The sequence below is a fragment of the Tiliqua scincoides genome, chromosome 1, assembly GCF_035046505.1.
Source record: "Tiliqua scincoides isolate rTilSci1 chromosome 1, rTilSci1.hap2, whole genome shotgun sequence".
In the NCBI taxonomy this organism is placed as follows: Eukaryota; Metazoa; Chordata; class Lepidosauria; order Squamata; family Scincidae; genus Tiliqua; species Tiliqua scincoides.
The window spans coordinates 180,682,998-180,743,945 of NC_089821.1; the positions used below are offsets into that span (position 1 = coordinate 180,682,998).

The 60,948-nt window shown below is 42.4% G+C and overlaps 1 protein-coding gene across 1 annotated transcript; it reads right to left on the reverse strand.

Moving 5' to 3' along the window:
* Positions 1-12,147: 12,147 nt before the first annotated feature.
* Positions 12,148-57,541, reverse strand: ELOVL4 (ELOVL fatty acid elongase 4). Its single transcript, XM_066611171.1, has 6 exons — positions 57,445-57,541; positions 30,732-30,919; positions 27,989-28,069; positions 17,930-18,101; positions 13,584-13,711; positions 12,148-12,402 (listed from the first exon to the last, which is right to left on the reverse strand). The coding sequence occupies exons 1-6, from the start codon at positions 57,539-57,541 to the stop codon at positions 12,148-12,150; spliced, it is 921 nt and encodes a 306-aa protein (XP_066467268.1).
* Positions 57,542-60,948: the final 3,407 nt, after the last annotated feature.

A 60,948-nucleotide genomic window follows, 5' to 3' on the forward strand; every position in this document is an offset into this window, starting at 1 on the left:
GACTGTTGGCTCATGAAGCCCTGACACTCTGTATTGGCACTTAAAGGGTTGGCAGAAGAGTCTTGAGTCAGGATTAATGGAAAGAAACAATGCTGGTTTCCTGCAGGTTTATTTATAATATCAGGGACGGGGGGGGAAGCAATACAATCAACTGGCAGCAATAGAAACCCACCCCATTTTGCCATTGACCAAGTGAAGAACTAGCTGAGCATTGGAATTGACCATAGCCACACTATTACTAGAGAAGGGAAAGAGTAGGGCAAGGTAGCCTGGGTGTCCCTTTCATGACCTCAGGAGGCAGCAGCATAGGAACAAGGGAGCAATTGGTGTGGTCTGCTCTGGATACCAGTCACAAGCAGGTGCAAAGGGAGTGCCAGCGTTGCTCCTGCCCTGGCTGCTCCAGCCTAGCAGGAGAGTCAGCTGTGCTCACTGTGGTTGGAGCCCACACGATCCTCCCTCCAGCAGTGCATCCGGCAGCTTCTTCCCTTGGCAGCAATGACTGTAGAAGGAGGTTGTGGCCCCTCCCTTTGGCACCCCCTGGCCCCAAGGCCCATTTTGTCCACTTGCAAAGAGGTGGGTGTGGAGATGCCCATCTCAGTCCACAAGCATGAAGAAGCCTCTGCTCCCCTGCTTCTGTCCCTCAGTCCCTCATGCTCAAGCTGTTTTTCCTGATGCCAGGCCAAAACTGTGGTGCCCCAGGCTGAGGGTCCAGCTTGCTAGGCTGAGAACTGAAGCTAGCTCCCCTGCAGTGACCACAAGTCTTGTGTGAGTCCAGGCAAGGGATGTGGGCTCACTCAGGGTGTGTTTACATCAGCAGCTATAGAGGCAAAAGCCAACTCCAGACTGTAACACTTTTGCAGGCAAGTCTGAAAACAACCTTTATGAAACTGGGGCTGCTGGTCCCTCCCTCCAGCAGTGTGTCCTCTCCCCTTTGGGCAGAATGGCAATCTGGGTGTGATGTGATGGTGTCATCATGTCATGAGCTCTGCACTGGATAATGCGACCACCAAGCCACAGCACGGTAAGCAGGGGTAGGAAGGGGGCGGGGAGGAGGCATTCCAGGGAAGGGGGAGGCAGGCGGAGGGTGGAGTGAGTGCAGGAAGGAGGCGTGACAGAGAGGGGGGAGGTGGGGAGAGGGCGGGGAGGAGGCATGCCAAGGGGAGGGAGGTGGGTCCGGTGGAGCAGAGCTCCACCAGATCCTGCATGTTCCTGTGGGGCTCAGCGCCCTACACAAACACCTTTACCCTACCACCGAACTTTTGGTTGGTGGTAACTTGAGTAGCCCCATTGTGGGGCTACTTCCTTCATCCGGGGAAAGGGGATGACACAATCCTCGCTCTAGCTGCGCGTCTGGCAGCTCCTTCCCTTGGCAGCAATGACTGTAGAAGGGAATGAAGCATGTGGTTGTAGCCCCTCCCTTTGGCACCCCCTGGCCCAAAGGCCCATTTTGTCCACCTGCAAAGAGGACGAAAGTTTTTGGTGCCACTGAAGCTGCGCGCTCCAGGCAGCTCAGGATTGGGCTGCCAGTCTCTGTTCACAGCCAAACTGTGGAGGGTCAGAACGGAAGCATGAGTCAATATTTTAAAATAAAATAGAAAGGGGAAAAAAAAACAAGAGATAAAGACTTTGTGCATTTATTTTTTTTAATTTTATTTTAGCCAAAACTTTTATATACAGTAGTCAGAGAAGTTCCAAATATTTCAAAAGGGGTTTCCCTGGCAAAGCAAAAATTTCCCATTCCCTAAAAGCAAAACTTAGACTGGGACAGAAAATGGCACAGATTTTTATTTATGAGTTGCTATTCCCCACCCTTGAGAACTGCATCAACTGCAGTTAATGTTATGCGCAACAAAATTAGTGAAAAATTTTTAATAGCCATTTTGTCTCATCGGATTCAAGCTGCATTCATATAATACATGGTACACCATATTATTGTAATTATACAAAGAACAAGCAAAGTCATTGTTTCAATACTTTTCTTCCAGCGCTCCCATGTACGTAGTTAATAGCAGTTGTATCTAAACTTATGTGACCATCTTGGATAGTCTTACATCCTTATTTATATAAAAAGCAGAACTTCTCCATACAAGTGTCCAATTGTTTTAAAGGGAGTATTCATAAAGGCAGTTATCTATGGCTGGAAGTTCTCATTCAGTCAATTTTCATGCACAAATTTTATTGGTTCTTGAGGGATGTATGCATCCATTATTGGATGCCAGATAATCTCTTACCTAAGGTGATATAATAGAGTCTAAACTCCCACTCCACCCCCAAATATAGTCCCAGACAATACTTTAACAGCAAATGATTCCTAAAAGTCTAGTCAATAATAACAAATAGGAAAAGGTTACAGTAAGAATTCTTGCATTTGAAATTAGGGTTTTTGTGCAATCTTCTTAATATGTCTAGTAGCTTTTTAAAGCAGAATTGCAGCTACAGGTCCAATCCATCCTCCAGGAAGCAGTCACAGGAAGTAGGATCAGTCCATGACATTTTTAAGGGCACATGTTGTGTACAAGTGCTCAAGAGTACAAGTGCTCTTGAGAGTCATGTTGTACATTGCTAATAATGATCATAGAAAGGTACCCTGCATAAGGCAATACTTCAGTCTAAAAATATCAAGACATAAAGGCTTACATAAGTGAAAATGAAAGTGCCGTGATATCTGTTCCATTCATCCGAGTGTCACATTAAAAGACAGTAATAGTTTTCAGCACATGCAATTCCTTCACCACCAGTTTCCTGAGTCTGATCCAAATAGGCTTTGGGTCAGGTGCTCTGTAAGCAGATTTACAGTGCTTTAAGATGAAGCAGCACTCGCTATAAAATGCATAGACTCTTATAGGAAGGGTCATTCTCTGATCTAGACGATGCATTTGGAATCTGCTAAAAGTCAACATTTACAAATGGGATACCACTGTCAATCAGTGCATGCACATGTATAGAGGAGAGAATGAAATCTGTAGTCCTGCACAGACCAGAATCTTCCTTAGTGACTCAAGGGCTTCTCATTAATGCGACACTGTCTCCCTGAGCATTTACTTTGCAAGTGGAATTCAGAGAGAGAGAGAGAGAGAGAGAGAGAGAGAGAGAGAGAGAGAGAGAGATGGGGCCTAGTTGTTCATCTCTATTTTCACTGGACAATTGCAATTAAATTGCAATTTAATTAAATACTCATTCCACACTGCATTTTTAAATATTCATGTAAACAGGCAGCTATCCAAAAATCCAGTGAATGACTATGTGGGTTTGATCACTCACGCTGCGTTTCTTAACAAAAAGAATGTACAAGGCAAACATTCTTTCAGCCTTGGTTCAACCAACATTAGTCACACTTCAGGATCAAACTACACATAACACAACCGTTTTTCAATAGCAGCTGTGTGGCAGATCATCCAAATCAGGACTATAGCACAGGGACAGGAGTTTTTAAAAATCAGTTTCCTTCATGCTACGGTCCTGACAAAAATCACCTCTCTGCCCCCATGCCATGGTCCCAATATGGATCATATCCCCTAAAGCTATTTTGGGAGGGTTTGTGCAGGCTCAAGAACAGCAGCAACAGAAGCACAATGTCTCTATTAGCATCAAATTTCACTCAGCTCCCATTTCAGCTAAATCAAGGGAGCTTATGGACAACGGACTACATGTTATCTTGTGCTTGCCAGGACAGAAGGCACTTTCAGGTGAGAATCAGTGGATGGGGACTCAATCCCCTGGCAACTACCAATACTCCCCTGCAAATCCCTCCCCATGGCTTTTCCTAGCCCTGACCTTAGTTCTGGTTTCAAAGCTAGGCCTAGGAAAATAAGGTTGGCATTGAAGTGAGAGCTCTGCAGGGGGGAATTGATGGGCAGGGAACAGTCAAGCACCCTGGTTTGCCCACCAAGTTTTCTGCACCTGCCCTTGGCCCTCTCATTTGCCTGGGAACCACATATTTTCCTCACAATGTTTGTGCTCCTTGAAACATGATTAAACTCTAGTTGGAGCTTTGTCATCAGCTTCTTGTCCACATTTTCATGGAAATAAATCAGATAGTCAAGCCCAAGTTTTGCAATATTCAAAATAGAGCAATGGGTCATATTCAAAATTGTTGCTACATAAATGGATTTTTTTGCCAATTCTCCTTCCTCCTGCATCTTCAAAATCTGCATCTGAGGTTTTTGGAACTCTCTAGAATAGGAGGCCATATGGCATAGGACTGGAGGGGGCTGCAGCAGGAAGGTGGGTCTGGCAAAGATTCTCCCCCCATTAAGAATGGAACATTTTCCATTTGTGAAATGGCATTTAAGATACAAACAACTGGATTTTAAGTGGGATACAGATCTTCCTGTTATAATTCTTGCATTCATACTTTCAGTGGTTGCCTAAAATGAAAGTAACAAATTTGAAAGTTTTTTTTCATTTTTTTGCTTTATTAATATTTTTTTGCTTAATTAATTTATTAATTGACAGATCACACAATGGAATAGGTTACTATAAACTCTAACAAATATCTCTAGTTAGCACTCAGTTCCACAGCCCTATTTACTCATGTGTTAACATTTTGGTATACTGATATCACAGAGTAGAAAATTGTGGTCTCATGCAGCACAGTCATTTTCTTTTAGCAAATAGGCAAACTTACAAAATGTAAACTGCATCTTTGTAAATGACCTGTAAGAAACTTGTCTGCCTTGTTCTTAAAAGCTTCCATCTTTTGTGAACTAGTTTGCATATTTAGATTAAATCCCTTGCATGTGTCTAAGTATTTTCATTTCGCCTACTAGAACTCATTGACTGCAACCCATCATTCATGCCCAACCACATACCCCTGCTGATTATGCCCAAGGAGAAATTTTCACTCTCAGAAAGCATTTTAGAATTTCAGAGAGTCAAGAAAACACAAAGCACTGTTCCTTAGGTATCTCATCATGGCCATTCAGGAGTTACACTCTTTTCTAATTTCAGCCATTTCTGCCCAACAGGGCATATACACAACAGGGATCAAAAGTATACACTTTTAAGCAGTTGTGGAAAGATAGCAGAGCCCACAGTTAGCTTGTGACCTAGTACTAAGTTACAGTCTTCATATGGTAAAAGAGTAAGTACATCAACAATATACTCTAATAATATATACATCAATAAATAAGTAGCAAAAATAATTGTCTGTATTGTTCTCAGACCCTCAAGGTATTGATGAATGAGAGCAAAAATTAAGGAAAAGAGTTAATAACTGATGTTGTGACCTGTTCTTATGTTTCTTCTACTATTTTGTTTTGCAAAAGCAAGCAAATGCAATTCAATTGTGGAACAGAGACAGAGATTGAAAATGGAAGACACTATTTAGCAGATAAAGAGAAAATCATGACTAACGCCAAACATTGACTTGACTAATGACTGAACACGGAATAGAAATTTTTATCATACTGCTTTTAAAATGAAATTGCTAATTTCCTTATTAAGACTAAATAAGTTCCAGCGGTTCTTTCTTATCAATCACAGATAGTTGAAACTGCCTATTGATTCAATATGCAGTCTATGGATAAACACATTCAGCAGTTTAACAATATGCTTATATTAGCAAATGTTTCACAGTCATGTGATACTAGTCACACAAATATTCAGACATGTAGCCAACAGGCCACTTTATAAAAGTGAACAGCAACAGTACTCCAAGGCACTAGTCCATATGAAGGAATAAAGCTTTACTGAATAATCTTAAAACCTTTAGATAAGCAATGGAGCCCCAAGATATCAGTCACACAATATATATATTCAAGATACTATCCTTGATTTTAATTCAGTTCATGTGCGCGTATTGATCATTTAAAGACTGGTGCATATACTATACCTATATATTTGTATTATATAGGAAGAATACTGTGAGTCCTTCATCACTTTTTGTATTTTCACGTGATGTTTTGCATTTCCATATCCTAAAAGGTCACTATGAAACCTGCATTGCTTAGTTAGTCCCTTTGTGTCAAACATGTTCTTCCTGTGTTAAATGCTGTGGCTTATAGTTCAGCAAACCAAACAACTATCTTCCAATAGATCCAACTGCTCAGGTATGAGAAACTTGTTTTCTGTATTTTGTTCTATGCAACCAACCAAGAGTGTTCTGCTTAATTCTGACTTTTCCAAAGATTCAATTACATTTAGTGCATGCTTCTCAAACTGTGGGTCACAACCCACCTGGTGGGTCACAAACCGATGCAGTGGTGGATTGCAAGTTGGGCCTACTCGCCCTCCTTGTGTCCGTTTGTCTCCATATTGGAGCCAAATGGATGCAACCGGAGGATGCTTCTGATTGCAACCCACCTCCGGCAGCTGCTCCGACATTGCGCCAGTCTGGGACAAAACTTCCAGAGGCCTCCGTGGGCTTTGGAAATGGCTCCGGTAGTGACTTCTGAATCACTTCCAGTTTCACAAACAGAACCGGAAGTCACTGCTGGAGCCATTTCTGAGATCTGTGGAGGCCTATGGAAGCCATCCCACATGACATCAGGGAAGCTGCTGGAGGTGGGTTGTGACGGCACCTCCTGAGGACGAGGTGGGTCATGGCCCCGGTAAGTTTGAGAACCACTGGTTTAGTGAATACATATGAAGGTACAACAGGAGAGCTGGATCCTGGTGTCAGTCACCACAGTATAATGGTTTGCAAAAGCTTTCTATAAACATAAATCTTCTCCAGCTCATTAAAATAAAATTAGGATTTCAGCACGTTTCCATACACTAAAATGTATATAGTATGTTGGTTTCCTTTTACTAATTTAAATACTTCAATCTGTCCTGTCATGGACCGAAGGCACAATTATATAGCTGCTATAAAATGCTGGATGAACTTCAGAAGCTAACCTTGGCCAAGATACAAAAAGTCCCCTTTACTGGCCTCCACTGACACTCAGGATGATGAGGGATAGAATTCCATCCTAAAAAAAATCCTGCAAACTACAAGCCCAAATTGTGCATTTTGAAGATATGTGAACCAGATGGATTTTTATCAGTGTACTTGCATGCTTTAGTTAGCATGTTTATGTTTTTGAATTAGCAGCTTTACGTTCAATTTTTAAAGAAATGAGTGACTAAAGACATTTAGGCAATGCCAATTCACAATTTTTTTTGGTTAGTAATCATGAGGGCTTTAGCCTGCAGAAGTAAATGGAATACCATTTAGTTATTTGATTTTTCTCTGTAAACCGCTTTGTGAACTTTTAGTTGAAAAGCGGTATATAAATACTGTTAATAATAATAATAATAATACATTTGAAAAAACTTGACTAGAATCCAAAGTGAGAGGATTCAGCCACCATGCATGATAAACTGTGGTTGGAAAAGGAAATTGCAGAAGTTTAGTGGGGAACACCTGGAAATGACTCATATATAGAGGGTGCTCCTTGGATCCTAGTTCTTATCCTGTGGTCCATGGTACAGTCACTCATGAAGACCCCCAGGCTCCCAGCTATTATTTGCTCCAAACAGGAGATGTTTCCCTGTGGTGCTCTCTCCAGATGGCATGGTATGCATGTGAATACAACCATGTAAGGAGGCCTAATTGTGCAGAAGGCTGCATATGAAGAGGATTATTCAAAAGTGTGTCCAAGGTGCTAGTACAAAGTTTGATCCCAAACTCCTAGGAGCTTCCAAAACTCTCCCAAACCTTGCAAATGGAGGAATGTAGCTGAATAACTCAATTCTAGTTGTGACTAAATACAGCAACGAACACTGTCCACTTTAGCTGGTTACTGACACACAGAACAATCACACACAAACCCAACTCAGCTACATTTCTTTGTTTTAGGGGGAAGAAAACAAGTCTGATATTCTATTAGACAAGAAAAGCTCCATTAACATACAAGAAGATTCAGAGGTCTGAAAATCCTGAGAAATTATGATTCTGGCGAATCACATTTCTGTATTACAAAGATGAGTTATCTAATACCTAGTGAAATTCTGAAAAAGGCTTTTCTAGTGTTTGTATCTACAATATATTCAATATATTGTGTCATGCAAGCAGACAATCTCTGTTTCACTCAAATTATACACAACCCCATCCTGCAGAGAAAGAAAGCACTGGTGCCCAACATTGCATGCCCAGCTTACATCACTTGGCCAACTGAAGAGGATGCTTGATATGAAAAAAACAGAAAACTTGGGAAACTACTGTGGCATTTCTCTGCTTCATCTCTTACCCACACCCTCTCCACTGGAATGGAAAAAAAAAAAGTTAAATAAGATTAATCAGCAGTTACATCTATGGTCATAGAGCTCGAGTTCTAAAAAAGAATACCAACTTTAAATGAAGACAAAATTTTGCAATGGTTATAGAGATTTCTGTGGATCTCATGACTACGTGGATTAACTAGTGAACAACTTTCAAGTACTATAGTATGTTGTATAAAACAGTGTATTGTTCGTAGCTTTGAAAGTTTTCTGGATAAATATACTATAAAAATTATCCCTAGAATGGACGGTTTAAGATCTGACGGTTTAATCAGGAAATATGCTGAGAAAAAAATGCTACTTTTTGATTATAAATAATTAAAAAAACATTAATTTAGTCATATTTAGGAAAACATTTTATCATCATTAAATATTATAGAAATATAATATATAAACTGCTTCCAGTTTAATGTTCTTCAGTTTACCGATTATAGGTTCATCCATACTCAACATTGCTCTTTTCTAATGAAGTGTATACGTGTTCAGATTGGACTATATTTTTAAATAATATAAATGAAGATTAGTATGCAATATGAAGTATGAAAAGTTGGACTTTAAATGATCCTGAATAAAATTTGCAACAGAACTTCATCGAAATGGGAAAAACCATGAATCCACGTCCCAGGTTAAAAATAAAAAATTAGCTCGTTTTTTTAAAAAAACTTTCAGTACCCATGCTGTTTTCCTATGCAGAAGTGAAATCCATGTAAAAAATTAATTTTGTTTCTGAAGGCCATGACTAGGGTGAATCAGGGGAGAGAATTCAACTGCTGTACACAGTTTAATATATGAATATAGGAAGCTGCTCAATACCAAATCAAACAATTGGTCCATTCAGAGACAGGAGACAATACAGTCAGAAATGAAATCGAAGCATTCAGCTTATACCCATGCTAAGTTCTCACATTGCCAAAAAATAAATGCAAAAGTGATTTACAGTATATTCACTAACCACATACAGACTCATGGTGTTCCCCAATCTGTGAACATGTGGCCCCCTGCAAAAGACACTGTGCCATTAAGCACATGTTATAATGCAATTCATCTCCATGCAGAAATGTAGAGGGTGATACATGGAGGGTTAAACAATCCTAAACCTCTGCCACTTGTTGAACAGTATCCTTCAGAAAGCCAAGAACGCAAAGAAAGCTCTAGATCCAGATCTGACTGTGGGTAACATATACACTGAAAAGTATCTGTCATTCAGTTTTGGCTAAATGGGCCATGCTGCCAGTAAGTGCCACTTTTTAAAACAAATGGCTGAGGATTCCAGAAGATATATCTTTGAGAATGGTACAAGTGGGCTAGTTTGCATTCTCATACATATGTACACAACAGATGGGATTTAGACATGTAAAATTTGCATTTGAAGAAATTGTGACATAGGTGTGGCAAAAATCAAAAGCTCCGTAACACCATTTCTCAATAGTACCTTTAGCACAAGAACGCCTTGATCATGTATCTTTTGATCTAAATCATTTACTTGATCTGGATTATGAAAGAGTATCACACAATGCTGAAATACTAGTACAATTCTCAAACAGGGAACGCAAGATATGCAAACAAGTTTAAGAAATACTTGTTTCCACATACTAAGGAACCCAGCCAAGGTTAAGTACTGTACATGCGAATCCCATTGGGTTGTAGCCTAAGCTTGTAATCCTATACACACGCTCTGGGAGTAAGCCCCATTGAATCCATTGGAACTTACTTATGAGTAGACATGCATAGGATTGCACTGTAAGTCTAATTATTTAGGACTAATTTCCATTGGCTTCATGCTAAATCCCATTGGCACATGCTTAATTATTCCCCATTGAATCCAGTGGGACTTCAAAGTGTGTTAATTTTGACGGGATTTTATGGTAAGATTTTTACCAATATTTATTTTAAGATTTTTATTTAATCATTAAATTAACAAGCCTGTTTTGTGCTTTTTTAAAAAAAACAAACAACAAAAAACAAAACTAAGCAGAGAAGTTAAAGACAAGTTTAAATTCAATAGATTTGCTGAGCAAATCAAGTCAGTATTCTGAGATCCAGTATGGGTTAATTTTGGAGATCAGTTTGCTCAAGTTAACCTGTTAGCTATGCCAAATGACAAGATACCTGTAACTTTTCCAGTTATGTTTTGGGGAAATTAGACTCTTGGGTAAAACCATCACGTCAGGGACATAGTACAAATCAGAAAATGTGTGGCTTGTCTTCTTTTGTGTATTGCAGGTGATTAAAGATTGATAAAAGTAAAACAAAATATTCTCTGCACTTCTGTCTCAACTGAATAGCTTTATTTTAATGATATAAAATACACTGCTCATGAGATGGCTGTTTTTCATAAATATATGAGGACTGGCTCTTGTATTCAGACCAGAAAAATCTCCTCAGTGCTAAGTCCAGCTTTGGCTCAAACTGGAGCAAATCAGGACTTCTCTCTCCATCAATTTCCAAGGCTGTGCAAATGATGAATCCTTATTGTACTTTCTTCACAGTAGTGCAGTAGTTCATGGTGGAGAATAGCCTGAGTTACTCTGACAGCAGCATTAGAGAGAAGCTATAATAGTGCAGCAGAAGGAATGATGAGTGGAACAGCCAAGGAAATTAGACTTTGAGAAACTGATCCAACAAAATGAATAGAATCACTTAGCCAATATTGCTGTTTCAGGAACAATCAGTTAACGTATATATTTACAGTACCTGCTTGAACAGATCATGAGTCTGTAAGTATTACAGTACTAACAAGCAAAACCATCTTGTGGGTAAACAGTTCACAAAAATACATCTACATTTGCTCATGCTGTTTAAGTACTTAGTCCCCGGTCCAGATAAAACTTAATCACGACACACAGTGCAATTCTAGGTATGTCTACTCAGAAGTAAACCCCACTGAGTTCAGTGCGACCTGCTGTCTGGCAAGGGTGTGAAGGATTGCAGTCTAAGTGCTACTGAACCAAACAGAACAAGTTAGCCTTGACTAACTTGAGAGTCCAGTTACTGCAATACACTCTATTCTGATGAATTGCTCCTCCTTTTATTTAACATGACTGGTACTAAATTAGTAGGCCATTAGCAAAATAAGAACCGAGTTCTTTATTTCATTCCTCCTCAATATAATATCCAACTGTTTTTGTAGGTATTAGCACCATGGTTTCATGCAACAGGAGATAACAAACAACTGTATCATGCCATCTTTTGAACTAGGGATTGTCTTAGATCATGATTTGTCTATGTTTCAAATAAATATATTTCAAATTTGTTTTGTTCTTAAAGCAAGAACTATATTGTGATTCATTCTAAGGAATGAACTATATTGTAAATGAGAAGCAAATGCTTTCTTTAAATTAGCATAAAATAAAATTTATATTGGCAGACTCCATAGTTCAGAAATTAGTATTATTTAATAATGAATATTATTTTCAGCAGATGAAGAGGTAGGTGTATTTCCACACAATAAGAGAAGTGGTAACAGACATCAAGAAAAAAAAAATCAGGGCAACCTAATATGTCAGCATGATCAGGTTTAAGACAATTCAAACAGAACTATGATAAAACTGGGCAAGAAAAATGTCATGGTCTAATTAGGAAATGATTTGGTCTTAACATTGGTTTGTTCACAGAAATGTCTGCTCCAGCAAGTCAGTTGTATCCTTGGTTAACGGTAAGATTAACTACTGGATTGACAAAATATGCTCTTTCAGGAATTCTTTCTTACATTACCAACACCAGCAGCCTAAAAAGTTTACACAGAGATCATGAGAGTCTTAATAATTACATAATTCCAATAGAAATTTTAAGTTGAAGGGTTGTTGTTAAAACAAATCTTCATAAATAATGTGTTCTATCTCTTCAATAACCTAAAGGTCAATTGGTACAGATAGGATAAGTTTCTTTTACAACCAGATTGGAGACTCCTCACTGTCAACAATGGTTAAGGCCTGGTTCAAGTTACTCTCCTTTTGCTTTATTCTGTTTTTTTCCATTTTCTGCAGGTAGACCGTTTTCTGGTTTGCTTACACCATTGGAGATTTTGCCGTTCTTTACTGGCTGCTTGGGCACTCTGTATGTCCGATAGTAGAAGTTACCAAACAGGAAAATGAAAGAGAAAGCATAAATGATGACACCCCAGTGCATCCATTTAGGAAACGGACAATCAACGTAAATAGACAAGGCCGTGTGGCCAAGAGCCAAGTGGAATTGAATCTGAAAGGCAGAAAACAGAATGTCAAATATCTTGAGAAATATATTTTGGTTACATTCTATTTTACAATTAAACTGAAAACATATCCAATACTAATAAATATTTTTATAAAAAGATAAGGCAATTGTGAAACTGAAACCATACATTATTTTAAAAAAACAATGAACTAATCTACCTCAATAAAATATTCAGGACCTTTATGCTACAAAAGACTTCATTTTGCCTTTCATATAAATGGACCAATAACTATCCATATGTCTCTGCTATCTGGCTTTTGGAATAGGACATCTACATGACAATAAAACATGACAATATCCTTCACCTTAAACCAAATGGAATAATTTCTGTAACTTTTGCTTGCAACTACTGGAATCTATCTATTATGAAAGAGTTGAACTAAGTGTAAATCCAAGTTTCTTTTATATTTTATCAGGTTTTCTTGTTTTGAGAGCTCACAATTTTAAAATGTTATGCGGAAAGAAAAAAGGACTTTGTTAGAAATAAAAGAGCCCTACTCAAAATCTGGGATCTGTGTAAAGTACAGTGCATGCATGTGTGTCAAAGAGATCACCTTTTTTCATCTCTGTTTATTAATATAAACTTATGCATAACCTTTCTCTAGATATCAGCTGTGATCCAGATATGTGCAACAATGTGCTGGAAAAGCATGTATAGCAGCAGTGATATTAAACTTGGATATGTATTCAAGAAAATAATATTTTCATCCATCCTCTACTGGAATTCTAATATCATACTGCATATATAGACCTGTGCACATATGGACCAGTGAATTACCTCCCATTACTGCTAAGACTTTTGGGTTTGTCTGTACATTACACTACTCAGCAACAGCCCACATGTAAAGAAGGTGGTTACTGGATCTGGTCTTTTTTAGCCTGCCTAGGAGAACTCCTAGTGAATTTGCACACACTATTCCATACAAGCAAGCACTACATGGTGCAATCACAGCTACTAAACAGGTTTTTCCTGCCAGATAATTATTTTAATATCTGCACATATGCAAGAGAAAAAAAAAAAAGAACACAATGGCTTCTGGCTCTAAATGTACCTAATTCTTAATTGGTGCATACGTGGAGCTCTCCTATTTTGACAATTCTAATATTCTAGGTTTTAAACATGCAATGTATATAATTGTTTTCGAAAGAACTGGAGCATGACTTACCAGCTGCATTATGGTCAAATATCGTTTCCACCAAAGATACTTCTGAACTTTAGGGCCACAAGCAGCTAGTCCATAATACATGTACATAACAACGTGAATGAAAGCATTTATTTGGGCTCCGAAAAAGGCTGTTGGAATAACAAACAAAAATAAATATAATTATCATAATCACCACCAACACTTTGCTTCTATTCCACATTTAAATATGTTTAAATAATTGGATACTTATAGTAACTTACAGCCCAATCCTATGCATGGCTACTTAGAAGTAAGTTCCATCATAGTCAATGGGGGTTACTCCTAGGTAAGTGTGCATTGGATTGCAGCCTTAGTAACAATTGTCACATAATATTCACGGTGGAAAAATCTTTGTAATTCTAAATGTAATAAACAGGAAATATTAATAAGCACAACAATTCAGTTAAAGTTAAAATCCATATCTTAGACCAGGGGTCTCTAAACTTTTTGGCCGAAGGACCACATCAAATATCTGACCCGGTGTTGAGGTCCAGAAGAAAAAAATCAAATATAAAATCTAAATAAATTCATGAGAGATGGAACTTAGATGAATGAATAAATGAATGAATGGGCTCAAATGTCCAGGATTTCTCCAAGCACCAACATAGCCCAAGAAATACACACTTAAATGGACCCCCAATTCCCACCCCACAAGCATAACTCTGGTTGTGTTTGGTCAACTGGGCCAGAGGCTCTCAGGAGATCAGAGGCTGGCTGCGGGCCGGACAGAGGCTCACCACGGGCCACATCTGGCCCCTGGGCCAGGGTTTGGATACCCCTGTATTAGACTTTTCTGACAGGCTTGTTTGCACAGAGTATTTGCCTCCAAAACAATGGGTCTGCTAACAGAAGTTTACACTTGAAGGATACAATTCTCTATTTACAGACATTTCTGACTACATTATTAAGGTGTAGGCATGATCCATCCTAGCAGGAGTGCAATGCCCATGCACAGACTGACTGACACAGAGCCCCATTTCCCCCCTTACCCATGCTACGAGTGCACCAGTGTGACTGCACAGCCCACTGGATCACCAGTGGAGTCAAATTCTGATGGGAACATTTGGGTTGAAATCTTGGGGAACTGGGTAAGGTGAAAAGCCTGGCTAAAACTGAACCCTCTGATTTACTGGCAGTGTCTGGTCTCATTACAGTGATTGTGGGGGTTGTGTACATCTCCTATATGCCCTGCCTTGTGCAAGAAAGGGAACAGTGGATAAGGATATGAAAGTCATGCACAGAATTCTTGGTCTCCATGAGGGCCCATCATGCATATGTGATCATGTGCCACAGGCCTCTACTTTTGCTAATACTATTATTATAATCATGCCATGAATGTAAAGAGTGCTTTAGAGAGTCAGATAAGGAAAGAGTGAGAGATGAGTTCCTGTCCCGAGAATCTTATATTTTAAATTGCCCCTTGCAGCAGTACAGCTGCTAGCTTCCAGTCCCCATGCATGACTTTCTGTTGTTCTTTTGGGTCTTTAGAATATCACAGACTTACACGCGTGTGCATGAGTGACAGCCCAATCCTATGGGATCTAGCAGGCAGTAGAACACATGTTCCACTGTCAGCCACTGCTGAAAAAACTCTGGAAAGCACTTTCCAGCAGTGGGCTCAGTACTGTGCTGCTCAGGTGCTGGCAGGAAGGCCAGAGCCTTCCCGCCTGTGTTGGCAGAGTTCCAGTTGCCCTCAGGAGCAGGTAAGTCACTATGGGAAGTAGGAATGGAGGGTGAAGTGGGGGTGGGAGGGTGAGATCCAGTGGCAATGGTATGCACCAGAACCTACCCTCCATTTTTGCTCCCTCCTTATCCCCTTTTTCTCTTTGGACTTGTACTAGCAAAATAGCTAGTGCAGGTCCAAAGAGACCCATTGCAGAACAGGAGGTTTATGCCGGGAAAAGAGGATATAAATCTCCTTTTCCCTGCTGAAGCCTCCCAATCTGCCCTCCCACTGAATACAGCACACCTGTTTTCGGTGCAGTTGTACCAGTGTGTATGTGTACTGGTGCAGGGGGGAAAGGACAGGATTGGGCTCTGTGAGAGAAAGAGGTTGACAGAAAACTTGTAAAGAGTTTTCTAATTTCTAATTATTCTAATTAGAAAATTCTAATTTCTCAGTGTAGCTTTCAGCTACAGACCTGGTAGCAGTAAACTGCTAGCTGGAGTTGTACTGTCACAGCTCCCAACTGTAAGTTCCTAGTTGTGCTTTCATATCTGTTTTTCCATACCATTTTTTTAAATAAACTATGTGAGAGCACTAGCTCACTCAGAGCCCAATCCAGTGCCTGGCATGCTGGCTTACTGTTGGCATGCACTGTTGCAAACATGCCATAAGGCATGTTTGCGAGCCTCACCATGGGCCCAGTGCTGGAGCTAGCCCAGTGCAAGCCCGTGCCAGGTCAGCTCCAGTGCCGAGACCATATTCTGCTTGCCCAGTGCCCACTCGGACTGCGAGGCGGCTGTGAAGTGAGTGGGGGCATGGATCTGGAGCTACACTGGGCACACGTGGCCCGACACGGGACTCCTAGATTCTGTACTGCCACAGAATAGAGTAGCCCCACTGCAGGGATACTTCCCATACCCAGGGGAAGGGGACAAATGTCCCCTTCCCTCAAGGAACTGCCGTGGGCTGCCTGGCATGTGCTGGATGCCACAGTAGCCATTTTGGCACAGAAGTAGCCTTGCACACTGGGTAACTCAGGATTGGGCTGTTATGCATTAATTAATAGACCAGAAGAAAATGTGTACAGTGGTCACAATCATTTTAAATTTTAGGAGTTCACACAAGGAACTGCTAATTTTTGGTAAGTCACTGTCCTTGCCACTGCTGTGTTACCAAAGTCCACTCTACTTTGCATCATATGACTTTATACAACATTACCCATACTACAAATACGGAAATAATGATTACTAATTCAGTCATAAATTCTGAAATGAAAGGTTATAAAAATTCTGTAGCTCTATAAAGATTCTGTAGCTTGAAATTACAAAAAAGAAAACTATTTTGTAATGGGGCAATGCCTTTATATGGATAGGAAAGGAAAAATCCTATCCTGAAAGCATGGGTCCATGGGTATGAATAATCTCAACTCCTATCTTCTGAGGACTTAACATTTGAGACAGGAAATGCTGGAAAAGGAAGGACTTGCACACAGAATGAACTGATGCAAGCAGGAAAAGAGCAAAATGAAAATAATGTAATTATAAAGTTGTGTATTCTGCCTTTATTATTGTTAGAAATATTTAATGTATATACTATATAGAACTGTATACACAATGACCGTCTAAAATGTGATATGATACATTCTGAAAGAACCACCTTTCAGAGCGCGATACCATAGTCTTTCGAGACTGAAGGTTGCCAACACACAGATACATTCTTATTGCTAGTCTTCAAACTGGTGCCTGGAAAAGTTCTAAGCAGAAATTCTAAACAGATCTATCTAGAAAAAAGTTCCATTGAAATAAACAGCTCTTAATTCTGAGTAAATAGGGACTGGACTGGCCAGTAAATCCCTTTCTCAACACAGAAATGTGCAGGAGTAAGTAACAGACACTACCACACAACCAGAAATCATATCTTTATGAGACTGCAGATGGATTTATACGTTGCTTCATATAGCAGGAAGGTTTAAGACACACATACAAAGAATTTGCATGCAAAATCTGAATCATGGATTTCCCATGTGGAAAGTGTTTCATCATCATTAGGACTCTAGTCATACATTTTTCCTCCCCCTCATTTCCCAAAGATGGAGGATATACCTTTTAACTTTTGTGTTACAGAACTGAACACATATATATCCTATTATTATAGTATGAAACAGTATTTTCACATTATAGTGGTCCCCCCACCCTCCAGTCTTGGTATCTGTGGATTCCACCATCCGCAGATCTGTGGATCCTGAGACTGGACCACAGGGCAGTTTCTAGCACTCCTGGAAGTGACTTCTGGGTCACAGAGAGGCCTGCAACCCCCTTCCCTTGGCCCTGATGCAACTAAAGGAGGCATTTGGAAACATTTCAGCGATGCATTCTGGGGTGCGCTAGGGCCAAGATCATGGCCCAAAAGTGATCCAGAAGTGGCTTCAGGGAGCACCAGAGACTGCCTTGTGGTTCGCTTTCTCAGGATGCATGGTTTGTACTGCTAGGGTAAGGAATGCAATTTGTAAAACTTTTTTTTTACTTTTAAACATTGTTAAAACAGACTTGACTATCTGTGAATTTTTGCATCCACGGTTTGTGTTTGTGTGTGTGTGTGTGTGTCCGGGAATGGAATTATAACTTTTTGCTCCTTACATGGAAAGATAAACTAGATTACTCACCTTGTCCTCCTGCAACCCACTTTATGCCAATCCACCACAAGGTAAACATAGTGAAATGATGATAAACATGAAGGAAACTGATTTGGTTAAATTTCTTTCTTAGGATGAAAAATACCGTATCCAGGTACTCAATTCCTTTTGATATGTAGTACCACCATAAAGCCCCAGCTATCTGTAATACAGAAAGGAAAATGTAAGCACATATGTACCAGGTCAGACCAATGACCATGCAGCCAATATCTTGTCATTGTGATCAATACGCTATGCAGGATTCACATAAGATATAGGGCAATGAGAGTAACCTTCCTTGGTGTTATATCTCTATATGTCATTTAAAGCACTTTAACCAGGGTTAAGTTAGCCCCAGGGCTATATCCACTAACAATTAATTTACAGTACATACTCAAAGTAGTATCTTGGATTAAGTAATTATCAACAGAATTAGAATATAATTAATGACAGGATAGTAAATACTGGTAATTACTGGTGAGAGTCTTACTGAATCTTTTCTGTCTATTTTTCAGCACTGATACATATTATCCTATTTTACTTAAATGATCTCTAGTTCTTTGGTTACAAGGAAAATTTATCAATAGTTCCTTATTTGCTGTCTTTCATACCTAAATTAGATTGGTCAGATCTTTCCTTGAAAAACAGCCCTGTACAGATATGTGTTGGGGGCCCATGACGTCCATTGGGTCCTGTTCCCCCACACCCTTATTAGTTGCTGCAGAAGTCATGGCAGTCTCAAAAATCACCAGGAAAACTGTGATTGTGCAGTGACTCTAGATTTGCTTAATTCTAAGTGAATTTAGAAGTTGCTGCAAAACTCTCACAGAAACCAATAGGATTCACGGTGAAGCAGATCCTGACACAGCAGAATCCGAGCTAGATGGTACAGCCTAGATGGTACTTGACTGGAGTCTGTTAAATTTTTCTAAAGCAGAACTGTTTGGTCCCGCTCTTCTATACATTTAAAACAGCAGTTCACAAAGAATAGCGTACAGCAGTGGTTCCCAAACTTTTTTGACTGGTAGCTTCCTTGCCCTACTGGGCCATTGGCCACAGCTCCCCATTAAGGTTACAATCCTATACTTTGTATGGGGCAGTGGGTTTCTCATAACGATTCATAAGGATTTCAGAAGGATCCCCTGCTCCCCTGACTGGTTTCCACAGCTATACAGGGAGCCACAGCTCACAGTTTGGGAACCATTGGTATACAGTACATTACAGTTTTCTGACTGAGATTTTTTAAAAAAACATTCATTTATGTTTACTCTTGACAGTTCTTTAGGGATTACTAATGGATATTGAAGAAACAAGGAGACCAATCATTTCCTATATGACCTAGGGAAGAAGAGCATTCCAAGGAAGCACTGATGCATTTGAGAAATTCTGCATTGAGGATTTGACAAATCTGAAAATACTTTTTCTTGTTGCTTGATTGCACTCCTGAAATTCTAAATGCCTGCCTCTTTCCTCAGAGGTTTGACATGCTTGACATCAGTGGTTCTCAAAATTGTTATCAATGGGTTGCCACCAAAGGAATTCTCTTCCAAGTTTTATCCTACGGAACATAAGCAGAATGAAGCTCACACAAGTGAACTTCTCCACTACCTCTTGAGTACAATACCCTGCACTCTCCCCAAATTCAGTCTCCAGGTTTGGGGGACCCTCTAGAACAGGGGTGTCAAACATAAGGCCCGGGGGTCAGATGCGGCCCTCGGAATCTTTGTATCTGGCCCTCAGGCTCTCATCTGCTGAGCAGTGCTGAGGTGTTACTTCTGAAAGGGCAGCCCACATGAAAATTGGGCCATATCTTGAAATATGATCAAGATTTGCATATTTTTTGTCATTTGCAGCTAATGAGATGCTAAGTGAGAAAAAGTGCTTATTTTTGGTTATGACCTGTTTAATGACATCATTTCCTGCCTAACGACATCACTTCCGGCCCTCAGCAGACATCATAAATGCTATTCGGCCCTTGGTTTGAAATGAGTTTGACACCCCTGCTGTAGAACATGATTGTATGTGAAGTGCATGGCTACAGGCATAAAGGGATTCCCCTTACATGAATGGATGTGCCGTTCACATATAGGATACAACCCACTGTTTATAACCTGTTGACTTTCTAGCCCTGGCCATCATAAGCTTTCATACTGTTTGTAACAAATACTGACTGTTGCTAGCCGTGCGACCTACCACTAGCAGATGACTCCCAGCCCATCATCTGAGATTGGTCTTGAGTCTTACAACTAACCTGAATGCTCCAGAAGGAAGGCAAACTATTTTTCTAAAGCAGAACTGTTTGGTCCCGCTCTTCTATACATTTAAAACAGCAGTTCACAAAGAATAGCGTACAGCAGTGGTTCCCAAACTTTTTTGACTGGTAGCTTCCTTGCCCTACTGGGCCATTGGCCACAGCTCCCCATTAAGGTTACAATCCTATACTTTGTATGGGGCAGTGGGTTTCTCATAACGATTCATAAGGATTTCAGAAGGATCCCCTGCTTCTGAATATCCCCTGCTTCTGAATATCCCCACCAACATTGTGAATACAGTACAATTTCTGGCATAATGGGAGAGGAGAAGGAATATGAAGGGGAAAAGACTAAAGGAGACTCCTACAGAGTTATTAGTTCACAAATATAAAGGTTACTCTGAAGTAGTAAAATACATATTGCTCCATGTAAACCACAGTTTGCCTCTGGGCCAGATAGTCATAAATTTTACTCCCACATCAAGGCCTGGGCTCACATCCACTAATAGAAATACTCAGAGAGGAACTGCACTGATGAAGACTACACCTTTTGAAAGAAAATAAGAAGCAGAACGTTGTGTTCATTCCCATCAACTGATCAAGAGAAAAATTAATAAGTCTGAGACTTTTATATAACATGCTGCTTCTCTTACAGAAATGTTGTAAATAAATGCATGTATTAAATAAATACAAAGGAAGATTGTCTGAAACAGAAATAATCAAGTGAGTTTCAGGGAGCAGAATTGAAAAATATTTTCCTTCAACACAGATGGAAAAACGGTCAATAATTGTAGATTACTTGTGGACTTGCAGAGTCTCTTATCATTAGCTTGACTGGAAATTTCTTTCATCTTTGTTCTACAGCAGTGGTTCCCAAACCAGTGGTTCCCAAGTATCCGCAGGGATACTTGCCAGGACCTTTAGGGGCACTTGAAAAAGAATTGAATAATGGAGGAAAAAGACAGGTCTGTATTAGTATGCTATGTGAGGTTAGCAAGGCAGGAAGGAAGGCAGCTAGCTGACTGCAAAAGCCCCAGCAACTGCTAGTTTCTGGTCATCAATTTGTGTATCATCAGATATGGACCAGTAGTTGAAAGCATATAAATGTGAAATAACAGCAATTAATTACAAACATTTTGCTAATATGAGGGGCACAATTCATGGAAATGGGCTGCCAAGGGGTATGCAAGAGAAAAATATGTTGGGGAACCACTGTTCTAGAGTCAACATTTTTAAAGGAAATTGCAAGGGGACAGGTATTAGCTGAATAGGCCGATAATGTTCAAAATTTAGAAAACAATTTCCCTTTGTTTGAATTTACTACTTCTGGATTTGGTGTATAAACAGGTACTATGGTAGACAAAGACCAAGAATATGTTCAGCTAAGTAGACATGACTGCATGTTACATTTCTTACAAACAGAAACCAACTGCAAAATATTGGTGCATCTCTAGCCCCAGCAGGAGTGCACCTGTAAGCAGTGGGACTCGAGGACATGCTTAACTGCCTAAGTTGTAAAGAGCTGAATCATATCCATCTTTCTCTGGATATATCATTAAGAGACCTATCCTATCCTTCCCCCTCCCACTGGTGCAGCTACGCCAAAAAGGAGCACGTTGTACTGGGGAAGGGGGATTCGGGAGGCTTTGGAGGGGAACAGGGAATTATTATTATTATTATTTATATACCACTTTTCAGCAAAAAGTTCACAAAGCAGTTTACAGACAAAGTCAAATAACTAAATGGATTCCGGTCCCAAAAGGACTCACAATCTAAAAGGATGCAAAAGAACACCAGCAGACAACCACTAGAAAAGACACTGCTGGGGTGAGGAGGGCCAGTTATTTACCCTTATCGTTCTGTAAGCCACCTGCTCTGCAGTGGGTCTCCTTGGACTTATACCAGCTCTGTAGCTGGTGCAAGTCCAAAGAAAAGAAAGGGGTGGGGAGGCTGAAAAAAAAACAAGAGGATAGACTATGGTGCATGCCATTGCCACCAGATCCACCCCCTCCTGCAGCCTTTCTACTCCCATACCTCTCCTCCATCCCCGCTTCTCCCCTATGTTCTCCAGTGGGTACAGGGAGGTCCAGCAACAACTCAAAATAACTGCGCACAAAAGCCCAATCCCAGATAGGGGATAAGGCTCTTCTGCTGTCATAACACCCTGCTTCCACCAGCCTAATATAGAACAGGAATTGGGCTGTAACTATTGTATGGCTGCACCCCTAACCAATTTTCCAACACTGCCATAAGGGCAATGCAACTCCGAAGTAAGGGAACAAACATTGCCTTACTTTGAGGAAGACTCCATGAGTGCCCCCCAATTGCAGGATGCAGCATGTGCCCCAATGGCACAGCTATGCCAGTGCTGGAGAGTTGGTTAGGATTGCACCCTACAGCATTATCAGAATGAAAAGTCAGACTAAAACTAAAGAATAAAGAGAGCAGTTAGGTGTATGATACCCTACTTGTATCTGTTGCATTGCATGAGGTTTCTATATTAGGTGACAAACATAGAAAATGTTTGGGGTGGTGGTGGACAGGTCAATAAAAATGTCGACCCAATGTGCGGCAGCAGTAAAGAAGGCCAATTCTATGCTGGGGATCATCAGAAAAAGTATTGAGAACAAAACGGCTAATATTATAATGCCGTTGTACAAATCGATGGTAAGGCCACACCTGGAGTATTGTGTCTAGTTCTGGTTGCCACATCTCAAAAAGGACATAGTGGAAATGGAAAAGGTGCAAAAGAGAGCGACTAAGATGATTACTGGGTTGGGGCACCTTCCTTATGAGGAAAGGCTACGGCATTTGGGCCTCTTCAGCCTAGAAAAGAGACACCTGAGGGGGGACATGATTGAGACATACAAACTTATGCATGGGAAGGATAAAGCAGATAGAGAGATGCTCTTTACACTCTCACATAACACCAGAACCAGGGGACATCCACTAAAATTGAGTGTTGGGAGGGTTAGGACAGACAAAAGAAAATATTTCTTTACTCAGCGTGTGGTTGGTCTGTGGAACTCTGTGCCGCAGGCTGTGGTGACGGCATCTGGCCTGGATGCCTTTAAAAGGGGATTGGACAAGTTTCTAGAGGAAAAATCCATTATGGGTTACAAGCCATGATGTGCATGTGCAACGTCCTGATTTTAGAAATGGGCTATGTCAGATGCAAGGGAGGGCACCAGGATGCAGGTCTCTTGTTAACAGGTGTGCTCCCTGGGGCATTTGGTGGGCCGCTGTGAGATGCAGGAAGCTGGATTAGATGGGCCTATGGCCTGATCCAGTGGGGCTGTTCTTATGTTCTTAAAAAATAAATGAGTTGAATCCAAAGGTGTCTTTTTAGCAATGTAAAGAATCTTTTTGCTAGATTCTGAAGGGAACCTTTGGATTCAGCTCAGTGGGACTCTGCTGACCAAAATGTTCTTAATGACACTGGCCTTTCCCAAAATCTGCAAACATATAGGAACTGCATAAAGAGCCAATTCTTTCTCTTGATATTCCATAAGCATTGTAACTTACACAAGTACAACTGAAGTCTTAAGGCTGACAATTCCACTATTTATATTTACATCTACAGATCTTGACCTGAAGTGGTAATATAAATGGCTACTTCATTCCTTTTATTATTCAACTATCAAAAATTTTAATAGTTTTTTAATTTTAAGGATGGTTGTGCCTAAATTTTCCAGGTTGTGAAAATATCCAAGAACATTTGTTTCTAAAGGTGTTAAATCAATACAAACTGGGCTTCAGAATTCTTCACTACCCAGTTTTAAGTCTTTGTTTTACTGTTACTTGTTGCTGTGAAAACGTCTACTAAGTTGAAAGTGAAGTACAGGCAGTAATTCAGGTAGCATTATACCTGAGAATACGTTGCTATTATTAACTTAGTTTTTATGAGAAAAGAATGATTAAAAAAACATCTTGAGCATTTTAATCAGCAACACAGGTGAGAACAGAAAGGCAAGTGTTATGTTATATATAGCAAAGGGGTGGCCAAGCTGCGACTCTTGAGCCAGAAGCAGCCCTTTGTCATATAATGTGTGGCTCTCAGAAAAATGTTGACTGAGTTCCTTTATGCATCACAATTTATAAAAAAGGCATTTAAGAAATGTTCAGGCTTTATAATTATTTATTGGGTATAAAAGGATAGTCCACTGGATTAAAACATAAGTTTAATGTTCATGGTGAGAAAATATATTTAAGAATTTAAATGCTTCTTTGCTATTGCGGCTCCCAAATACCTGAAGTTTATCATATGTTGCTGTCACGTTAAGCAAGTTTGGCCACCTCTGACATAACAGATTAAGAATAGACAAGTTGCTCGGTAGTAACAGAAAGAAAGCATAAATTTGAATTGTGTTATTGTGAACAGTTCTAAAAGCTAGTTTGACAGATAGTAACAATGTAATAATTGAAAATACTTATAAGTGTACTACATGCATCCTCACTCAACAATACAGATGTCTACTTCTTTTTAGTACTTTCATATATGTGAAATCTAAGTCTGTTAAGACACCAGATGGCACAGAAAGATTACATTAACAACTACGATTAAAGGGTCAATGAGAGGTCCAACTCTGATCTCTGTACCTTGTGTTTCAAAGCCAACTTGACATTAATGACATATTTTCATTGAAAGTTCTTATTAGTGAGAATTTTTTGTTTCCTTTGATCTAAACTTTAATACTACTGGCACTTGACTATTTTGCCTGAGTGGGGCATTACTTGTGTGCTGTGGATACTCCCTATGAGTAAAAGAAATACTAATGCTCAGAAAGTTGCAGGGAGGATACAAAGTCTATGAATACCTAGCATTAGAGTCACAATTGTAGAATATTGTGTCTGCTGTCCAGTGTTAAGGAAATACATGCACTTTGAGCTAGATGCTCCCACAGATCTTTTACAGTGGGTGCCCATTCATTCTGATGGAGGGACACAATCTGCACTGGTCATCTGTATTGTCTTCCCTCCACTTCAATGACTGCCTTCTCAGAATGGAAAGTTTGGTGCATGTTGAAAGTCCTGTACATGGAATACCCCAATGAATTACAGGGATTTAACAAAATATGTTAGCTTGAGATGTAAGATTGACTGCTGCAAACTTACAGGGTTTGAAAATTTTGGGGGTCAGACTGATACATTGAAAGGGAAAGAGAAATATTTGTAATGTTTCCTTCCTAGTTCTTTATTTCAAAGTTTGTAAAAAATCTAGATATCTGTAAGGAGTTTATTTATGGCTAACAGTCAATATTAAACACTGCTGTAATATTCAAGCTCAAGATATGGAACAGGAAAAATAATTTTAGATCCAAGTATTTACTTTCCTAGAACATTTCGTGCTATCAGCAAGTTAGTATAACAAACACTCAACTTGAATGATCTCACAAAAACAAAATTGTTGCTACTACCTTCAAATTTCTCACAGCCCAATTCTATGCATGTCTACTCAGAAGTAAATCCCATTAGAGTCAACGGGGCATACTCCCAGGAAAGTGTGGATAGATTGGACTGTGAGTCTACAACATCTAAAGAATTCTAGAAAGAAGAGATTTTGCAATTTGATGCGAGCATTAAAGATAGGCCTGTAAAGGAAGTAGCCCCACAATGGGGCTACTCAATTCACTGCTGACCAAAAGGTCAGCAGTGACGTAAAGACATGTGTGTAGGGTGGTGGACTGCCTCTCAGTTTTTACACAAAATGGAGCCACTCAGCGATCGGTTTTTACCTCATACCCACAGGACTCCCTAGGTATGCTGAAGTAGATCACTGTATAAATTGGAAAGGAAAAAGAAAGCTAACAATACAAAAAGTCTGATGTAGACAGAGCATGCTTGGTCACCCCCAAGAGCCTCAGAATTTTGAGGTGTCCGGAAAAAAAGACAACGGGAGAAGATGAATGGGGAGCACCGAAAGGAAACTGGCCTACTTGAGCCAACTGGGCAAGTGGGTTGGAAAGATGCAACATTCTGCTGTTGTCCCTATTCTGTGTCCCTCATGTTGCCCCTATTCTAGTTGGGGCATTTGACTACACAAGTATTTTGGTCCAAGATTAATACCAGAAGAGCATGAAGCCCAGAACTGGTTAAAAGGTAATTTTGCCTTCTTCTCTTTCTTCCTTCTTCCCATGAAAAGCCACATGGAGGGTGGGTTTTTCCAAAGATGGCTGCAGCTTAGCTGATGCCTCATTTGTTCCCCTCAAGCGTGGGAGGAACATTGGAGCACACTCGCATAGGACTGACCACAAAAGGACACTGACTCAAAAGGAATGTCTTCACTCAGTCTCAGTACTGTCACATACTTGCCCTTGTTTTAGTTAACCTCCTAGAGTTATTAACAGTCTATGCTCCAGATACAAGTCATTCCCTCACTCTACATCTCTTTTGTTCCCTTTTCTCAAAGAGTCGGTAAATAAGTAGTGTACAGTGGGTCCTCCTTATCTGTGGATTCAGAACCTGTGGATTTGACCCACTGCGGGTTCCAAACCTGTGGACTGAGGACCCACAGAGGACCTCTGGACGAGTCGTGAAAAGGCTGTGGGCAGCAAACTAGAAGTGCCTCTCAGAGGCCTCTGAAAGGCTTTCTGAGGAGCGAGGAGACCTTTTCGAAACAAAAGTGCCTCTCAGAGGCCTGAGGAACAGGGATGCTGTGCACAGCCTTCCTGCACGCCAGAACACCTTCAGACATGACCATAAGGCACTAATGGTTGCGTCTGGAGGTCCTCTGTGGACCCCCTCCCTCTGAGGATCTCAGAAGTCACAGGTTTAGTATCCACAGGGGATCCAGGAAAGGATCCCCCTTCAATACAGAAGTCCAACCTGTACATCTAAGCATGAGCATGGAAAGTTCTTGAAGCACGTAGAAAACGTCTATGCTTTGAAAGGGGTGTATATTGTCCTCATATTGCCCACATAACTTCCTTCATGCGAGTCAGAGTCTTGTATGTACATGATTCTCAGGGGAGCACTCTCAGCGATAGTCCACTATACACATCTACTTCAAAAGTCCAAGTAAGCCCTCTATTGCTACACACTCTTTTGAAACCTTCTAAAAGTTAATAAAGCCTGATTTACTCTCTCTCTCTCTCTCTCTCTCTCTCTCTCTCTCTCTCTCTCTCTCTCTCTCTCTCTCTGTGGCTAATAACTACATTAAAACTAGAATGACTCACCACATGGTTCAGCAGATTTTCATTAGAGAAACACAAACCCAAAGGGTAGTTGCGCTGATGTGATGAAGACTGCCTCAACCATCAGAACTGAGGCTTAGCTGTGAAATGCTATTTGTATCTGACTCTTATCTGACTGCAGCTAAAGGACAGCTTCCTATGGTAGTTTTGATGGTTTGGTGTGGGCTGTGTGGAGTGATTTGAGCATAGCAATCTGCAGATCAGAATCATGACATTGAAGTTCTATTGAAATCAGGACCGGTTTACATTAAAAAGGAGCCCATGTGTGGTTATCTTGGGAGCGGGATGACTAGCTAGCATTAACTGAATGCGTTTTAGACAAAAGTGTACAACTACAATTGGCTAAAACATCTTCATGTGGAGTAATCTCATGGTTCTTTTCTATAGCAGGTGGATTATGAACTATATACTTTTGCCTTTAGCTAAGCAGAATAAATACTATACCAAATATTTGGCATTTGGAAATTTCATGTTTCCATTCTCTTAACTGGTCTACCGGAAATAGTTTGGTAATCTCAAAAGCAATAGAACTGGAGTTAGAAACTGGAACAGTATAATAATCAATTTAAAGACATTTAACTGACATGTGATAGAGTTACTACTCACCCTGACTTCATATTCATTATCTGAATAATCCACCATCTGACAGATATAGCTGTATCCTCTAGCTCTTGACGCCATAAATAACTGCAAATGTTAAGTTCACAAATTAATCTTCCAAAAGTCCTTCAAAAGTTTCAAATTACTATACATGAAAGCAATCACAAATTTTTTAAAAAAATTACTTATAGTAATTTTTGCAAAAACATTGGCACTTGCAGGAAAAAGGCAGCAATGCTCCAGTTTAGCTTTCTTTTCTCTATTGTGTTCCTTCTGTTCCCACTCTTATGCCAAATGTGCCATTATACATGCCACTTATTTCAAACTAAGGCTCTCACACACCTCATCTAAAGAGTGTGTGGCAACCTGCCTCTTTCCTCATGCCCAGGTTATCCTCAGGAGAAGCAGGAGTGAAGATGCACACAGGGCCCAGGGCAAGAACAGGCTACATGGTGAGGTGCATCAATGCCTTGACATGAATGGCCTGTCAAGTTGGAACTTGCCTGGAATAACAGCACAAGCAGGGCATAGGGGTGACTAGCAGGTGTGTATGTAATTATACTATGGATTACTGCCTTTATCTGCAAATCAGATAGGCTAATTTAAAACAGAGCTATCACTCAGTGGCATTTCCCATACAAACATTATGGCACAATTAACTGCAATCAGCAGTGATCCCAAGTTAAAATCTGAAAAAGTCTATCATCCATCATTGACTATCCCACACCCATGGGTGTAGTTAGTATGCTCAAAACTGGCAAGCACAGTATGGGACAGAGAGTAAATATAGGGACTGATGCGCACGCTGAGACTAGTGGATTGGTTAAAGGGTGGCAAAAACTGATTCCAAATGCAGTTTAGGATGCTGGCTGGAACATCATTTGACCAATGACTGCAAAGTCAACCCTCAAGGCTTTGTGGATTGGAGCAGAAGATGCAAATTAGAGCTTTCCCAACCCTCTTCACAGGGTTAGACATGATAAATTTTAGATTATTAGCAGATGATACAGAGGCTGGAATCAAATGGGAATACCCAAAGGGCAGAATAGACAGTGGGTGTTTTCTCCTCCAAGATAGAGTCCTACACTAAAAGGTAGTGGAGCACTAGGACAGTCAGCTCCTGGTGCAGAGTATCAAAATAACTGAATGAAGTTATAACCCAATTATCACCTTGCATGTGTCTTATTCAGTCATGTGGGCATTTAGCCAGCCTAGTCAATTTGTAAACTGACATCTTTATGAACATGAAATTCATATACGTAGCATCTAATAGTCTAATGGTTCCTTATCTTGTGCAAATTCATTTGCTTCACCAGTGCATTCCACAATGCTTAACCCATTTTTGCCCAGCACACAGGGGCACACATTTGGTCCCTGTTGTGCATATGGCATACTGCGCAGAAATGGCTTAAACACTTATTGCATTGCCATTCATCCAAAGAAATGGAAAGATAGCCAGGGTGATGGAGCAGTTCAAGAGCTGGGCATACCTGGGGAAGCCTGATTCAAATCCCCTTTCAGCCACAAAGCTTCCTGGGTGACCTTGGGCCAGTCACTATCTCTCAGCCTCACTTACCTCCCAGGGTTGCTGTGAGGACCAAAAGAGGGGAACAACTATGTACACCACTCTGAGCTCTTTGGAGGAAGGGCAGTGTAAAATGTGAAATAGATAATAAATATTCCCACTAATTTTAGTGTCTGATAGTTGCATCAATTCACAGTTCATGACAAATAACTGTTTCTATACATAAACCACTTAGAAGAAAGTTTTTAAAAATCTTAATGACAGTATATGATTAAAAAGCAAAAACATCACTAGAAAAAGAAACAGTTTCAGCATTCCAAGGAGAATGTTTTGTTCTGTAACAGAGAATAATCACTTCGGAATTTCATTATCTAGTGCTCTGTCACGGGTCTGATGTTAAGCCTGCTTTGTTTTCATGGTTTTTGTTAATCGCCTGGGTAAGTTAACCCAGGCTTGCCTTTGCCTAGGAGCTCCACAGCTGATGCTGCTGAGACAGCCATACCCTTGTTCTTGATTGGTTGGCTCAGAAAGTTGTCTGATTCATTCCTAAGAATAAGCAAAATATCTTCTGGGCAACAAGAGACCATCTTCTTATCAGTCCATCCACAGTGAGATGCAAAACATCTACATTTTATACTGAGAATTACATTTTATAAATTATCAGCTGGGCTATTCAAACACAGATTACTAAACCAAATGGAATAGCTTGCCAGCCAGTGTTAGCAGAATTTAAGATATATGGAACTACTGTAATTCCTACTCCAATTTAGTTCAGTATTAAATCATAATAATTTCAATTGTGATCAATTTTCCTCAAAGCATATTACTATAAAAAGCCACCCTGAACTCCTGGAAAGGCAGGCACAAATTTCCTAAATAAAATAAAATAAAATAAAATAAATAAATAAATAGCCATTAATGAGGAATAAAATTAGAATTTATGAATAAAATTAGAACTTAAAGGTTAAGTACACAGCATGTAAAACATAAATGTCTTTATTACAGAAAAATGTTAATATCAGCCCAAAAGACAAACATCAGTAAATAAAATACAATAAACAGAGAGTTCACTGAAAACACAAATTCAAATGTACTCAAAAACTGTCTTCACTTCTCAAAACACAAAGCAAAATTGTCCAAGTAATGTAAGCTATTCATCTAAAATTCTGAATCACAACTAGCACAACGCTTAATATATACAGAATAAAAATAAAACATAGGTACCTCTTTGAAAATATAAAAGTTGACCAGAACCATTCCAAAGTTGTAAGTAATCAATAATGGACGGAACTGGAAGGCCTCCCTCGTCCTCATCCATTTGGGTCCAAGCCAGACAAACAGGAGGTAACACATGCTAATAATAAGTGTGGGAACCGGAGACTGCATTAAGGGCCAGTTTTCAACACGTTTATCTGTGGAAAAACAGACAGAAAACTGAAAAATAAATTTTCTCATTACATTTTAAACTATTTCGTTTAAATTAGATTCACTGGTGTAACTGTAGGCTCAAACTTTTATATCTTGTATAACATAACTGCTGTACAAGCACAAAGAAGAATACACAGTTATTTGTATCTTTACTGACTATTCTATTTCTCTCTTAATTACATTCCTGAAAGTACCAACATGAGAACATCAACCATGCTGAACAAACACATAACATTTTATATGGATTCTGTGCTTGGAAGACAGAGGTTTTATATTTTACAGTCTTTCGGAAACCTTCAAGCATTAACACTTCCGCTTGCTGAAAACTTGATAAATTAAATGATAGACTGGTATTAGGGAAGGTGCAATCCATTATGCAGTCATCATCAGCTATATTGGGCTCACCACCTCTGCACCACAAAAAAAACAAAACACAAAACCCCTTACTGTGGTCCTTGTGTTCTGTCATCAAACTCAGAAGCGCGACTTCTGGAGCACCTTCATTTATGCTCACCTTGTAAATAAAACTGGAAGTCTTGCTTCTTAGGGTTTGGGGATAGTGTGTGAGAAGCACAGTAAGGAGAGGAATTACATTTCTTATTCAAGTGAGTGGGAAGCATTACTGCAGCTTGCAATGGTGGCAGGCTGAAGGGATGCAGCAGCAGCAGATGGGGTGAAAGGCATCCCAAACCCACAACCCCCTTGGACCCCTCACAATCTGCCTCTGATGCATCAGTTGACCTCATAGATGAGCTGGCCCTGACTACCAACCTGACATAACTCAGGTTGTTCTGTGATGTTACAGCACTGAAAACAGCTCATAAAGCTGATGGGGGAATATCTGCCTGGTTTTTTTAAAAAATTTAGAATTGCATCTTGTTAGTATACTGTACCCCAGATCAAAGATACATATTTCTTATTTATATCCTGATTCTCTGTCACAATGGAACTCAAGGTGGTTCCCAAGCAATCTTCCAGCCAAGCTCTGACCAAACCCAGCCCTACTTAGCTTAAGTAAAGTAACTACATCATGAGTCTCCAGGCCATGCCCTGGAAACAGGTATCATCTGATCCACCCTACATAATTGAAGGCAGATTCTGGCCTATAGAGCATTTATTACTGGTGATACCTCAACTACGAATTGTTATGAACAGTTGGAAACCATAACTTTTTGTTTGTTTAGCCAAGAAACAAATAAAACTCCCACAGTGTCATCTTATGAAATCAACCCTAATACAGATGCTTGTAGTCTAATTAAATTTTATGCAGCACAAAGAACTTAGCTAAAGCTACTTCAAAGGGCACCACTTCTTTTCACCTACTTTTATGGGCCATGAGGTTTCTTGCTGTAAAGAAGGGCCTCTGGGCCCCAAAACAGCCTAGCAAATGGCATCGGACTGCTGAGAGATAACATCAGAAGGAAAAATAGCAGTCATTGTTTGATATTCTTTTCACCCCTAGTATGATGGACTCACAAGAAAGAAGCAGAATTTGTCAATAAGTATGGAACTATCAGTAAAATAAAGTTCTATTTTAATCTAAGATTCTAATAGTGCCCAGCAGCAAGAAGAGATCAGTTTTTCAGGGAATTAAATAATGAGGCACTATTAGGAGAGAAAATAATGCCAGGCAGCACAAAATGAGGTAAAACAAGTCAGAATGGTAAATAAGTGCAGATCACAGGAAGCATCGATGGGGTGCTTGCACCAGCACATTTGCCTCTCTTTGCCCAAGAATGTACTGTATATGCACAGACAGCATCAAAGAGAATGAATGATGTTGCATACCCTGGTTGGCTGCTTGACAGAAGGAAGGTGGAGGCAGCAAAGGAGCAGGTGAATGAGCTTGCCTGAGCATGAAGACAGGTTAGAGGAGGAAGCAGGAGCACACAAGCAGGTGGCACAGTCACATGTCTTTGTGCTGCCTCCGTTTCCACATACTGCTGGCTAGGAAGAAAAGTGCCCAGCAGCTGAGCAGGTCTGAGCAACTTCCTCCCACCTTGGGCAAGCTGTTGCAGGTTGGTTCACTCACCAACAAGAGTAGAGAAAAGGTGGTTGTGATGGAGAAACCAGCCACTTTCTGTGACGTTCGATTTCCTGCTATTCTGCAGCAACCCACACATTCAAGACAACTCAATTTGAGGAGGGCGGGATAGGCAGGACTGTGGCCCAACATGGAGTCTCTCAACTCTGTGCTGGCAAAAGAGCCAGCAAAGACTTCAGAAGCCCCACTGCTGGGCTTGGGGCTTTCCTGGGGAACGGGACAAAATTCTCCTGAGGAAACCTCTGGCAGCTGCTGCAGTACTGCAGGATGCAATGGTAGCAACTTTGGCACCACTGCACCGGGCGGCAGCACCAACTTTAGGATTGGGCTTTTAGTCAAGTTAAACACAGGTGTGGGTAAATTTTGAAATGTAAAAGCAACTGGTAACATTCAGCAAAGAGGTACAGATTCCAAGTTAATTATTCAAAAGGTCAAGTTGTAAATATGGCCGTTATCAGCAAAAGACCAAGAAATCCTGACAAAATAAAATATTCAATAATAATAAAATAAATAAATAAAATTAAATAATATTCAATAATAATATTCATAATAAATAATATTATGTAAAAGATTTCATTCTACATAAACAAATAAACATACATTTGTTCTAGTTTGGCAGAATAGCATTCCTAACAATGGTAGTATAGTTTAGATTCAAATTTCTGTTCAACGTATCAGTGACACCTATTTTAAACAGCAGTTGAATGGAATACATTATTGTATATCGGACATGGAAATAATTTGAAACTAAACCAATATAAAACAGCAGAATCAGGGGATTTTGGGATTCTGAATATAACACTGTGCCTATTATTTAAAAGGTAGAGTTGCAGATGTTCCTGATGTTGAAATGTTGTTACTATGGAATATCTTTCTAAGAATTCTTTTTAATTAAAAAAAGTTTTAAAATAATCACATAGACTAGACACCTATCTGTCTAGACCAGGGGTCTCTAGATTTAAGAACATGGGCTGGATCAAGCCTACTGTGGTGATTTGTGTGGCCATGGCCTATGGATGATTTGCCCCTCCCAGTTGTGATTCTCCACCCCATTTCCATGCAAAGTGAGCAACAAAGCCACAGGCTTGGCTTGCCTGGGGGCAAAATGAATGCACCACAGGAAGACTAGTCTCAGGCAACAGGAACCGCTCGATGATTTGCAATGCAGAAAATTGCATCCCTGCTTCCACAGCAACAGAAATAACAATGCGGTGCTGAGGATTGAAGCATGTGCGGAATGCAACCAAGAATTTAAATCCTCAGCTGCAGTCCAAGAAGAGAATAGCTGGCTGCAAAATGGATGAGTGGACAAAGGATCACTCCTGACAGAGGGAAAGAGTCAGGAAAGGCCCAGGGAAGTAGTTCTACACAAGTATCACACCTCTCATTAATCCCAAAATGAATTTGTGTCATTCAAAACTATGAGTTGTTATAAATTAAAATAAAATTAATGTGATTTTTAAAAATACATTAACACATTTTCTTCACATATCCAAGACCAGCCCCTCCTGACATCTGAGGCAGCATGCCAAGTGCTGCCCCCTAACCCATGAAGTTCCAGCCTCTGCTCCTCCTGCTCTCCAGTGTTCTAGCTCAGCACTCTCTCCCCCCCCCCCCCCACATTTCCTCTTCCTCTGTTCCCCTCTTCTTTTCCAATGCAGGGATTAGAATGAGAAAGATCAGTGGAGGCAAGCAGGCAGACAGATGAAGAAACCCAAACCATCTGCAGCCTGAGGTGATCACTTCCGTTGGCTTCAGGGATGGGCCATATCTCATTTAGAATGTAATAAATCTATTAATCAAACGTATTTACAGTATACAGCTATCTGAATGTAATGTATCAGCTAACATCTAAGAATTTAGATGTTGCATAGCAGTGTGGTAGTTTGAATATACATTTTTTTTTCTCTCTGGCCCACAGAGCCCCTTAAAAATTCTAAAACGGTTTGCATTCCAAAACGTTTGGAGAACTCTGGTGTAGTCACAAAGCCAACATCTGACGTCAACCAGAACTAAGATGCCTAGAGGAGAACTGAAACAACAGAGAAAGAGTGAGTTCAGACATAGCGTTAATCATGGTTTAGTACATCTATCTGAACCTTAGCTGCATGCAAAAATGGAACCAGCAAGGCGGAACTATGCATTCAAAGCAGAGGGGAACTATGTGAACTCAAAGCTTATGCTAGTAATACAACAGCAGTTCAAGATCTTCAAGCACCTGAGATAAGGTGTTAAACATTGTCCCTGCCCCTTGTTCAATATTACCTTTATGCTCTATCTTGGCAGCTCTCAGATGTTTTAGCTTCTGGAGCCCTTTACACTCCTAAAAGGGGTCTCAGGGAGTCCCACTAGTGCATGTGTGAAGTCTTGAGAAGCCCCAGAGCACTGACACATGCACAGAGTTGCACAGTGTCAAACCCAACACCTAATACCACTGAAGAGTTGGAACCAGTAGGAGGGCAATGACTTCAAGGGTCATGTGACAACCAGTGAGATGGCAGGCAAGGGTGGAAGCTGCCACTTTCCCCACTTTCTGAAAATTTTCTACCAGAGGAGATTGCCTCAGGTTGCCCTATTACACTAATTATACACCCTACTCTAATGTCTCAACCCACCCAAGGAATACGCATGGAACAGTTTAGTAAAGGCCAAAGCAATCAAGGTTTTCTATTGTCAATGGTGTGGTGTTATACTATAGATACAAGCTCAACTTTACCATTCCCCCAATTGTAAACAGTTTATTTGTAAGAAAATTTTTTTGCTTCAGTGGAACAAACTTCTATGGCAGTGGTTCGCAAACTGTAAGCCATGGCTCCCCGAGCAGCTGTGGAAACCAGCCAGAGGAGCCGTGGTATCCTTGTGAAAAACATCGCCATAAACAATGTATAGAATTGTAGCCCTAATGGGGAGTCACAGCCACTGACCCACTAGGTCAAGGGAATTGCCTGTTAAAAAGGTTTGGGAACCACTGTTCTCTGGGCTTAGGACTGGCATCTAAGTTATGGGCAGTACTGGTATCCTGAATCACTTTGCTTCTTGGCCTTTTGGCTAAAATCAAGCGCAGTGTGCTTCAGAGAGTAAATTGAGTAGATCCTTTAAAATAATTTTTAAAAATGCAACCTTGTTCTTACAATATAAGACATACATCACGAATATCCAAGGGTACATTACATCACACATCACACTACTGCATGCCTAGGACAACTATGCATAGCACAGCTCTCTACTGCTATCTTCATTCTTGTTCTCGTTTGATTTAACTTTTCCCCAGTCACAGAAAAAACTCTTGCCCTTATTCAAATCAGTGCTGTAGCTGAGAACCCTGAATTGGAGGTCAATGATATCCTTTTCTAGACTCTTGAGTCACCCCACCTTTGTTATTTGCGCTAGAGACAGATAAAAACTGGTTTCAGGAAGCTAGATAAAGCCTGTTTGGACAGAGCTGCCTTGCTGTCACATTCTCCCCTCTAAACTTAAAAAGCTTTGAGTTTCGAAGTGGAAGAAAGATGACATATTTTAAAAGTCATTAAAATATGGTTAGACGTGAAAGGAAGAGTACTGTGGGCAGCCAGCCTCAATAGTACAGTTCTGTTCAAAACAGTACTATACATGGACCCATGTCAGGTAGGAAAGAGGTTGTGATGCCACCAATCCTTTGGCATGCTGCAACTTCTTGTAAAGTTCCCAAGTTATTCCTAGCCCTTCTACCAAGGAAAGAGACTCCCATAGGAATCCATAAAGCTTCCTAGTTTTGCACAGTGCCAAAATCAGATCATAGCTACTGCTGGACCTGCCCAAGTCATAACTTCTGAAAGAGCCTACACACACACTGTACATACCATATACACAGACAGAGCTGCCTTATACACTTTTGGGGCCTAAAAGTATGTCCTGTTCTTTCCATTATGCTCAGTGAGTAATTAAAAGGAGCAGCCAGTTTCTTTCTCTTCCTTCTGAAAACTGAGACAAACCTTTAACACTATGTAGCCAAATAAGCCAGCTCCACAGGCCAAAGTGGGTCCATATCTCATTTTTAGCTTTTCCTGAGACAGCTTTGTGCTTTTAGATATTTAAGACAGGTGGGAGAAAGGCTTGAGTTATTGCAAACCCTAACTCCTATGAAACATCGTATCCCTTGAAGGAAATATTGTATATTTCTCTTATTTTCATAAAAGTACTACTGTTGGAAATGAGTTTATAACACTCTTGTCAATTCACATGTGGCGGGGGGGGGGGAGAGATATAGGGAAATATTTCATTTCCATTTGTGAGTTAAAACTCATCTGACCAGAAGATATTGTATTGTATATATATATATCCTCGATTTCCCCCCCCCCCCAGTCTTTCCTAACGAAATCAGTTCAAATATCATTGCTCTAATTTTCTTGAACTAATTGTTTTGGAATAGGTAGGACGAGAAGTCCCATTATACGTGTTTGTTCTCTGCTGCTTAATAGACTACTGAGTAAGCTGTCCACAAATCTGATGACTGATAGAATGACATATGAATGTCTGTAAAAGCTCATAGATAAAATACACTGAGAAATTAGTTTCATTTGATTCAAATACATATAGTACAATGCTTCATTTCAAAATTACCCTTGCCTTTACCTGATTAGGACTGACAGTGTGACTGAAGGGTTCAGTGGATTAATGCATTTGTCTTTCAAATCCTAAGACCCAGATTCTAATTTGATCACAAGCAAAATAGCTGTGTTGTTAAGAAACAGTTCAAAACAAATCACCAATACATATTTATGTATCCCAATGACACATCTAGCTCAACCCTAAGCATATTTATTCAGAAATAAAACCCACTGACTTCAAGGCTTACTCCTTAGTAATTCAGTTAAGGATTGCTGCCAGAGCGAACTATAATTTTTTGTATGACTTAATTTTGAAAAAAATAACAATAAGTAGAGGTGTTTGAAAATAGTTATCTATTTTACTCTGAAATAAGTCCACTGTGTTCAGTGAGACTCGGGCTGTAATCTTACTCACTAGAAACAAACACTTCTAATAATAAGAAATAACACTCAGGCTGCAATCCTATCCACACTGCCTGGGAGTAAGCCCCATTGACTACAGTGGGACTTTTTCATCTATGCTTACTTTTGAAAGCACTTTTTACTGTTTCAAAAATCTGTAATAGATCCTGGTAAATGTTCCTGTAACATACATATTAGTATTTTGTTACTTAAATTTTCATACAAAAAGTAAATTCCTTAGCTATAAACCACTACTCCCTAATTCATCTAGGGAGCCTTACCAAGTATTAATAGCTATGACTGCTATTTTCAGCACAAAGGCACTTACAGGGCCAATCTAGCACATCCCTCTGTCCAATCAGCATCACTTCTTCCAATGTTTGCAACTGCATTACTACGAGAGAAACCTTCACTGTGAATACAGCCCTTCCAGAGTACATTTTTCTCCAGAACTGCTTATCAAAGGCCCTAAGTATCCCACAGGAAAGCTTAAATTGATGTTTCAGTTCAATCCTGAAGGACTGCACATTCAGCCACGTATTACTGAATTATCTTATCATCTGATTATGATATTGTTTTAATATCATATGGCATATGATTCTTCTGGCATTCCCTATTAATTTGACTATTTTATTAAGAGACTCCTACTAATAAAAGATTATAAAGCAACCCAGAGGATTAATGATTGTTTTTGAGCATATACATGTTTTAAGGACTCATACAGGCATATCTGTATTTAACATCAACAAAAAGTTTTACAAATTTGCTTCTTGTATCCTCCAGTTAACCTAAAAAAATGATCTCTATAAGAATATAAATGACTACACTTCAGAACAAACGGATGTGGTTCATAGGGGAAATCTTCACATCACATACTGTGCTCATCATTTAGTCATGAGTATTGGCAAGACTGATTCCCAATCTTGCAAACTAGAATCAGCAAAGGAAGAGAGGTTCATTATTACATATAATTTAATTCATACACAGGTTTTTTTCCCCATCAACCAGCAATTCCAGCAGAAAACACACAGAACTTTGAAATGTACCAACATATTTACTATAAAAACATGAACTTACTAGTAAGCATATTTGTTCCAAGTGTATCATTGAAAGGTGCTATTATTCATATAATAGCTTCTTATTCATTTTCTTTACAAACACAAAACTCACCAAGAGTTTTGTAGAATATTTAAAAAAAACTACCAGAATTATTGTGATACAAACTTTTATGAACTAGAACCTGTCAGATGCATGCAGTGTCATCCTCAGCTGGCATACACATATATACATGGGTATTGAGGAAAAAGCAAATGTGAACCGTAACCAAAAGTTCATGAAAAAAAGAGATACAGTTTATTATGTACTGTGTTGTTAGCCACCTTGTGCAATTTTTGAAATGCAGGTTAAACTCTTTTAAAATGAATGAATGCATGAATGCATTATATTTCTATCATGAGCAAAAACTGAAATGTACACATATAAGCACAATGACTATCTACAACAGTTGAAACTTGCAGTTAACTTGTAGTAATCTGCAGTAACTTGCAAGCTTTGCTATATTAATTTAATACCTGTAATGCAGTGGTTCTCAAACTGGGGCGTCGCGATGCATCAACTAGAGAGCCCTGGCCTCTGCCCCCTTAAGGGGCAGGGAGGGGGGAGGCACCTCCGGAAGGCTGCTGCAGGCTGTGGTGAGTCTTGCACCCCTCGACAGCGACATGATTGTGGGAATCACGTTGCTGCCTCGCATCCTCCCCTGCAAGAACTTACAGAGGGGCTCAAACTCCCTGTGAGTTTGAGAACTGCTGCTATAATGTAAGGAAAATCTCTGGTCTCAACTGAATTCTAAACAAATGCAATTAAAACTTTTACAAAATGGCTACAAATGCAATCACAAAACAAAGATAAATTACTGTCTACTGGCTCATGGCTAAATTAAAGGAAATGCTGAGTTCAGGAGGACCTGAAGAACTTGAAATGGAGACATGTTATAGTTGCAAGGCCCAGTCATGTGATCACTAACCCAGCTGTCAGTGAAGGCAAAGATGAAACACTGTTTAGCAAGCTTTAGATAAGTTTGGATAAATTAAACTAACATACCACTGGGAAGGGAGACTGCTAAACTTGAAGCCTCCTTTTGAAGGAGAATTTGTTGCAACCAACCACATCTTTGCAAAGCCAACTGAAAAATGAAGAATATTGCCTTGCGTACTCTTTCCTCCATAATTCTATGGAGTTAGCAGAAAACTACTGAAACCCAAACCACAGAATGTTCTTAATAACTGAAGAGTTGTAATTGCAATAATAGCAATGCAAATGAACAATGCAAAATAGTTTTTTTTTTTACTTAGCGTTAGCAGTCTGAGATCTAAATAAAAATTCTTTCTAAGTTTTCTGATGTCTTAGATCAGGGTCTCCAATCTTTTCAGCCAGAGGGCTGCATCAAATATTTGGCACAGTGTTGAGGGTCAGAAAAATAATTAAATATAAAATTTAAATAAATCAATTAGAGATGGACCTTAGATGAATGAATAAATGAATGGGCTCAAATGTCCAGGATTTCTCCAAGCACAAACAGAGCCCAAGAAATAAAGCACACACTTAAATGGACCCCCCCCCATCTCCCACCTCACAAGCACAACTCTGGTTGTGTTTGGTCAACTGGACCAGAGGCTCTAATAATAATAATAATAATAATAATAATAATAATAAAACTTTATTTATATCCCGCCCTTCTCCCTAAAGGGACCCAGGGCAGCTAACAACATGTAAAAAACAAATTTAAAAACATAAATTAGGACAAATAGCAGATAAAAACATTAAAAACACATTAACAGAGACCATAAAAACAGTAGTCAGATTAAAAGACAGAATAAAAAGAGCACAAAAGAGCAAGTCACAGAGGAATCAGGCCTGTAAAAACTACAAAATGTGTAAAAAATGTTAAGAAGGCCAAAAAATAAGAAGGCTTGTGTAAACAGCAGTGTCTTCAGGCCTCGCCGGAAACTCTCAAGAGAGGGAGCCATTCTCAAGTCAAGGGGAAGGGAGTTCCATAATGTTGGTGCCACTACCGAGAAGGCCCTATTTCTTGCAGCTGCCCCCCCGGACCTCCTTGGGTGGCGGCACTTGTAAAAAGGCCTTCTCTGATGACCTGAGAGGACGAGCCGGATTGTACGGGAGTAGGCGGTCTCTAAGATATCCTGGCCCAGAGCAGTATAGGGCTTTAAAGGTCAAAACCAGCACCTTGAATTGGGCCCGGAAACGAATGGGCAGCCAATGTAGCTGCTGGAGAAGCGAACTGACAGAGTCAAACCGCCTAGCTCCAGTGACCACACGGGCTGCCGCATTCAGCACTAATTGCAGTTTCCGAACCGTCTTCAGGGGCAGCCCCACGTAGAGCGCGTTACAATAATCTAACCTCGATGTCACCGTGGCATGGATCACCGTGGCCAGGTCTGCACGATCCAAGTACGGCTGCAGCTGGCGCACCAGCCGAAGCTGAGCGAAGGCCCCCCTAGCCACAGCCACCACCTGGGAATCCAGGAGCAGCTGCAAGTCCAGGAGGACCCCAAGCTGCGGACCTGCTCCTTCAGAGGGAGTGCAACCCCATTCAGAGCAAGCCCATAATCCAGCACCTGCATCGAGGATTTCCGAACCAGGAGAGCCTCTGTCTTATCTGGATTTAATTTCAGCTTGTTAGCCCCCATCCAGATCCTCACTGCTTCCAGACAGCACTCCAGGTCCTCAACCGCCATCCTGGAGTCTGAAGGAAAGGAGAGCTAGAGCTGGGTGCCATCAACATATTGACCTCTCCCAGCGGTTTCATGTAGATATTAAATAGCATGGGGGACAGAATTGAACCCTGCGGCACCCCGCACCTCAAAGGCCAGGGTGTCGAACAGGCATCCCCCAGCACCACCATCTGGGACTGACCCTCCAAGTAAGAGCGGAACCACCGCAAAACAGTGCCTCCAACTCCCAACTCGGCCAATTGGCCCAGAAGGATACCATGGTCGATGGTATCGAAAGCCGCTGAGAGGTCCAGCAGGACCAACAGGGATGCACTCCCCCTGTCCAGTCCCCAGCGTAGGTCATCCACCAAGGCGACCAAGGCGGTTTCCATCCCAAAGCCCGGCCTGAAACCAGATTGAAAAGGATCCAGATAATCCGCTTCATCCAAGACCCTCTGGAGTTGGGTCGCCACCACCCGCTCAATTACCCTGCCCAGAAACGGGATGTTGGAAACTGGCCGGTAGTTATTCAACACAGTGGAATCCAGGGAGGGCTTTTTCAGGAGGATCAGAGGCTCTAAGTGGATCAGGGCTGGCTGCAAGCTGGATAAAGGCTCTCCGCAGGTCGCATCTGGCCCCCGGGTTGGGGTTTGGAGACCCCTGTCTTAGATCCACAAGATGTGACATCCAGGGTCGCTGGTAGATCTGGCCTTCCCCAGGGCAGCTGGTAGACCTGGCCTTCCCCGGGGATGTTGAGGAGAAGGCCAGCTCTACCCTTTGCTTTGAGCCTCCTCCATGAGATCCCCTGGTGAAGGACAGGTCTACTGGCCTCTCAAAGTGAAGAGCAGACCAGGTCTCCCCCAGGAATCTTGAGGTGGAGATCAGCTCTACCCTTCGCTTTGAACGACTGCTAGAAGTGAAGGGTAGACCTGTCCTTTACCTTAAGATCCCCTGGCGAAGGTCAGGTCTACTGGCCTCTCAAAGTTATAGACTGGCCTTGGGTGTTGAATACCCTAGCTAGACAACTGCCCCAACTTCTAGTATTATGAGGGAGAAAAACATCTCAGTATCCACTTTGACCATGCCATGTATAACATTGTTAATACTGATCATGTCTCTCATTAGTAGTCTCTTTCCAAAACTAAAGAGCCCCAAATGCTTTCACCTTTATTTGTAGGGAAGCAATACTACTGATTTTTTTAGCTGCGCGTCTCTGAACCTTCACCAGCCTCTTTGAGATGGGTGACCAGAACCACACACAGTATTCCAAGTGCAACCACATCTGAAGCCATGTTCTGAAGCCAGGAAAGGCTGCACATGGCGTCTCTATGCCTTAGAACTCCCCCCCCCCCCAGGTGTTGGAAAGCCACTTCTAGTTTTTGGAATAACTGGAAGTACCATTCTGACACCTCCAGGGGGCTTTCTGAGGCCCAGAAAGGCCGTGCGCAGCTTCTCCGGGCCTTAAAAAGTCTCCTAGATGCAATGAAAAGGCGCTCCCAGTCACATCTAGAAGGTCAGATGGGGCCCTCTACCTCAGGTTCTGAACCCGTGGATTAAAAGGGCACAGCTGCACATTCATTTCTAACTTTGGCTCCCATTTTGATAACCTAGAACATTTACAATGTAATCTGTTGGGAATGATTTATCCTGAACTGGATGCTGTCCAGCTCTTGTTAATTTTCATCCTAGGTACCACTTAGAAGCTATTCTGCAACCTTTTTGATATTAAGCACCAACGGTCTGGTGCCATTTCAGATCAAGCAGAGACATTCCTTTTTTGTACATATCTAGCTTGTCCTCAAATGTTCTCCAGTACCTAACAAATCTAAACTTCTCCAAACATAACATAACACTTCAGCTCCTTCTGCCTAGCTAGTTGTGCATGGAATAGGTAGCATTTCTGAAAATGCTATCTTAGAAGGGTATGATGTTACCATCTTACCTGGTTGGTAGGGTTGAAGCCTTGTTGCAGGAGCCTACAGGGAAATGCCCACTTAAGGACCCTCATGCACTTGTAGGTTCCCTTACCTCACAGCCTCTCCAGATTGCAGAAGGCCTTAGACCCTGGATACAAGAGAAAGTGTCTGGGAATTTCTCAATTGGTACAAGCAATTTTACTCCTTTCCACTCCACAATGGGCTAGCTTCCATGGCCAATCCCCTGAGAAAGTCACAGCAGCCAGAAATTATTATTGTCAGAAAACATGGACTCCCACGTGAGCCTGTGTTTTCTTATCTCGATCTGCAACTCACACACTGAAAGAGAAAACAAAGAGCCCAATCCTATCCCCTGCTAGTCCACAGCACACAGCGCCACTGATGGAGAGCATGCTACATGCTGTGGGGGCAGAGTGACCAGATGGCTACAGAAGGGTAAGTAAAAATTTTCCTTACTTACCTCCCTGTAAGCTGCTTGGATCTCTTGGACCTATGTCAGCTATGTAGCTGGCATGAGTTCGAGGAGACCCAGGGGGCATTTTGGAGTACAGCGCATGACTTGGAGTTGAGGAAAGGGGGATAGGATCTCAGCATGTGTGGCTGCAGCCAGGTTTCTCCCCCTTCCACCCCCTATTCAGTCCACTCTCTGTACAGAACCACTCACATCACCAACCGACCTGCTCCAGCTGGGCATCTTGGAGCTGCTGTCATGCCTACGGGGCCTCTGGCTGTTTGTGCTGGTGGCCCTGACATGCATAACAGTGGTGTGGCTTTCACACTGCCAGTCCAGGACTTACATTGGTGGACTGCAAGATCCCCTACCATAAGCCTTGGATAGGTTTGGGTTGACAGTCACTAAAAATTCATGCTTTCTGACAACAGTAGTTTATCAGCCATAACAGACACTGCAACTCCACAGCAGGCAGGTCTGTCTATGGGTCCAGAACATGCGTTCATGGACCCCAGCACGACACCACAAATGCTACCTCACCTCCTAAATTTTAATTCAAAGACTGCATAACTTCCATTGCCCAATACCATTACTGCTGGTGTGTGCTATGACTACAGGCTTCTCCTACACAACAATCTACACACTTCCTATCTACCTATCAGCCTATCTAGGAAATGCATACCATCTGCAATCATTGCACCAGGCAGGCAAAACACTATGTAGTCACCCTGGCCATCATGAATCCATTTCTCTGTATTCCCAAAAGACTGAATTGCCCACTGAAAGTAGTCCTCCAAATCATACGCCTTCTGTACCACATAATTCATGTTGCCACACTGCCATAGTGAGTGTTAAGCCAGCATAGCATCATAAGATTTTTGAATTTCAGGAAGTAATCCACTGCCACATTCTGCACCAGTTATTTATGTGTAACTACTGGCGCAATCCTAACCCATGTCAGTGCTTTCCAGCACTGACTTAAGGGCAATGCAGCTCTGACGTAAGGGAACAAACATTCCCTTACTTTGAGGAGGCCTCCGTGAGTGACACCCAACTGCAGGATGCAGCACACATCCCACTGGCACCGCTATGCCAGTGCTGGAAAGTACTGACATAAGGGGTTAGGATTGCGCCTTACATGGGACAACAGCTGGCTTAGGATGCAAGTCTTGCTGCAAGAAAGGAAGCACTGCTTTCATTTTCTGCCTAAGGGGAATGGACTCCCTCTCCCTCCACCATTCAGAATTAGGGCAATGTAATAGCAATCATTGAATATCACTGGCGTCATAGTGTAGACAAAACTAATCGTTATGGTGCCAATCACACTGGTTTGAGTGAAAAAGAAAAAGGATAAAGTCACAACAGTTTGTCAGAAACAGCGACTGAGAACAGGCATGAGAAGAGTTGGAGATAGGGTTTTTCATTGTTTTCCCACCTCTTTCCCAAAATAGCATCATATTAGAAGCTGAACCATATTAAAATTTGGAACAACGCAACATATTCTGCATCTACAGCCAAAAAGGAAGAATTGTTGTGCCTGCTTCTACCCAACTAACATAGCAATACATAAAATATGTTTGGGACTACCCCTGTCAAAAACATGGGTAGCGGTGATAGCTTTTGTTTGGTGAGCATGTTTTTTAAAAAATCACAAATATTTGTATACCACTTTTGCCACTCTTTTCATAAAAGAGCTCAGCTAAGCCAATGGCATCAATCGCTTTTTATCCTGACAACATTGAGGTGGGTGAAGTTGAGACAGAACGTCTTTTCCCCATTCTGATGATTGTCATTATCAGCCCTGGAAGCACTATTCATTCATTCAGTAGTATCTATATGGCAGAGGAGCATCATCAACGCTCACTGGTTTGGAATTTCCCCTATGCAGTGTGCAGAGTGTTGCCCCTAAGTGTACAATTAGCACATGGAGGAAACCCGATCAGTACATATATCACCTTGTTAGATGGGGGTAGCCAAGCAAGGATACAATTCACTAAAAATGAGTGGGAGTTTTGGAAATGCACAATAGCGCAAGCTGTATGGCAGGGGTGCTCACACTTTTTTGGCTCGAGAGCTACTTTGAAATCCAGCAAGGCCCGGAGATCTACCAGAGTTTTTTTTTACAATAATAGCATTTGCCATAACAGAATTATCCTAGATGAAATCAGTTTCTCTCCCCCCCCCCCATTCTAGCAGCTAATAATATGGGTAATATAAATATTAGTATTATTTAAAATTATGCAGTGGTTCTCAAACTTTTAGCACCAAGACCCACTTTCTAGAATGAGAATCTGTCAGGACCCACTGGAAGTGATGACACGACTGGAAGTGACATCATCAAGCAGGAACATTTTTAACAATCCTGCACTGCAATCCTACCCACATTTACTGGGGGTAAGTCCCATTGACTACCCTTGTTGAAAGCATATACACAGGAGCCTGTTAAAACTACAGAGCTGTCACGTTTCCCCAAATGCAGTCACATACCATGGTGGCATCAAGTCTAATGTATTAAAGATAAAATATTGAAGTGAATGAGGACCCACCTGAAACTGGCTCGTGACTCACCTTTTGAGAAACACTGAATTAAAGCATTTGGACACCGCCTTTCTCACTAGCTCTCACTGTGAGGGTCTCACAGACTCAGGGAGGTTGGCACAGGCAGGCTAAGAATGAGGGCAAAGAGGCCATGCCAGGCCTGAAGCAAATCCCCCCCACCTTGTCCCAGCAGCTCACACCAGAGCCCCTCGCTTCCAGATGGCCTGCAGGTAGACTACCCCTGTCCATGGAGGCTCTCCTGCAGAGTCCAGCCCATCACCATGACAACAGTGGGGGGAGGAGGGGCTGGGGGCCTGAGGCGGAGGGTGGAGGCTCCCCTGACCCCTTCCTGCTGAGCAAGGGACCCGTGCCGCCCCGAGGCTGCTCACGCTTCCCCCCCATACCTTTCCCTTCAGGTCCAGCACATAGATGGCACTGGCAGACATGGCACCCCTCCGAGGGCCGCTACGGCACCCACCCCACCAGCACTTCTCCCTCTGCCCTCCCACAACCACTTCCGCTTCCCAGCCCTCTCCTAAACAGCACTTCCAGTGACAACGGCGTGGGCCTCACCATAGAGGGGCAAATGGCTAGACGGGTGACTGCTGGGCCTCATCGTAGAGAGGCGAAAGGCCAGAGAGACAACCGCTGGAGGTGCTCAGCGTGCGTGGAGAGCTCTTGAAGCGGCGATAGACTTCAAGAGTAGACTCATACGCACTGATCTATAGACTACTAGAGTCTAGACTAGACTAAGGGCTCCGCGATTGACTCATTTTGCCTTGTGATCGACCGGTCGATCGCGATCAACATGTTGAGCACCCCTGCTGTATGGTATTTATGATCGTGGAGTTTATGCATCAATAGCTCCTCACTTTTGTGCTGCTCCCATTCATTTTAAAGGGAATGTAGCATAGAAATTCTAATAGAAAATATTCATATCCCCAGTTCACAATAGTAATTCTTTCCAGAGACACCACTATACTGCAAAAATATTGTAATGTGAACCCAATAATGCAATTTTTTGGTACCAAGACCTCAGAAGTTGACATTTCTGCCATGGAACTAAGTTATTTACCTCTCTAAAGGGTGATTTAAAGGTACCTTTTGCACTCTTTAAGTGAAACGTTTATCGGTTTACACAAAGTTGTAATTATAAATCAAATTACAAGGATGTATCCTTCCCTCAATACACATAGCCATGATTATAAAAATGCTGCTACAGGTGGGCAGCACAATCCTGAGCTGCCCGTTGCGCCAGGATTGCTGTGGCACCAAAATGACTGCTGCAGCATCCTGTGCACAACAGAGCAGCCACTATCAGCTGCCTGGGGAAAGGGGACTTTCATCCCCTTCCCCCGGGTAAGGGAAGTAGCCCCGCAATGGGGCTACTTGATTCTGTGGCAACCCTTGGGCTGGTAAAGAATCAAGAGCCTCCGTGTCAGGCCCACAGCCTGACATGGAGGCTCTGGATGCAGCAGAGCAGAGCTACGCCGGTCCCACCTCCTTCCCCCAGCACGCCTCCTACCTGCCCTCTCCCCGTCTCCCCCTGCCCCTGAACGCCTCCTCCCCACCTTCCCCCAAGCTCCCACCCACCTCTCCACCACCCTGCAGTCCACACTACTGCCGAACAGCAGAGCACCGGCAATCCACTCCCCTCACTTCTGGAGGGTCCTTTGAGACCAGCACACGTCCACTTGCAGCCTCTGCTGGGTTCAGACTGAGCCTTCAGTCTGCAACTTGAATGCAACTTCCAGTTTTTCTGTAAAAAAATGGAAGTGGCATTTTTAATGCCTTACAAGACATTAGCAAGCCTAGGGAAGCCCCAGAGGGAAGGCATTTCCTGGTATCCGCGGTGTCATTTGATTATGGGGGATTCTAGTATGAAAATCCACTGAGGACTCTGTGTGTACGTGAGTGTAAGCATGGTGCGTGCTCCCTCCCCTCCTTATGGTGTACAGCAGCCTTCCCCCAGGATATAATTTCTGTGTTAAAAATGTAATTGATGTTATGAGAGGGAAGGGATTGCATTAATGAAGTATTCTGGTTTTAAGCCATAAACATAAGAAAATTCCCATACATATCAAAATTCCCATAACAAACAAAAGTTAATATGGCTAATGAACATTTTCATCTATAACTTGCTGTCAGCAGTGTAATGTAGTAATAGTTTTGGAGAGCTTTCTGATGAAGACCCCTCCCCCGTATTTAAATCATCTGATATAGTACTGGAGTAAAGGTGCTATAGGTTTTTAATTGCTACAGAATAAATTTTGTTTGCTGTTTCTTTTGCTGTTTGACTGTGTACTTGGAGTCAATGGAGGCCAGACATTCAGTTCTGTAGAATATGGCTTTGAAAATTAACATTGGCCGCAATCCTAACCAATTTTCCAGCACTGACACAAGGGCAATGCAACTCCAAAATAAGGAACAAACATTGACTTACCTTGAGAAGGCCTCCATTACTGCCCTTCCCCAACAGCATGATGGAACACATGCCCCACTGGCACAGCTATGCCAGTGCTGGAAAGTTGGTTGGGATTGCGCCCGTTGACTCTTAGAACTCTGTAATTAAAGCATGGCCACAACCCAAGCCTCACAGGATGGAGAGCTTATTTTCCAAGTTGCTTCTGGATGTGAACCTTCTGTGAGCACCTAACAATTCCTTTTAACATTCTGCAGTGCTACGCAATATTGGTAAACATTTATTGTTACAGGAGAACATGAGGTTCCATCAAATGCCTCCAAAACAACGGTGGCAAACAATGGCGATGGCAATGACCTCAGGATCCCACATTATCCATTCAGTTCATTTTAGTGTAATAGGAGCCCAATCTTGAGCTCTGTGCGCTGGCTTACCGCCAGTGTGCACTGATGCAAATGTGCTGTAAGGCATGTTTGCGAGCCCTAACACCAGGCAAGCATCCGTGCTAGCCCGGCCGCCGCTGCTTGGCGGTCGTATGGACTGCTGAGCAGCGGAGGGGAATGTGGGGGGTGTGAGGGATGCATTCCAGGGAGGGGGGAGGCAGACGGAGGGTGGGGAGAGGGCAGGGAGGAGGTGTGATGGGGAGGCGGGGAGAGAGCGGGGAGGGAAGGAAGCCCCCGCTGCCCAACACGAAGGCTTTTACCTTTTGGTCAGTGATAAATCAAGTAGCCCAATTGCAGGGCTACTCCTTTTACCTGGGGAAGGGGATGAAAGTTCCCTTCTCTGGAGGTCCTGCCAACAGCTGCCTCGGGCGTGCAGGATACAGCAGCAGCCATTTTCGGTGCCACCACATCCTGGGCAGCTCAGGATTGGGCTGTAAATCTGCAATTTGTTTTTAAGGTTCAGTGTTGCATCCCTACTAGCAACTTTCTCAATACAGGAACTGAAAGTTATCACAACTTTTCTTCCTCTGAAAGCATGTTCTAGGTTGGGCTGCGTACATGGAAATGTGCTGCCGCAGGACATGAACTACAAAGTAGGAACTAGAACTGAGCACACTGTACTGACATTTGAGTTCCAGGTATATTATTACCTAGACAAAGGTAAAGTTGATATACGTATTAATTGCACTCTTACAGCTGCATGTATTTTTGGTGGCTTTAGGATATACTGCACATTCTCCACTCTAACAAACATTCAAATGTGCACTAATGTCCAGCAAGAAACATCATCTTCCTAATTCATTCCTATCTTGCAATTAGAAAAGCTAGGATACAGGCTGAAATATGCTCATGGTGCAAACTGTATACTCTGTGTATATACAAACAGAACCTTAGTTTTTAAGAGCTGTCTCATTCTTTTCTATAGAAAACCATAAGCACAAATGATTGGGATGTGCTGTAAATGCAAGTAGAGCACTTCCATGCAAATGAATAGGAAAGGTGTTGTAGGTGGAAGAATAATGTGCATAAATTACCACCAAGAATGGGGTTATGATTTGAGATGCTGACTCAGCATGAAAATACTGTTCTATCCAAGTGACTTACAAAACAATCCTAGGTGCGCCTATTCAGAAATAAGTCTTACTGTATTCATTGTGGTTTTCTCCCAGTTAAGCATGTATGAGATTGCCACAAAAACTATGTCCATGTGGAAATGTTCTGATGGTGTGAAGTGTGAAAAACAGACAGAGGCAAAAAGGATCCTTAGATAAAGCTGTGCATAGAAAGAACAATAGTTGAAACTAGTTCATAATTATTCATACATTTCAGAAACAAAAATACAAAAGAAACCCAGAAAAATACTTTTTAAATCACCAAAATGTCATTTGTGTATTTAAACATTCATAACTATCCTTTACAGTGATATTGTGTATACAGTGATGATGATCAAACATAAATTGGGGATTCCATAGAATAGCTTTCTAAAGTTACAATTTCAAATTTTAAAAGTATCAGGTTACATATCTGGATATGCCAAACTTTAACACATCATATATTCTAAAATATACATTTATCTTTTTGCAATTATCACTTTAGGTTCTATAAAAAAATTTTCAACTATGCCTCAATGTTTATTTCCAACACTACTTTTAATACCGATATTAAACTTTGAAAAAAGAACCATAAACAATATCCCAAGTGGCTTCCCCTCTCAATTTGTACTGACTGCTTTGGATCAGATTTACACGTGTAGGTCTGTTGCTTTTCAGAAGTTTCTTTTGGCAGGACTATTCTTTTTTTCCCCATATAGTAGTGACATAGAACTAACAGTGCAATCTGAAGCATGTTTACTCTGAATTGAGTCCTACTGAATTCTATAGGACTTATTCTCAAGGAAATGAGTATAGAAGCCCACTTAATGCAACACTAAGCTATAAAACTCTGATAATCATCTTGTATATATTAAATGTTGTTAATACAATGAACCCTCAATTTAGCAAACTAGGCCAGCAATCCTATACATGCTTACCTGGGAATAAGTCCCATTGAATTCAATGGGGCATATTTCTGATTAGATGCATAGGATTGTGCTGTAAAGGGGAAAAAAGATGTCCACAGATGTTGAAAGTCTGTTAAATCCAAATGCATTAATGACAATGCACATGCACCAAACAAACAAAACTTAATTTAAAGAAGCAGACAACATCCATTATTTTCCAAATCTGTTAAATCAAAACGTGTTAAATGGAGGGTCCATTGTAATTGTTTAAAAATTGTTTGTTTCTAGTCCTTAGAAGTCACTAACAGTCCAATCCTATGCAGGTCTACTCAGAAGTAAGCTCCATTATACTCAATGGGACTTACTCCCAGGGAAATGTGCATAGGATTGCAATCCTAACCAACTTTCCAGCACCGAGATAAGGGCAATGCAAGTCTGAGGTCTGGGAACAAACACTGCCTTACCTTGAGGAGGCCTCCGTGACTGCAAGATGCAGCACATGCCCCACTGGCACAGCTATGCCAGTGCTGGAAAGTTGGTTAGGATTGCAGCCTAAATGTCTTATCTGTAAACACAATGATAATAATAATAGCAGTACCAGATTCTGTTTTTTTTTAAAACCATTCTTCCTGATTTACTGCATTCTACAAGTTCTCAATGTATAAAATTGAGGAAGACAACAACTCTTCCAGATTTCAAAGATAAAATTATTATGAGTCCTGTAGTACTGAAGGACCAATTCACATCTTTTTTTAATCATAAAATTATTTCTGAGTAGTCAGCTTGCTGTAGAGATCTATGCAGTACCAATCCTCGTGAAGCAGGTTAAGTCACATCCTGCTATTATGCGACTACACATACAGGTAAGGCTAATTTAAGGCCTTCTGGGTATGAAGAGTGGGTGGTATTGCAGGACACATGACGTTCTCTGCTGGAATTTCTGATAGTAAGTAACTGACTGGGGAAAGAATCATAACATAAAGATAACAAAGTTGGGTGAGCGGGCCTTAAGGCACCTCATCAGGGATGGGAAAATCAACTGAAAGTATTTGAGAAGCTGGTTTTAGAAATGGGAATGTCACAAACAATGATAGGGAACTGTGTGGGTTTCAAGACGAAGATAAAATTTCTTCATTCTGCAATGATGCAGTGCCATTTTCTGTTCCCGTATGGTGAAATATTTCATTCATTAAGCAATATCACCATATGGCAAAGCCTTTATGATGCAAGACCATAGCATGGTATAATTTAAGGTGATTTGGATTGAGAAATTATGCTGCAGAGCAAATAATGTTATGATTCATCTGTTAAATAGCATCACTGCTATTATCAGTGGGCTCAACAATTCAATACAAAGAAACCCAAACACCTTTGAACAAAAATCACTAGTATTGGCATACACTTATTTTAGAAGAATTTAGTAGGTTTTTGTTCCCCTTTTGTCAATTACAAATTCAAAGCAAAGGATTTTAAAGTACAATGGGCATGTTAAAGTAGAAGGACCAGGGAAATCTGGAAGCATCAGATTTAAGCAAAAAAGAACCATTTTCTAGTCCAGGGGTAGCCAACCTTTCAACTTTAAGCTTCCTAGACCTTTAACAATTGTGTAGAGGAGGAAATTTCAGCTGATACAGCTTGTAATCTATGAGATGGCATGCTGCACCTGCTGAAATTCCCTCTTCTACACAATGGCTAAGGGTCCAGGAGCCCCAGCAATGAAAGGTTGGCCACCCCTGTCCTAGTCAATGAAAATTTCATCCAGACTACTCTAAATTTCTAGGCCTTCTCAATACAGCAGAGAGGATGAGAATGTTAAATCTGCATTTTAGTTAGCAAAATGTTAAATCTACATTTAGTTAGCCAGTGTGGACAACACTCTTCTGCTTTTTCATATAATAGTTTTTTAGGCAGAGAAAACAATAATGTAGCATAAGAGCATGAGCTATGAGGTAGAAGTCACTGGATCAAATCCTCCAGCCATAAATTCACTGAGAAGGGTTAAACAAGCCACATAATGTAACATTACTATATTATACAATCAAAGTACATAGCACTTTACAACAGGCAGGTGTCATGACCATGCCCTGACAGGCACAAAATCTAGAAACAGACAAAAGGCAAACAGCAAAGAAACATGAGGGGAGTAGTGGTAGGGTAAATGGGAGCATAATATGCAATCATTTTGAGTGTACATTTTTAGACTTACAGCACAATCCTATACATGTTTACTCAGAAGTAAGCCCCATTGTGGCTTACTGTGAGGTAAGTATATATAGAATTGCAGCCTAAGATTCACAATATCTTGTTGCTGAAATGATTGCTGAGATAGCGTACATGAAGCACTTTGAGCAACTAGGAAAAATTCTGCATCAATAACCATATTGTTATAAAATAAACAAAGTTGGTAATGTACTGTATTATACTGTAATGTTATTTTACATGATGGGAAATGATCTACTATATCAGTCGTTTTCAACCTCTGTGCTGTGGCACATTGGTGTGCCATGAGTGGTCCACAGGTGTGTCACAGGAATTTGGGGGAGGGTCATTTATTAGTAGGGCCAATGAGGGATGTGAGCCTGGCAGCAGTATGGGGCTGCTCCCAGTGGACCCAGACCGCTGCAGGGGAGACCCCTGTGCAGCTTGTAAGCTGCACGGAAGGCTCCATGGGGGCCGGGAAGCAGCGCGCATCCCCTCCAGCGTCGGAGGGGGCGTGCGCCACTTCCACTCCGCCCCTGAGGGAAACCCTCAGAGGCCAAGCAGGGCGACCCAGCCGGGAAGCGGCACGCGTCCCCTCCAATGTTGGCGCCCCTAAGGTGGAGAAGGGGCGCCCAGGAGCGCTCCTGGGAGGCAGCCGGACGCTGCCTCCCAGGTAATGTCTCGCGCTGACTGAACCCATCCCCCCTCCCCTTCTCCTTTATAGGAGAAGATGAGATGGACGCCCTAGAGCATAAGTGCCTCTCTAGGGCACCTGTCTCCTATCCTCTTATAAAGGAGGAGGGGAGGGGAGGGGCCGCTCAGTTGGCGCCCAGGCACTGATGGAGAGGCAGCAAGCTGCCTCTGCACAGCACTCCTGGGTGCTCCTCCTGGCGGGGGCAGGGTGAGGCTCTGAGGCGCCCCTGGAGGGTTGGCGCCCAGGGCATTTGTCCCGCTTGCCACTCCCCAGGTACACCAGTGGTGTCCAGCATCTCTTAATAGCCTACTAGGCAAGAGCAGTATGTAAGGTGGTATCAGCAATCAAAGTAGCACTATAGAGAGAGGGAAACACCACAGTAAATGCTATTAAAAGTACATATTGTAACATTCTTGCTTGCTGCCAATCTGCTGCCAACTGGCATAGTTTCTTCTCTTCTTTCAGTGCTGATTTTTTGGCTGTTCCCACATAATGCAGTGTATTGAGGAATGGACAGTAGCAAACCAGAGGTATAGCTGAATTTAAAGCTCATCAAACTATGCTGCTATTAACAAAGACTGAAGCTGCAATCCTAACCACACTTTCCTGAGGTAAGCCCCATTGAACAAAATAGGACTTACTTCTGAGTAGACCTGGTTAGGATTGTGCCCTAAGGCTGCAAACCTACACACACATACCTGGGAGTAAGCCCCATTGACTATAATGGGACTTACTTCTGAGTAGATATGTATAGGATTGGGCTGTTAGAGATGACTAGCACAACAGTTTATTTTTATTTGAAATGAGAATAGAATTGAAGTTCAGCAACAGAGAAAACGGCTCATTGAGAACATACTGATGCAGCACCTGACCAGATCTTTTAAATTTTGGAAGTGGGCAGGTTTCAATAAACTTGAAAGATGTCAGAAGATCAAGAAATGAAGTGCAATAATGCAGATCACACATAACCTGCTTTCTGAACTGAAAATGCAAGAATAATCTACTACTGGACAGATGGCAGAAAGAGATGGAGGCAAGCAGGCAGCTAATGTATGTAATAATGAGCTCCTGGAATTTATAACTGAGGCCACATTAATTCTGGAATTTCACAGCACTGAAATTGATGATATGGTGTACAGTCTTGATTTTTGAAAAGTGACTGTCATTATACCTGTGCAGAAGCTGCCCTATGAGGGATACTGCACTATAAGGGATACTTCCCACATTACATATGCATACAAAATACATTTTATACGTACCGTACCTGATAGAAGAAAATAGGTTCATATATAGAATTATAACACGCAAAACTGCTTTTTCTCCTTAGTGGAGAAAAGTGGGATACAAATTGGGCAAATAAATAACTATGAACTTGGTTCAAAAAAAAAACAACAAAAAACCATGCCTCTGTACACCTTCAGGAACCAGGCTATGTACACATGACAACAAACATGCTCTCCACTCTCTAATATGTGAAGCAACCTACATGACTGTACAATATGATTATTATGCATCTCTAACCTGCCTAGAAATATGAACTTGTTCCATCCATGCCAATCCTAAAGGTCTTTTTAACTGCCTTATTAATGACCGAACAATACATTCCAGCTTCCAAAATCTTCACTTTCATCTCTGACAGTGCTCATTCTGCAACTACTATATGTCAACTCAACAAAGAAAGAAAGAGGCCTAACCAACCACACCTTCAACACTGAAATGCAGGCTGAGGCCCTGCACTACATTACAAGTAATAATAAAGAACCCTTAACCATCAGATCTGACTGTGATAGTGTTCATTTTACAATGACAATGCCTTAGAAAGTTTAGTTCATCTTGAGAACTTGGGAGCCACCTAGAACCAGCATTTAGATTTAAATGCCCACATATGGCCCCAGGTCTGCTAAACACTGATGATAGGGAGCAGGTGTTTGCAGCATATCCCCTGTATGTTCCCACAGCAAATGCTACAACTACGGAAGATCAGGTTGGACATGCAGTAAACGTACACTTCCTTCCAACTCTTATAGGGCACGTTATGCGTTCCCATGGCGAATGAACTGCAAACATCTCCTTTTCCTACTGTGTGAAGGAGCCCAAGTGCCATTGCTACATGACACCCTATACTGAGCACTGGCACGCTTACAGGCAAAAGGTGAATGCTGAGTAGGAACGGCTATGTGGTGATCAAACGCCCAGAAGTGGTTAACATGGATACAATCTAGCAGGGGCTCCAATACAAAGGAAAGGCCTGAGAATCACCCCCAAAGTCAGAAGAAACCACGAACAATAGGATGATTCCCCAATCCATCATCCTGCGGGGGGGGGGGGGAGTGTTAAGTTGAGGTGGGAGAAAAGAGCAGTGAACCTAAACCAAGCGGTTCCCCATGCCTGATTTAGGACTGGCGTCCCCCCAAGGAAGATGATAAAGAAAGCGCCAATATCTGCACTGGAAAGGGGTGCCGGGGAGAGGAGCTTCTCCACCAGGCAGGTCGACACCTCCTAACAGGTCAAGGCTTCTGCTGCTGCCACCTTCTTTCCCAGCTTCTGGGTTTAGACCAGCAGAGAGCCACGGAGCCATTTTGACCGCTGTGTGACAGTGACAGCAGGCAAGGAACCTGAGATGCGGGGAGGGGGGGTGGCAGCTGGGGGTGGGGGGTGGAAGGAGGGCAGCAGTCAGTCAGTCATTCCTTTGAGACGGTGATGGAGGCAGAAGGCACTGGAGCAGCTGAGAGCCCCATCCGATGCCTGTCTACTCAGAAGTAAGTCCCATTTCAGTCAATGGGGCTTACTCCCAGGAAAGTGCGGACGGCATGGCAGCCTCAGAGCACAAGCCTCTGCATGTCTTCTCAGAAGCAAGTCCTATTCTGGCCAATGGGGCTTACTCCCAGGCAAGTGTGGCTCGGGTAGCAGGTGTTCCAGAGCCAGGCGCGCGCTAACGGGACGCGCGGAGGCCGAGGGCAGCAGGCGGCAGGCCCACTGCGGACGCACCGGAGGGAGGGAGGGCTCGGCGGCAGCCTGACAAAGGCTTGGCCGAGCGCCTGAGGCGCGCCGCTGCGGGCTCACCTCGGATGCTCCAGCTCCAGCGGTAGAACTCCAGGGTGTCGTTGACCACGTTGGCGATGAGGCCCGGCGCGCCGGAGGCAGCGGCGGAGTGGCCCATGGCTGGCGGGCTGCGGACGGGCAGCGGCAGCGGCAGCAGAGGGGAGTCGGAGTCGGGTGCGCGCCTGGTGCCTGCTCAGTTCTGCGCCGGAGGAGCGCCGCCGCCGCCGCCGCTGCTGGTGGTGCTGATGCTGCTGATGCTCCTGCGCGTCGGGCTGGGAATGCAATTTAAACCGCTCCGTCTGGGTATCTATCTCCAGGCTCCGCCTCGCTTCAGACGACTCCCGTGCCCGGGGGCAGGGAGGCGGGGAGGGAAGTGCGGGGAGGCCGGCGCAGGCAGAAGAACCGGCGCCGAGGCTGCGGCACCTGGGATGCTCCCCTGCTCGGAGCTGGGCGCGCGCGCCACGTGACGCGCCCGGGCTCGGCTCTCCTCCTCCCCCCCGCAGGCATCCCGCGGGCTGCGCTCCTCCAGGTCTTGGGGCTGCGCAAGCGCGTGGCGGTGGCGGTGGCGGTGGCGGCGGCGGCGGCGGGGGGGGGGGGTGGCTGATCACACGAGGCACGGCTAAGGAGAGCAGGCCCGTGACTTTCCCTTCATTTGGGAGCCGCGTAATTATGTTGCGGCGTCGCCACTTCTTCTCCCCCCCCCCTTCCTGGCAGTGCAAAGACTGGAGCAGGTGCAATTTTTTTTCTCCCCATCCCTGGCTCATCTTCGTGCCAGGAGGAGATTCCCTTCCCTGCCCAGCTGCTGCCACTCTGGTAGCCATGGAAGGGAGCAGGAAAGAGCACCATTCCAACCACAGACCACCCTTCCAGCCCTACAAAGGCTCAAATCCTAGCCCACTTTCCAGCACTGGTACAGCTATGCCAGTGGGGCGTGTGCTGCATCCTGCAGTTGGGGGGCACTCATGGAGGCCTCCTGAAGGTAAGTGAATGTTTGTTCCCTTCCCTCAGAGCTGCACTGCCCTTACATCAGTGCTGGAAAGTGGATTAGGATTGTGCCCAAAATCTCCTACATTGACAGTGGCTCTCAGACTTTTCAGCACTGGGACCCACTTTTTAGAATCACAATCTGTTGGGACCCACCGGAAGCGATGTCATGGCCAGAAGGGACATTGTCGAGCAAGAAAATTTAGGCTGCAATCCTGTCCACACTTACCCAGGAGTAAGTCCCATTGACTATCATTGTTAAAAGACATAGGACCCAATCCTATCCAACTTTCCAGCACCAGTGCAGCTGCAATGCAGCCCCAGGTAAGGGAACAAATGTTTTCATACCTTGAGGAGGCCTCTGTGACTGTCTCCCTGCTACAGGATGCAGTGCATGCCCCATGGACACAGCTGCACCAGCACTGGAAAATTGGATAGGATTGGGCCCATATACACAGTAGTCTGTTAAAAAAGACAGGTCTGTAACATTTCCTCCAATGCAGTCCCATACCATGGTAGCATCAAGTCTAATATACTAAAAATAAAATATTGAAATGAATGGGGACCCACCTGAAATTGGCTCATGAACCACCTGGTGGGTCCCAACCCACAGTTTGAGGAAACACTGGCCTACGATATCTCCCCTTCTTATTCTTTCTCCCCTTCTCATCCTTTCCACAGAACACGTTCTTCAGCCCTCCTCCTCTTTTATGAGAAAAGCCCTGCTGGGTTGGGCTGGTTCAGGCCAAGCAACACTTTGACTGCCTGGCACCAGAGCCCATGAGAGCAGGGTATGGGGGGCAGGGTAGGCAATGCCCACCCTGAGTCAGCAGTTTTTCCAACCTTCACATTTATGGGTTTTTGATGTTAAGCAGGGTCAGGCCTGGTTAGTACTTGGATGGGAGACCGCCTGGGAATACTGGGTGCTGTAGGCTTATACCATAGTCTTTCGAGACTGAAGGTTGCCAACCATTGTTTCTCCATACTTATCCTTTTAATTTTTCACACCAGTATATATACCCAGCATAATTGCTTACCGTGAAAAAATAGTCACCCACCCACCTCTAGAATCCTGTCTATGGGCCTGACAGGGTAATTTGCATCCAGGCCCAGGGTCAAAAGGGGTCCCCAGGAGCCAAAGGAGGGGCCCCAGAAATTTCCTAGAATCTTACATTTTTTAAATCACTCTCAGCCCTCCCCCCACTTGCTCTCACCCCACCACCCTCACCACCACCTTCCTACCCCCTCTGGACACTTTCGGAGGGTTGAGAAGGCCATGCATGGCCTCCACAGCCCTCTGAAAGCCTTCTGAGGCCTCTGGAGGACCTTTAATGCCCACTTCTGAAGCATTTTAAGTGTTTCGGTTTTAAGGCACTTAGGTTTTAAGGCCAGGGACCGGCCTGCAAAAGGCCTTCTAAGGACCTTAAAACGTCACTTCTGGTTTTCAGCTAAAAGGCCCTCTGGAGGCTTCAGAAGGCCTTTGGAGGATAGTGGAGACCATGCGGCATTCTTGGCTCTCTGAAGGCCTTCTGAGGCCTCCAGGGGGCCCTTAACGCTCACTTCCTGTTTTTTCCGAAAATCAGAAGTGACCTTAAAAGCCTCCGGAGGCCTCAGAAGGCCTTTGGAGGGCCAGAAGAAGTCGTGGAGGGCCTTCTATGGCCCTCTGAGGCCCCCAGTGGGGGGCTTTCAACTGGGGGGGGTGGCATTCTGCTGTCTGGCCCTGAGTAGCACAGGGCCCTGGATTGCCACTGGCTCAGAGTCACAGCTGCGGGACTATAACTGAGGCAGAAGTTTGGGTATACTCAGGCTACTTTCCATTCTAGTGTGAGCCTCAATATGATGATGCTAATTTTCTGCAATGGTTTTCTATATTTGAAAGATTTTAGAGAGACTTAGGAGCACACTTTGGTTTTCTGTATTACTGTATTTAGCTGTCAGTGCTGTGTGGGAAGGTAGACCTGGGCTCTGCATTGGGAAGTCCAGTAGACCTGGCCTCCAAAACGTTTTCTGGCTGTCACCAAACTCCTCTGTACTGTTTTGCCCTCCCCATTCTGCTCGCCCCTATCATCATCATCCCTACTCTGTTTCACCCTTTCCCTCTCTCTTTGGGAAGGGGCCCCCAAAAGACTTTGTACCCCCTGATAAAATTTCTCTCAGAGGCCCCGCCCAGACCAGTTATTCTGCCTCCCATGTTTTCCCTTGCTTATTTAAAGCACCCCCCACTTCTTCCCATCAACTGAAGTAGTGTTTCATCTGCTGCCACTGCCCTCCCATTTCAGAGCCCTGGCCTGCTTTCTTCCCCCTTTCTTTGTGAAATGCCTTGGTGTAGTCAGTGGTTTGGGAGATAGACTTAAATCTTCAGCAGCAGTATTTCATCTGCTTCCACTCTTAAATTCTTCAATCTCTAGTAACCCCAATCACTTCTGAAGACAGGACTACATCAAAGTGGGGCCGTAGTAGAATGGCACAGTGTTTGAGCAGAGGTGTACCAAGGGTAAGAACATAAGAACATAAGAACAGCCCTACTGGATCAGGCCATAG

Excerpts from the sequence above, each read along its gene's own strand:
- ELOVL4 (XM_066611171.1), bottom strand. The coding sequence starts at position 57,541 with ATGGGCCACTCCGCCGCTGCCTCCGGCGCGCCGGGCCTCATCGCCAAC. Across the intron at positions 28,070-30,731 it reads ACTTTTATATTTTCAAAGAG|TTATTTATGGCGTCAAGAGC; the intron begins GTACCTATGTTT and ends TAACATTTGCAG. Across the intron at positions 13,712-17,929 it reads GTGGGTTGCAGGAGGACAAG|CCTTTTTCGGAGCCCAAATA; the intron begins GTGAGTAATCTA and ends TTATTCCAACAG.